The sequence below is a fragment of the Simochromis diagramma genome, unplaced genomic scaffold, assembly GCF_900408965.1.
Source record: "Simochromis diagramma unplaced genomic scaffold, fSimDia1.1 OVJJ01000544.1, whole genome shotgun sequence".
NCBI classification, from domain to species: Eukaryota; Metazoa; Chordata; class Actinopteri; order Cichliformes; family Cichlidae; genus Simochromis; species Simochromis diagramma.
In genome coordinates, this window is record NW_024387370.1 from 15,317 (window position 1) to 87,405 (window position 72,089).

Genomic DNA, 72,089 nt, shown 5'->3' on the forward strand with positions numbered 1-72,089 from the left:
ATTTCATGCAGTAAACATTCAAATTTTTACATTTTCAAACCAATGAGCACCATATTTCCTGCATGCTGTATGCACTCATGTTTTCCAAAACATTTTTTGTACTACTTAGCTGTGTTGTTTTTGAAAAAGTTGTTGTATCTCATTAATGTAAGTCTCTCAAAGCGTTCACTTGACAGTCTGTTCCTTCTGGGTGTAAGCACAAGATTGCCGAGGCTAAAAAGCCTTTCGACTGGTGCGCTTGATGGTGTGGCTGTGTTGTACCTCAGTGAAATGGCCTTAATCCTGGGAAACTGGCCATGAACACCCAGCTCAGACCCAGCAGATTTCAAATATTCCATCACCTCTGTTTCAGCAGAGTAGGTACAGTCGTCCTCCTCAAATGAAAAAAAGTCATCAGTGGAGTTAGCAGGGTTCTTGTGATCTTGAGCAGGTTGTTGGTCTTCAAGAGACAACCCACGGCACTCTGTAGTAAGCATTGCCCTAACCATGTCTTTATTCTCTTCTTCTCTGATCCAGCGTAACTTAAATTTAGGCAAAGTGACTGCAGCCAGGAGAGCTTCTTTATTGTCCATCATTGAGGAAAAGCGCACCTTCATCGCCTATGAGAAAAAAATACATCAGACACTTCACATAAGAGCATGATAAATAAAACAAAAAATTATTTTAGGGTAAGGCTATATATAGATTACCATAACAATGATATCAGGGAGGGATGCTGTCAGCTTAAGCTCATCCTGCAGTGCCAGCGTCCTGGACATTAAAATCTCGAGAGTTGGAAGAAGGATTCCAAAATAGCAGTTCTCTTCTCCTTGCAATATGTCTAGTGCAACAGTGAGTGGCTTCAACATGATACAATACTTCTTTAGGAACAGATACTCCCGATCAGTGAAGCATTTGATTCCAAACTGAGTGCAGACAGTTCAGCAAGGGGAATGTCAGTGATCCTGGACAGAGCGTCGTGAAATGAATTCCATCGTGTTGAAACAGGTACTATGAGATTTTTTCTTGAAAAAATTATCTACCATCTCTGAAGCAACAGAAGAACGGTTTGCTTTTGTCCACATTGCAGAACACTTTGAAGTTGCACTTCTGTACACCCAACACTGCTAAAATCACAAAGAGAACAGATTCATCACAAACTGTGAAAGTTTATCCATCAAACCTGAAGTAAAGCTGACTCTTCTCTGTCCTCACACACTTCAGGATCTGAAGTTCTACAGTTCTGCTGACAGCTGATAGATGAGCTGTTTGTTAAAAAAGACAAAGTCTTATATACTAACACATTATCCAGTATAATATTTACCTTTGAGTCATTGCTGCTTTTTAAATGGAGACCTCAAAGATGAGATGATGAGCAAGTTTCCAGTCCTGGTTCAGTCTGCTGAGTATTGGTCAACATATGTTATTTATCTCTAAGGATGGAAGATGTACAGAGTACTGCACATGTAACTTTGTGAACAAGACCCATTAAGAATACATCAGACTGATTTTAAACCTGAATATTTCAAACAAATTCAGTAGAGAAAAATCTATAAATAAATATACAGTCTGGAACAAAATCCCAGAAACTTCCTGTGATTAAATGACTAAGATTCAATTTGAGGAAATGTGAAGTTATGTGAGTTAAAACTGGTGAACGAGAGTGTTTTACATGGAATCACTTTTTCTGCTGTTAAATCTGTGTGTTTGATCCAGTCAGACTCTGATTCTTCTTCAGCAGCGATGCTGGAAATGAAATTAAGCAGCCAAAGCTGCTCAAATGTGATTGGTCAGGAAACAAAAGGAGAAAGCAGAAATCTTGTCCTTTTATTCCAGATTTGACATATTCAGATACAAAATCTGTTTTTTTTTTCTATCAGAGAGAAAAGAAGGTGACAGAAAGATGAGGCACCGTGACTGATTCATCCTCTATAAACATCCACAGGAAACTGATGGAAACCTGTCCAACAACATCAGCGTCCTAATGAGCCGCTGCTAGAAGGACAAAATCCTGACCTGACATCAGTCCAAGTGTCTGGTTAAATGTACTGAAAGGTGTTAAACAACAAGTGCTGCTGGAAGAGTTTTCATGAAGAGAACATTAACACTGTGAATGAGGGATGGACTTTGATTCAGTTTGACACAATCTGTTTTTCTTTCACTTTGAATAAATGTTTTTGTGGGACTGAGGATACATTTGTTTACATTTGGAAGTTTGATGTCATCTGTTCCTCTTGTTTCTGTCTTAAAACAGGATGAAAAATCTGTTTAAACAGAAATAAATAGAATTGAATTTCTGACAGCAGTAAATAAAAATGGTCCCTGAGCTCAGTATGTTTGTGACTCTGAGATGGAGGTGAAACATGTGAAGCTGGGCTGTGGTTTACTGCTCTCTTCCTGTCACAGACACTGTTTGACATCTGTTCATCTGTTGGTTTTTGTTCAGGCTGCAGGGATCATTTCTCACTGTGGGGAGCAGCCTTATCACAGGAGCAGTAGTAGGTGGCTGAATGATCGAGTTTAACTTTTTCTAACTTCAACTCACAGCTGTTATGCTTTTTGGCAACTAAGAAATCATTTTCCTGAGGGTGACCGTAGTGAGTGTGTACTCCACAATTATTTGTATAAATTTGCAGAATTACTTTAAAGGTTTCATTTTCTTTCTTCTGGTACCAGAATCCATATTCAGTCCCATAACACTGTTCCATCCCTCCACAGCTGAAGGAGACACTTTGTCCAACTCTCCTGGTCAATGTTAAATCGTCCTGAATCAGCTGTTCTGCTGCCATGGTAACCAGTGCTGTAGAGACACAGACAGATAGATGAAGGTTAGTGTGACAGTGTTTGTTACAGGTTGACTTTGTTGGCTCCTGATTGGCTGGAAACACTCACCTGAACACAGACAGCACAGAGCAGCAGCTGGGAGGAAAAGCATTTTGTGCAGTGGTGTTTCCTCTGGTGAACCTGGGGAGAAGTGGCGCTCTGATGCAGCTGAGGCCAAACAAGGACGAGCTGTGAGATCAGACGAGGGCCACGTGGTTTCTAACAGGTCCTCAAAGCTCCCATCAGCCCCTGCGGCCCACAGATAAGACTGCTGCTGCTGATTGACAGCTCAGCTGAAGCTGCTGTGGTTTCATCGTCTTCATTTCAATCTGACAGCAGATCCAAAAATCTGGGTCACATGATGCACAAACACTCAGAAACATTCATGTTGCTGTGAATTCACTAACACACACTGTTATCTGTTGTTTTCTTCTTCATCTAACTTGTTGAACATCTTCACCTTTTCTTTGTTTTTGTGAATCAAAATGAATAAATAATATTCACAGCATCTCATTTTTAATTGTTCTGTTTTGTTGACGACAGTTTTAAGAATCATTAAAATGATGATCATCAATTCTAATATCTATAAACAGTAATAAAAACAGGGCTGTGTTTCACGTCAGCTTCAGCTTCATTTATTTGTAGCCATGGTTAGATTTCATTTGCAGCAGGCAGTCATCCACCTTTACACACACATTTACACAACAGTACAAAAGTAGGAATATTTGGAAACATCTCTGTGATCTCTATAAGACAAAAGGATGGGAGAGGCTGGTGTGGTCTCAACACTGTTCATAGTGTTTCCTTCAGTGCTGCTGACAGCGTCTCACAGCGTGGTGTGATACGTGACACCTTGTAAATGAGTCATTTACCTCAGAGCCGATTTTTAGGCTCTCGCCTTTAGTTCATGTTTGTTTTCATCACTCGTTGTCGTCACACCGAACCTCCTGTAATAAACTTCACTTCATTCTTCGCCATCGAGCGTCTGAGTTTTGTTTCACTCAGACCCATGCCCTGCTGTTCCTACCATGCCAACATACAGAAACATGTCAGGCAATGAGTTGGAATAAAGTTGAATCAAACCTTGAAACACAGAGATGGATGATATTTTATACCTTTCATTTATAAACAGTCAAAGCAGACGGGGTCATTTTTGAGCCCAAAGGAAAACCTGATTATTTGCTGCCAGTAAAAAACTTGAAGTCGTTTAAAAAACAGCTTCCTACATTAACTTTGACATAAACCCGTCTGTGATCATCTGTTAAAGCGACCGACTCTGGTTGTGAAACAATAATCACAATAACTGATCATTTCATGTATTTTTTACACTGAATTGATCGACAATTTATACTTTAAAAAACACTGAAATGAAGTGGGGACATTTGTGACCCTGAGGACCACAGGTGTGTGGAAATCGGGACGACATTATGAGGGTTAAATCTTAATATTAATATCAACAGAATTTACAGCACAGCGTGGGTGAACTTAATAAATATTCAGCACTGGTTAAATCATCAAATTGATGAATGTTCTTTGTTTGACTTTGTTTCTCTGTGCTGCTCTTAATTATAATAATTATGATTTGATTTCAGTTTTTAACTCAATTATATTATTTGTATAAATTGTACTAGTCTGAATAATTAAGCTGATTAATCAATGACACATTTTGATGAAACATTTTACATATTTATAATTATTAGAAAAAGATGGAAAGATGCTCAACATCCATCTGAACTGATGGTGTTTTGTGAAATTGTTTTTACAAATCTTGTCTTAATTTATTCCCTTTTTCAGTGTTTTTAAATCATAACGGTTCAACTTGAGTTCTGTGGGATTTAATGTTTAGACTTCATCTTGTATTTGTCTTTTGTGATCGTACTAAACATCAACTGTGTAACAGCTCTGAGTTCACACTTTGTTTCTCTCACACACATGAACACAGATGCTTCCTGAATAACTTGAAGCAGAGTTCATGCTTGTAACTGTCATTGTGTTATTAAAGTGAAAAGCCACAGCTAACGGTGTGGAGGCTGCAGAGCAGAAACCCACACAGCCCGTCTGCTGCAGGAGAGCAAGTTTATGATCTGTGAATGCTGCAGTCACACAGGTTATGTATCACAGAAGAAATGAGAAATGCATTCTTAAAATCACAATCTTTATTTTTACTTCAGACAAATAACTACACTGTTATTTTGTTATGGTGGGATCTGAATGCATCAGCTGAGTTTTTCTGCAGAGAAAAGAAATCTTCACATAAAGAATCTACACTTTTACAAACACATCAAACATGTTTATTTGTAAATTTATATTACACAGTTTAAGATGATTAAATGAGAAAAGGTCAAATGCTCAGTAATGAAACATTGAACCAACCAGAAGTTAATTTACATTTCTGACTGCTGACTGGAGGAAATCTGATGGTGAGAAAAGGCGAGCAGGAAACAGTCAGTCAGCATGTGTGCAGTTGGTGGACGCTCCCTTGTTTGTGAGCATCATCAGCAGAGAGAGTCCACAGCAGTACACCAGACTCTTCAGTATCAGCACTGTGTACAGCAGGCAGAGCAGCTTCACCTCGTGTATAGAAGGAAGAGAAGGAAGATACAGGACTGGTGGAAGAGCTGGAAGCTCTGAAACAGAAAAGGAGTCAAATGTTTGGAGCTGCAGTGAGAAATGTCAGTCCTCTGCTGCTCTGCTCTCTTTGACAGCATCTCCACATGAAGCTGAATCACTGCTGAACACAGTCACCAAGCCTTCATTACCTTGTTGTGTTTGGGCCTCCACTGTGCCCCCCTCGTGCTTCACCCAGCAGCTGTATTTATATGTGTCAGAATGGCTCCCATCAAGCATCCTGATGGCAATGGTGCGTCCCGCCTCTCTGAGCTCCAGCTGCTCTCCCTCAGCAGGGGGCAGCTCCTCCGCTTCTCCGCCGTTCTTCTTCTGTCTTTTCCAGGAGAACTGGACCAGAGGAGGAAACATGGCTGAGGCCACACACAGCAGGGAGCTGTTCCCCTCCAGGTGGGCTCTGGATGCTGCTGGGTACACGCTCACCACGGGCTTCACTACCTGCTCATCTGAAGTTTGACAGCAGCAACAAGCAGCACAGACACACATTCACACAGTCAGCAGCAGCTTCCAGCACTGCACTGCATTCAGTCTGATCCTGGAAACTACATGGACTCTGATCACTAAACTACTCATCAATACAGCACAAAGTTCACTACATACACTGGATTCAGCTTCATATCAAACACAGTCATCACCTCATGTCATCATGGCTCACATGAGGAACACTCAGCATGGTTTTACATCATGAAATTAAATATTTGTTTGCTGATATTTTAATCTATTATTTATCACAAATGTACGCATTTATAGATTTGTCTTCAAACTATTTAAATTATATTTTCCATCTTAAACACAAGTTTTACCAGAGATATTAATAATTCAACATGATTTAATTCCAGCAATGAAATTTCCACTTTTGTATCAGTTTTTAAACAGCTGTTTTATTCCTGTTTTAATCAATACTATACTTCTTTCACAGACTTCACAATCCTTAAAAATGTTGTTGGAATAATTTGAAGGGCACTACATCTATTATTTAGTTTGATTATTGTTTTTTTTTTTGTTTTGATTATATACGGTGTATGAATGAATTGATGCACAAATTAAATGTAATTAAGCTGCAATTTGAATGAGAATTAAATATCTTTTTTCAACAGTATAAATTAATTCATCATTATTTATAATATAAAATCTAAAGAATCTGAAACATCATGAAAATTAATTTTCTGAAGAAATATTTACTGAATTATGATCATTGTGGAATTTTTTCTACATTTCTAATTTAGACTGACAAATCAAACAAGCAAGAAACACAAACATGACTTTAACAATTTCATATTTTGTTGTTTGATCTATATTATTTATTATTTATATTTTTTCTTCACTGTTTAAACACTTTTTGTGTCCCTAATCAGTATCCATGTCAATTTATATATTAATATATTTAAAAACAAATCACAAATAGAATCTATCTTTGAATATTAAAAACATGTTTACATTTTCATTTATATTTACAAATGTACTACTGTATTATTTTAACATCAAATATGATCTTGTGTTAAAAACCAGCAGAATCACTGAGAGGATCAAATCCTAAATATTTGTAACATCACTAATATTTGCAGAAATAAAGAATAACTTTAGTTGTTCAGTGAGATTTCAACATGTTTTCAGAGATTATTGAGCTTTTCTTATGTAACAATGGCTGCAGATGAATTCTCTACTAATGATGAAAAACTAACATGTAAAGCCTGAAGCAGCAGAAACTGACTTTAAACACATTTTCAGCTTCTACAATAAAACAACTGAAGGAAAATAAATGTTTGTTCTTACCTGTTACAGACAGTTTAGTTCCAGAGCCAAAGATGAGGTAGGGATAGCCTGTTCCTCCCACAGTGAGACAGACTGGTACAAAAACCTGCTGTTGAACGTGTCAGCTGAGGTGAATGAGTCCAAATGAGGAAGCAGGATCATATTTCAGCTCCATGATGTGTTTCTCTAATGTTCATATCAACATGACTGTCTCTTCTTCTCTTTTCTTTTAGCCACACTAGCAGCACGGCTCTGATCTTAATGTCAGTCTGTTGGTCAGTCCACTACTTTAGTCCACATGAAAATAGAAAATCACTATATAAGCACCAGTCCATTTATCCCATCAATGATGCACCACTACAATGAAACATGCTGCTGATAGGATCATGGTTTGGCCCATCTGGCTCACCATCATTAATCACACAATCAATTTTGAATTCTAGCAGCAAATTGTAAAGAAAACTATCAGAACATGTGTCTGTGAACTGAATCTCAGGAGAAAGTGGGCCATGCAGCACCACAATGACACAAACCAGTCACGTTTGTTTTCTTTGTTCCAAATAATGGTGAAAGAAAAATAATCCAGTGAATCCAGCGAGTGATGTGATGAGTCTCTGATGTCTTTCTGATGTGGTTTTGTTGCGTCCTTCAAACCACACCTGGTGGATTTTAGAAGAGAAACATGTTGGTCTGCACAGGCTCTTCTATTTCCAACACTGACAGGATTTCCTTTGCTGTTTCTTCTGTCCTGCACATTTTCCTCTGTCTGGGCGAGTCCCCTCACCCACACCGGCTCTGAACTCTACATTGCCTGCTGGGTAAGATCAGCTTAACTATAAATCAGCTGCGCGGACATGAAACTGGTGATCGTTGGATCTCCACTTTGTAGTGTGTATATCATTGTGTGTGGTACTGCGTGTGACTGGTGTGTGTTTGTTACCTTTGTGGTTGGGGCCTTTCTCGGCAGCCTCCCAGGTTTCTGTTGCCCCGATCCAAAATGGAAAATCTCTCCTGCAGTGACGTGCTGCTGGCGCCATGTCTCGCGGGCCGCACACTCGGTGCACACCTAGGGTCCTGCAGCCAGCATGAACATTGCCCGCGGCCTTGCAGGTGTCCAGTATGTCCTGCTGTGGATCACCTGCCCAGTGTGTGGGAGTTCTCTGGTGGACATGGAGCTGTTCTCACAGTCTTGCAGGTTTGTGCTCGGTGCCCTCTCCATGCTCGCTGTTGTAAGCTGTGTTCCCTCTGGGAACATGCCATGCAGACCAGGGAAGCTCCACAGTCCTGAATATTGCCGGCACATACCAGAGAGGCTCGTGCTTTTTTTTTTTTTTACTCTAAACGTGCCCGCTAACCACTTCCCAACGTGCCTAAGGTTAATGCAGGGAAGGTGGATGCCTCACAGGCAATGGTGGAGTGTTCTCCATTTGATGTGTAGCCAGCTCCCTCTCTCGGCAGACCTTCCCTTACGCTCCAGGCAGCGGCTACTGGAGGACAGCTATCAGGAGGAGGCAGCAGAAGTCTTGGCAGAAGAGAATATTCATGCTAATGGACATCATCTGAGTGGGCCCTGGTGTTGGTAAAAGAAAATACAAATCAAAGTTACTGTCGTATAAAATATGATCAAGGTTTAGAGAAAGTTCAGAGAATAAGATCCACAGCTCTTCTGGCATCACAGTTACACATCCTCATCTTTCAGAACAAGAAATCAGCCTTCAAGGAGGGTTTGAAACAGTTGCATTCAGTAACACAGATCATTTCTTAGAATGTACATTCAGATATATTTATAAGATAAAGTTTAACCTGCACAAAAAGTTAAAAATAAATTCACATTAAGGTGACAAACAAATCAGCACAGCATAGAAAGTCAGCTAGTTAATAAGAGAGCCTCAGTTTTAATCTGTTAAATGGACTGGTTCTTATAGAGCACTTTTCTACTCAATCTGAACACTCAAAGCGTTTTACACAACTTCTACATTCACCTTTTTCTAAGCTGCTTCCTATCTAACAGTCACACTCTGATGGATGCATCAGAGAGCAACAGAAGTTAGTATTTTGCACGAGGATATTTGGCTTGCAGACTGGGATCAAACCAAAAAGCTTCTGGTTAGTAGGTGACCTGCTCTACTACCTGAGCTACAGCCACCCCAAACCATGCACGTTTTCAGCTTTTCTTCATCTGTTGCAGCTTCAGTCTTATTTTTGGTTCATCAATTAAACTAATAAAATTAATCTGACAGCAATGAGTCTTTGTCCTTTTAATAACTATTAATTTATTAGATTTATATTTCCTGGGGTGTTATTCCCAGGAAATGTTATCATCTCAGCATCTCTGACTTTGTTTTTGATGAACTCATTTCTAATCCTGTCTGTTCTGCTCGCTGCCAATGAAAGTCACTGTCATGGTCTGGAGTCTACTGACTCTGTGTTTTTGTTAATGATTATTAATATTCATCGTTTTTATTATTTTCTGGTTATTTGTTAATGATTTCTAGTGTTTTGATGTTACTGTGCCTCCTTTGTGTTCCTTGTGTCCCCTCTTGTCATCCTTGTCTCTATTTTCATGTATTTCCTGTTTTAGTTTTGTGTCCAGTGCCAGTATGTTCTGTTTTGCTTCCTCCTGTGTCTCGTCAGGTCTAATTACGTTCATTTGTGTCTGTGAAGGTTCTCAGTCATCCAGGTCATCGTAGTCAAAGGAGCTTGCAAAGAAAAGTGTCTGGACTTCTTTAAGTTGCTTGAAGACGTTTCACCTCTCATCCGAGAAGCTTCTTCAGTTCTAAGGTCAAATGGTGGAGAGTCCCAGATTTAAACCTAGTGGGAGTTTCCCCCCACAGAGGGACAAAAGAACCCCCTGATGATCCTGTAATCACATGAGCCAAGGTGTGAAAATGGGTGTGGGTCCTAATCAGCCAGAGTTTCAGGTGAGCTCATTGTGAAACCTGGCCCCACCTTATCATGCAAATTCCTGAGGTCAGATGGCCCAGGATGTGAGTGGGCGTTGAGGCGTCTGGTGAGGGAACTCAAAACTGGATTATAGATGGCAGACAGTTGGTGTCGTAAACCCCCGCCTCTGTTCAAAGATGGTCGCTCACAGTGGACATAGATGGCTTATTTCACTCCTCTTTCAAACCATCTGTCCTCTCTGTTCAAAATGTGAACATTGGCATCCTCGAAAGAGTGACCTTTGACCTTTAGATGCAGATGGACTGCTGAGTCTTGTCCTGTGGAGGTGGCCACCAGATCCACCAGATATATCACCAAACTCCTATGTAAACACAGAAACACAACAGTTAGAGGAGTTGAGGAAAGCGTATGAGACACTGGGTGAGAGGCTAAGACTATGTGGAACTATAAGGGCCCAGTCACCTGCTGTAGCACGCCAGCAGAGCAATTTGCAACCACGACCAATCATACAGATTAGCCCTAAGCAGCCAGTCACTGTAAGAGACCTTTCATACTTGCCACGCAGAGAATTCAAAGTGTTTGGAGGACAGATTGGAGACAACAGTTCCGAAATCAGCTACAACAGTCTCACCAAGCAGATTAATGAAGGAGTTAAAGAAGGATTTGTGGAGGCTGGAATTGTTCGAGGTGTGTTGAGAATTGTGAAGCCTGGCACCTTCTGGGACATGTTAATGCTCAAAGATGACCTGTCTCTCCATGAACTTCAGGGCTTTCTGAGGTCTCATCTTGGAGAAAAAGCGATAACTGCAATGCTCCAGGAGTTAATGTGTGCTAGACAAAGTGAACAAGAGACACCCCAGCAGTTTCTGTATCGCATGATTGGACTTAAACAGAAGCTTCTTTTTCAGTCAAAGCAGGCCAACACTGAGATCTCCTATGACCCGAGGACCGTCCAGGAAGTTTTCCTTCACACAATCTATCAAGGCCTGGGAGCTGAGTACGCAGACTTGCGACAAAGAATAAGACCTCTCACCTCAAACAACAATGTCACTGATGAAGAGATTCTTAGTGAGGTCACAAAGATTATCAGTGATGAAAATGAACACCAGCGAAGGTTAGGCCAAGTCACCTGCCAAAGGAGTGCACAAGCCCAAAGTGCTGGGATCGAAGAAAACGACAAGATAGCCAAAGAACAATCCTCACCAACAATCAAACAACTTGCGGCCCAAGTAGAGACTCTAACTAACATGGTTGCCAGCCTAATTAAACAACAGGAGGCAAAGCCTTGCCAGCTGTCCCTACAACCACCTCCCAACCCGCTTTTCCAAACCCAGGCAACCCCAACAGACCTCCTCAAAAGAAAGCGTTCCTTTGTCCAAAGTGTACTGAGCAGAACTTGCAGGACTGTAGTCATTGCTTTGTATGCTGCGAGTCAGGACACCGAGCAGTGGGATGTTTAAAGCGGACCAAAACTCAGGAAAACTGGAATCGGTCTCTGCCGAGGGACAGCCAGAGGCCGGCGCAGAGTCACAGTCCCAGCCAGTAAGGTCCTCCTCTGCACAGCTTACTACTGAGTGTGCAAGACGTCGCAGTAAGCTAAAAAGAAAGCAGCCAAAGCGAGACCAGAGGAAGCAACAGGTAACCTCTTGCCAAAGTTTAGGCAAAGTCCCCCTAGTTGGAAAGAAAAGCCTTCTCAAGTGTTTGATTGGTGGCTATCCAGTGACAGTGTTATTTGATTCTGGCTCACAAGTGAGTTTAGTGGACAGACAGTGGGTTCAGCGGTTTATTCCTAACTATCAGGTGCGACCCCTCCAAGAGCTGTTAAATGATGGACTTGAAGTTTATGCGGTTAACGGACAAGCAGTCCCTTATGATGGGTGGGTCGAACTTACAGTCACTCTCGCTGGTCACGAAGATCCCAATCTTACTGTGCAAGCCCCTTTCCTTGTCAGTAAGCTGTCACTCCCTCAGCCCCTCCTGGGAGCGAACGTGCTTGACGCCATTATCCAAGCACAAGAGTCAGACCGAGAGGCCAGTGCTTTATTGTGTAGTCTCCTACGCAAAGCTTTTGGTACAGACGAAGAGCAAGTGATGGCTATGGTAAACTTCATACAAGTACCACAAAGAGCAGGATGTGACCCAGCCACAGTGAGAATTGGGAAGAGCAATGTTACCATTCCTGCTGGAAAAGCAGTCCAAGTGTGGTGCAGAGTACCCCAAAGTTTTGACATTTGTGACCCCCTGGTGCTGTACGAACCCGACGAGAACACTGCCTTGAGACACCTGAGTGTTGGGGAAGGGCTCCTTGAGATCAACAACCCTCAAAGGCCATTTGTTAAGGTCCCCATCTCTAACCACTCCAAACACGAAATAATTCTACCGAAGAGAACAGCCCTGGGTACTATTCAACATGTAGCTAAACCCACACAGAGCCCCATCACCACAGCTGAGGTAAGCGCAGCCACCTCTGTTTCTGAACTGTCCACTGAGTCACGGCTGCCCCCAGTTGATCTTAGCCACCTGAGTCCGGACCAACAGGAGTCAGTTGAAAAGGTGCTAAGGGAAGAGTGTGAGGCGTTCTCTCATAGCAGCACAGACATAGGCTGTATCCCTTCACTACAAATGGAAATCAGGCTCAAATATGATACACCCGTCCAGAGGGCCTATGCTTCTATCCCTAAACCCCTCTACAGGGAAGTGAAGGAGTATATTCAAGAGCTGATTGTCAAGGGATGGGTAGTGAAGTCACAGTCGCCGTATGCTGCTCCAGTCATTTGCGTAAGGAAGAAGGATGGGTCTTTACGTTTGTGCATCGATTATCGTCTCTTAAACAACAAGACTGTGCCAGACAGACACCCACTCTCCCCGGATCCAGGATCTCACAGACTCGCTAGGTGGTTACAGCTGGTTCTCAATCCTGGATCAGGGTAAAGCTTATCATCAAGGTTTCATCGCAGAAGGCTCAAGGTACCTGACGGCATTCACTACCCCGTGGGGCCTCTACGAATGGGTGAGGATACCCTTTGGACTGTCGAATACCCCAGCCGCCTTCCAACGGAGCATGGAAGAAATGCTTAACACCCTCCGAGACGAGTGCTGTATCCCTTACCTTGACGACGTGCTTTGTTTTTCCAAGTCGTTCAACGAACATGTCCAAGTGCTACAGAAAGTCCTCCAAGCCCTACAACGGCATGGTGTAAAGCTAAAACCCGAGAAGTGTGAGCTGTTCCGTAAAGAGGTTCACTATGTCGGCCGATTGGTATCTGCAGATGAAGTAAAGGTGGACCCCAAAGATACTGAGGCAGTACAGGCACTCAAACACAAAAGGCCACAGACCGTCGGAGAAGTCAGGCAGCTTTTGGGATTCCTAAGCTAATATCGGACGTATGTGCAGGACTTCTCACGCATAGCCAAACCGTTGTATGACTTGCTCCAAGTCCCGTCCAACACACTGCCACCAAAGTCAAATAGGGGCAGAGCAAAACACACTCAGCAGCCTTCTCGAGCCCTGATACAGTGGAACAAAGAACACCAAGAAATCCTCGAGCGCTTGATCGACATGCTCACTCAGCCACCAGTGTTAGCGTACCCTGACTTCACCCGACCTTTTATATTGCACACGGACGCATCCCAGAGAGGCCTTGGTGCCGTCCTATATCAGAACCAACAAGACAAGATGAGAGTGATTGGGTACGGGTCTCGCACGCTCACACCTGCTGAACAAAACTACCACTTGCACAGCGGAAAACTAGAGTTTCTCGCCCTCAAGTGGGCAGTTTGTGACAAGTTTAAGGATTATCTCTACTATGCTCAACATTTCACCATTTTTACAGATAACAATCCCTTGACATATGTCCTCAGCACAGCAAAGCTCAATGCAGTCGAACATCGTTGGGTCGGACAATTGGCAGATTTCCACTTCGACATCAAATACCGGCCAGGAAAAGTAAACATTGATGCAGATGTGCTGTCACGTTGACATTGAGAGGTTCATGGAAGAGTGCTCAGAGGAAGCTGTCGGAGGAAGCCGTATGTGCAGTTTGGGAAGGGAGCAGAAGAGCGGAGCAAGGAGACGTAGCATGGATTGCAGCCCTTAACCTCACCGCACCAAACCTACCCGTCAAAGAACCCCTACAGTCGATCAGTCATGACCAACTTGTACAATCGCAGAGAGCATATCCAGGTATCGGAAAAGTCATTGACATGGTAGAGAAGGACATAAGACCAACAGAAGATGACAAGGCTGACACTAACACAAAGAGACTGTTGAGAGAGTGGAGTCGGCTACACATGGAGAATGACCTTCTCTATAGAAAGACTGCAGGACGCAAGCAACTGGTCCTACCTACTCTCTACAGACAGGTCGCTCTCACACACCTCCACAACAACATGGGCCATGTCGGCGTGGAGAAAGTCTTGAACCTGGCTCGAGAGCGGTTCTATTGGCCTTTCATGAAGAGAGAAATTGAAGAGTACATCGCAAGGAAATGTCAGTGCATCAAGCAGAAGAAGCCAACGACACACGAGAGGGCACCCATGAGTAGCATAACATCCAGCTCCCCTCTTGAGCTCGTTTGCATTGACTTCCTGCACTTAGGGTCTTGTAAAGGTGGGTTCGAATATATACTGGTTGTTGTGGACCATTTTACCAGGTTCGCACAAGCGTATCCCACCAAGAATAAGGCTGCAAAGACCGGGGCAGACCGCCTCTTCAACGACTACATTCCCAAATTTGGCTACCCCTCCAAGCTCCACCACGACCAGGGTCGCGAGTTCGAGAATGAGTTATTCAAGTCCTTAAGAGAACTCGCAGGGGTTGGTCACTCAAGGACATCCCCCTACCATCCCCAATGCAACCCTACTGAAAGACTGAATCGCACCCTGTTACAGATGCTGCGTACACTGGGAGAAAAGGAGAAACAAAATTGGAAGGAACATCTACCCCATGTTATCCATGCTTACAACTGTACCAAGCATGAATCGACTGGCTTCTCTCCGTACTACCTCTTGTATGGTCGATACCCTCGTCTTCCAGTGGACCTTCTCTTTGGTCTCATGGCAGAAAACAACACTGAGACACCACATGGGTATGCAGAAAGATGGAAAGGGAAGATGACAGAAGCATACCGCATTATTCAGGGCTGAAAATTCACAAAAATGCAAAACTGAGGGAAAACCTGAACATAAACTGGGCAACTAGGACTGTCACTGTGACTTCATTACTGTGACCTGACTGGGAAACTGTGACAAGGGGTACATACAGAGGGAAACACAGACAACGCGACACTGAACACAGGAAGACTGAGGACTTAAATACACACATGAGGTGATCAGGGGAAGTGGAGACACATGAGGACACAGCTGGAATGAAACATAATGACACAGGGGAGAGTAAAACTAACCACACGAACACAAAATAAAATAGAGACCATGAAGACTTAGACACGACAACAAAAGCTTAACTTAAACCCGAAATAAGAATAAACACACAAACTTATATTCACCAAACTAACATGAAAACGTCAAACCTACAAAATAAAACTCAAAACACTGGGTCAGAGACCGAGCCTGTGACACCTTCATTACATTTCCTTCATTTCTGTAATATTCTTAACACAGACAATTCTATTACATACACATGAAAATATGCTTCACATCTTGTTTTATGCAGTTTATGCAACCTTACTTCCATCAGGACATTTTCACAAGAACATTCATTTTGGCATTGTCCTTTTTTACTCCAGTTATACACAAACACATTCTTTTACTGTTTATCAATCACAGTTCACTCAATATGAATTTCTTTTAAATGAATCATATGCAGTGGAACCCCGACTTACATTTTGGGCATTTTGCCGTACCACGGGCAGAAATATTGCCGTTAAGTGCCTTCGTAACTTGAACTTTTCATTAAATGGGGTCTTCGTAAGCCGGGGTTCCACTATTATAAAAGTCAGAGATTAAGAAACCGGTGCCTGCGTGTCTCACAACACACACACACACACACACTAAGGACAAACTCTCAGAGGCTTAATTTTCAGGATCATAATACTGGTTAACTTAAACATATTTATATTTAATATTCTGATCTGTATGGTGCGATTATGCATAATTAATCTTCAGTAAGATCACATATAAATTATGGTTCTGTGTTTAAACTTTACAACACTTGATGCTGTTTCCCTGATTCAGAATCACTTGAAAGATGAGTTGATGACATTTCTTATCTCCCTGCATTCCTACAGACAAGATTATTTGCTTTTAACATATTTGGAGAATATTAAATGAAAATTGCTGTATTTTAGCCTCCTGTCACCACACCCTCTCAGCTGTAATAACAGGTGGCAGCGGGGGGGTCGGGGGGGCTTCAATCTCTTTCTACCCCCAGGTCACATGACACTTTGCCAGCAGCATCATGCTGTGGTGGTGTTTTGCTACATGAGGCTGAGGTATACTTCACAAGGTGGCATGAAGAAGAACACTAATGTGGTTGTAGTGCAGAAAATCCCAGGACATCAGCCAGGACGAGGACAACAAGTACAACTTAAATGGTAAATGGCCTGTATTTGTATAGGGCTTTACTTAGTCCCGTGGACCCCAAAGCGTTTTACACTACATTCAGTCATTCACACATTCACTCACTGCTGATAGCAGCTACATTGTACCACAGCTGACCTGGGGCACTGACAGAGGCTCTGTAGGTGGAAGCAGCAGGTCTGACTCTGCAGTTTTCCTTAGTCTGCAGGAAAACCACCAGTTTGCTCAGGTTGTCTTTCAGGACACTTCTGTTGGCTTTTCATCTCCTTCCTGTTTACTTTCAGTCAGAGACTAAATCATGTAAAACTCATGTTTATTCTGAAAGCTGAAGGAGGCTCAGACCACATATCTTAATACAAGCTGCTTGTTCAGGATGACATGTTTCCTAAATTCTCTCTGTGAGGATAAAGCACGACTAACAGGACTTAAAACCAAAGAGGGAATTAAAACCTTTCAACATCATGAACAGAAACACTAAATGTACAACATTTCCTTACTAGCAGGACTTGCAGACAGTGGGAAGGAGCAGCTCTGTTTTTCAGGGAACAAACCTCTGACACAACCAGGTCAGGGCGGCCATGACCTGCTGGGTTTGGACAATTTCAGAACCAACTAGATGGAAATGTGTCCAACAAAATCAGCGTCCTAATGAGCCGCTGCTAGAAGGACAAAATCCTGACCTGACATCAGTCCAAGTGTCTGGTTAAATGTACTGAAAGGTGTTAAACAACAAGTGCTGCTGGAAGAGTTTTCATGAAGAGAACATTAACACTGTGAATGAGGGATGGACTTTGATTCAGTTTGACACAATCTGTTTTTCTTTCACTTTGAATAAATGTTTTTGTGGGACTGAGGATACATTTGTTTACATTTGGAAGTTTGATGTCATCTGTTCCTCTTGTTTCTGTCTTAAAACAGGATGAAAAATCTGTTTAAACAGAAATAAATAGAATTGAATTTCTGACAGCAGTAAATAAAAATGGTCCCTGAGCTCAGTATGTTTGTGACTCTGAGATGGAGGTGAAACATGTGAAGCTGGGCTGTGGTTTACTGCTCTCTTCCTGTCACAGACACTGTTTGACATCTGTTCATCTGTTGGTTTTTGTTCAGGCTGCAGGGATCATTTCTCACTGTGGGTATCATACTTCCAACAGTTACAGTAGTAGGTGGCTGAATGATCGAGTTTAACTTTGTTGATCTTCAACTCACAGCTGTTCTCGTTATTTTCAGCAGAAAAATCATTTTCTTGAGGATGACCGTAACCTTTCTGTATGTAACCACTACTCTTATCAATATAAAGAATCACTCTGAATGTTTCCTTTTCTTTCTTCTGGTACCAGAATACATAGGGCACACTGTTCCAGCACTGTTCAGTCCCTCCACAGCTGAAGGAGACACTTTGTCCAACTCTCCTGGTCAATGTTAAATCGTCCTGAATCAGCTGTTCTGCTGCCATGGTAACCAGTGCTGTAGAGACACAGACAGATAGATGAAGGTTAGTGTGACAGTGTTTGTTACAGGTTGACTTTGTTGGCTCCTGATTGGCTGGAAACACTCACCTGAACACAGACAGCACAGAGCAGCAGCTGGGAGGAAAAGCATTTTGTGCAGTGGTGTTTCCTCTGGTGAACCTGGGGAGAAGTGGCGCTCTGATGCAGCTGAGGCCAAACAAGGACGAGCTGTGAGATCAGACGAGGGCCACGTGGTTTCTAACAGGTCCTCAAAGCTCCCATCAGCCCCTGCGGCCCACAGATAAGACTGCTGCTGCTGATTGACAGCTCAGCTGAAGCTGCTGTGGTTTCGTCGTCTTCATTTCAATCTGACAGCAGATCCAAAAATCTGGGTCACATGATGCACAAACACTCAGAAACATTCATGTTGCTGTGAATTTACTAACACACACTGTTATCTGTTGTTGAACAGCTGTGATGAAAACACTAAATATACAAACTAAATATAACTAAACTATTAATAAAAATACAAATATAAAAATTTTTATTATGTAAAAATATTTTAAAAGTTCATAAATTGCACACAAAGTAGTTAAAAAAAACCAAAATCACATTTAACAACATTTAGAGTAAAAATCTTATTTGAAACAAACACATGTGGTTGTGTTGTGTGTTTAAATATGTGCACACTGTGGTTCTTTCCCACATCTTCTAATGTGTTTTGTTCCAAGTTGGTTTCAGACTGAAGGATTCATTAAAGCCTTTTTAAGAATCATTAAAATGATGATCATCAATTCTAATATCTATAAACAGTAATAAAAACAGGGCTGTGTTTCACGTCAGCTTCAGCTTCATTTATTTGTAGCCATGGTTAGATTTCATTTGCAGCAGGCAGTCATCCACCTTTACACACACATTTACACAACAGTACAAAAGTACTTTTTGATTCATGAAAGAGAAATAAGACAAATGTTGCCTTTGTATCATCTCTGATATGGAAGGGATCATTTGAAGATGTGAGTGAAGGACACAAATATTTGGATCTGGTGTTGTTCTACATTTTAGGACTAAAAGACAGAAGGAAGAAAGTGAAAGTGACTGTGCGAGGGGTTGAAGTCATGAAGTCAAGTGGAGGCCGCTGACTGCTGTTACTTTCTGCTGTACAGGTTCAACAGGGACTCACAGTCAGCCTGCTAGAACATTTGGATGAAGAGAAAAAGGAGGAAAAAGACTTTGAGGGAAAAATCCAATAAGATCAGCATGTTTTTAATGTGGGAATACAACAGTTTCCTCCACCATGACACACACTGGAGCCTCTTTTTGCTCACAGCTTCACTGTTTGTCTCAAAGTTCAGTTTGGAGGCCAAAATTGTTGCAACACATTTGTAAGTTTGCACTAATTTCACTGTGTGACCCTTAATGGATGTAATGAAAGAATCAGTCAGTGAAATATGAAGCTGTGCTGTAAGTTTGGAGGAGAAAAGTGTCTGAGTGACTTTAATGAGGTGAACACATGAATACAGAGCACTGACTGACACGTACAGACTCCTTTAATGAGTCGCACACATTTTTGTGACTTCATGAAATGTCAAAAATGACACAACACACAACAAGCTGCGAGCACATTATTGTGTGTTTGCTGTTTGTGTGCTTTGTTTGCTGTTATGATAGCAGGCATACAGCCATGTTCTCAATGTCTCAGCTATCATTGATTATTGCTGCTTTTCCTCTTCTATTAGGCACTTCAACTCAATGAATGACACACAGAAAGATTTCATGACTGTGTTCTTCAAAATAAGGAGAATATGTTATCTGCATCTGAATGACTCATGTTGCCTTGTTTCTACTTTGTTTGCATATTTCTGCTTGTTGGAAAGGATTTTCTGAATCATTCAGTAGTTTTTGTAATAATAAGGACATTTAGCAAGACTTCAAAATGATTCTCCAACATTTGCTGTTCAGACTTGATCTGTTCTTACGTGTGTGATATCCAGAATGAAAAACTCAGCTCAGGTAATAAAATGGGAGCTGAGCAGACTGCAGGGGCTTCATGGTCTCTCCTTTGATTCCATTAAAGTTCATTTGTCAGCTCTGAGTTGAGGATTTGAGCTGTTTCTCTCACAGGTGAAGAACACAGATCCTTCCTGGAATCATTCTTGAAGCAGAGTTCATGCTTGTAACTGTCATTGTGTTATTAAAGTGAAAAGCCACAGCTAACGGTGTGGAGGCTGCAGAGCAGAAACCCACACAGCCCGTCTGCTGCAGGAGAGCAAGTTTGGATACAGTCAGTTTGTGCTTCACTCACACGGGTTGTTGTTGATCACACAATGAAAGTAGAATCAAACTCTTCATCTTCAAATCTTTATTATTCACACAAACACAACTACACTGTTTGACATTTGAAAATCAAACAAAAACTTGTGATAAAAATATTCCTGATGGTTTTTGTTACTACAATAAAAGTCACAATAAGTACAAAAAGAATTCTAACTCAGAGCAACAATACATGTAAAGATGTATTTATTTCAGATGATCTTCTAACTGTTGAAGAAAAAGGCAAAATAAGCACAACACATCATAACTAACATTTGTGATCAAAGTGATGAATGAGATGAATTGATGAGATGTGATGGTGAGAAAAGGCGAGCAGGAAACAGTCAGTCAGCATGTGTGCAGTTGGTGGACGCTCCCTTGTTTGTGAGCATCATCAGCAGAGAGAGTCCACAGCAGTACACCAGACTCTTCAGTATCAGCACTGTGTACAGCAGGCAGAGCAGCTTCACACGTTGTAGAAACCTCTGATACCTGGCAGAAACTTCTGAAACAGAAAAGAGTTAAACGTTTTGAGCTGCAGTGGGAAACATCAGTGATATTCTTGTTTGCTGAGCACAGTCATCAAGCTTTCATTACCTTGTTGTGCTGGAGCCTCCACTGTGCCCCCCTCATGTTTGACGTAACATCTGTACATGTATGTGAAGAGATCATCACGATCAACCATCCTGATGGCAATGGTGCGTCCCGCCTCTCTGAGCTCCAGCTGCTCTCCCTCAGCAGGGGGCAGCTCCTCCGCTTCTCCGCCGTTCTTCTTCTGTCTTTTCCAGGAGAACTGGACCAGAGGAGGAAACATGGCTGAGGCCACACACAGCAGGGAGCTGTTCCCCTCCAGGTGGGCTCTGGATGCTGCTGGGTACACGCTCACCACGGGCTTCACTACCTGCTCATCTGAAGTTTGACAGCAGCAACAAGCAGCACAGACACACATTCACACAGTCAGCAGCAGCTTCCAGCACTGCACTGCATTCAGTCTGATCCTGGAAACTACATGGACTCTGATCACTAAACTACTCATCAATACAGCACAAAGTTCACTACATACACTGGATTCAGCTTCATATCAAACACAGTCATCACCTCATGTCATCATGGCTCACATGAGGAATGAAATGAAATTAAAACTAAATATAACTTTATTTCCCCAATGTTTCATTTTCATTTTTTTGTAAAAAAAGAAGTAGTGATTCGCATTTTATATTAGACAATCTTCCCCCCAATGATGCAAGTTATCATCACGCATGTTAAATACGTACTCATTGTGTCAATAATGGGTCTTTGCTTTTCTAAAACACATTTTAAATATAGCTTCAATGAAAGGTTCATTTAGTTTCATTGTTTTAAATATTGTATTATTTTTTTGATTGTATGAGATTTGATCATAAGAATTTCATAATGTGTCCACTTTCTGATACACAATATTTACTGACACATAGTTTAAAAATTAGGTCCTACAAATAAATCTGGTTTTATGCCAGACCTCCATAATCTCAATTTACACATGATTTAATACACATTTTATTTTAATAAAACCTTTGATTCTATCATTCTTTAATAGCTTTTTACATCAGAATCATCAATTTAAACTTATTACACGCCCCTCTATTTAGAAATATAAAAATAGAAGCACAAATTTAATAAAACATTGCATGCTATGCAGTATTCTACGATTCATTACATCACATTACATTATACATGACTTGTATTGAAATTTTATTTGTACTTACCATAACTAATCTTTAAAAATATTTTAATTAAGTTCGTGAAAAATACTTATAATTTTTTTCCCTTCAACAAGGGTAATATTAACATTTTTCACAAAACATTTACAAAAGATTTAATTATTTTTAAGTGAAATCACATTTTTATGTAACAATGGCTGCAGATGAATTCTCTACTAATGATGAAAAACTAACATGTAAAGCCTGAAGCAGCAGAAACTGACTGTAAAACACATTTTCAGCTTCTACAATAAAACAACTGAAGGAAAATAAATGTTTGTTCTTACCTGTTACAGACAGTTTAGTTCCAGAGCCAAAGATGAGGTGACCGTGGTAGTACCAGTAATCCTCCCAATCCTCCCACAGTGAGACAGACTGCTACAAAAAGCTCTTTGCTGTTGAATGTGTCAGCTGAGATGAATGAATCCAAATGAGAAGGAATGATCATATTTCAGCTCCACGATGCTCAGTTTCAGTTTTATTAGACATGTATAAGTTAACAACTGGTTAATATGTATTTGATGAGAAAAATAAATCACTCAACATCTGAACTAAAGCAACATGAGTTACTCATATGCATAGAGTGGAGGACGTTCTCTATTTAGCATGTGGCACATGAGAAATCTGACAGTTGTAAGCAGCAGTCAGGTGTCAGGTGTTGCAGCAGAGGAGTCTGATGGCTTGGGAATAAAAAAGCACTAATTCTTCCTGAGCCTCATTAGGATGTATAAATGCTGATGAGCCTTCCTGACCACAACATCTGAGAAGTCCAGAAAAGAGCCTCAGTGAAGGTCAGACCTTACATCGCGGAAGTTCAACTAGCCAATACAAACATTTTTGATGTATCTGTCCCAAATTACAGATTCTTATTCAATGACCAGCGAAAACATTTAAGGCTTTTAATAATTTTTGAGAGGTTCATGTTCAGATGTGAAAAAATGACAATTTCTCAAAAAAGAAATATATGTTAAAAAATACTTGAGATATGAAGCTAAAATTGCCCCCCAGAATACACACTCAATGTTTTTCCATACACCACAGCCAAAGCACGTCTCTTAAAAAAACACTGTAACATTGCAACGGAAAAAGTGAACATATCACAATAAAATCCCCTTAAGGATCATTACAATTCTATATAATAGAACATACACACATACACTCTAAACCTAATGGAAGCATTTAACCTATATAGTCAGGTCAATTATTATTCACATGTATAAGGGGTGGCATAACCTACCCACTGGCACAAATCACCACACCTGCGTCATTTCAGAGAAACAACATTTCGACACAGGCTTCACTTGGACACCCCCCTTTGCTTGACACAGGCCTCTGGGCTTCAGTGTCAGATGTAACATCAATATGGAACATCAACACTCATGGTCCTGGGTCTCTGAGCCAGCGTTTTGAGTGGACTCATGACTCTTTTTGTTCATTTAAAAAATGAATTAACAGTCACTTCTTTATAGTTTACTTTCTCTACTACATCTGAGTTTATTTCTAGTTTCTGACTTTTGTTGTTTGTTTTCTTTATGCCCTGTGTCAAGCCCAGGTGTCTCAGTGGATGTGTGGTTTACTTCCTGTTTTATTTTGATAGTTTTCTGTTTCATTTGTATAATGTTTACTTTTGCTCCCCCATCTCACCAGTCAGATTAATGTCAGCTGTGTTTCCACTTGTGGCCTCTTCCCTCATTATCCCTCTTTAAGTGATGACGTGATGAGTCCTGCTTTTGTGTTTTTTACATGTTTTAATGCTCTGTATCTTCTTCTATTTCAGTGGTTCTCAAACTTGTCACAATAAGTACCACCTCATAAAATATATGACTCTTGAAGTACCACCCTATTTAACACCACATACAGTTTACACAGACAATTGTATTTCTTATATGAACAGTGATGGGAATAACGGCGTTACTTTTTTCAGTAACGAGAAATCGAACTAATTACTATTCCTATCGTTACAACGCCGTTACCGTTACTAACAAGAAAATGCGGTTGCGTTACTATTTTTCAACAAACAGATGGTTGAAGCTGTGTTCAGCTTACTACATTTTATATCAGTTGCACGGAAGTAGCTGACTGCGTAACTAATCTGGGCGCTACAGCTTTTAGCAGCTGCGCTCCCGCGGACGGTAATCACAATCACTTTTTGGCACAACACCTGGAGCTGAGGGGGCAAAACAATCGCATGAGTGCTGCTGTTTGACTGAGGAAGAATAAAGTAGTCGTGGTAAGCCAATCACATGACCACTTCAAGATGACAAAGCAACAAGGTTTTTAATTGTGTTGATAGGCCACGTAAAAACAGAGTCATGATAAACAATATATATGCGGCGTTTTTTCCTCAATAGTTTCGTCATGTTTACTGTCTAAGGACAGCGCAGCGAAACCTCTCTGCTTATGAGCAAAAAAACCAAAACAAAAAACAGGCCTGTCATGTTGGTGGAAAACGCACCATGTCGACCAATCAAAAGAGGATATGGCAACATGACATTTTGTTGTTTAGGAAGAGGTGGAAGTTTTAGGAGTGAGAGAGTGAGAGAGAGAGTTTTGAGATGTGATAGATTTGTGACGTGTAGCGTGTTTGGAGTGTGTAGTTAGTGTGTAGTGTTGTGTTGTGTGTCAGAACAATGAGGCGACTGCTGTCTCCAGGTAGAAGCAGGAGTGATACGCCTGCTGCTGTCAGACCTGCAGGTATCAGGCTGTGATGTTTCCTTTGTAGTGGACAGAAATTTTTGGACTGGCACAAATAACTTGTGTGGCATCTTGTTGAATGCAGAACAGCTGATTGTTATGTAAATAGTTTGAAATGGTTATTTTAAAAAGCAAATAAATAAATAACTTTGTTTATTTGCAAAACTTGTGCATAGGATTTTAAAATTGACAATTTATATTTGCATTTAAAGTTATGAAATATGATTCATTAAACATGTTTGTGGTTGTGATGGCATGCCACACATGGTAAGCTCCACACCTCACCACCCGTTGATTCACTTTAGTTTAATTTACAGTCACTACTTTAAAATATTCTACTTATTGTTCAATATTGTTTCTTTATTAAATGTATTTATTTTTCCATCACACCTTCCAATGTTTATATGGCGTGCACACATATTAACCTTGCAAGGTCAAAGTTCTGTTTTATGTTATATTAATACATCTTTCTTTGAGTTACCTGGGGGTTGGCATCTCCTCCTGTCTGGCAAAGGGCTGGGAGACCTGAAGTACCACTGACAGCCTAATTGGATTGCACCACATGCTTCATTGCCTGGGGGGTGTTTCATGTTTGTTTAATTGTTTTGTATTAGTTGGTTATATGGCAGCCATCTTGTTTTCCCCCGTGTGTGTCATTTGGTTTAGCTAAACCAGTATTTAAGTTCCCGCGTGTCATTTCAGCAGGTCAGTTTGTCATATGTTTGTTTGAGGTTTTGTTAATTATTATCTTGAGTTTAGTCTAAAACCCCTTTTTGAATTAAAACCACCTGTGTCCTTTATGCTTTACTGCTTGGTCCCTGACAGTGGTTGTTACAGTAAAAAATCTAACTTTTTCTACTCGGAGTTTACTTTTTTTGTTTGATTTTAGATCAGTTGTGTTAATACAGTTTGTCAAAATGAAAACATAACTGTAAATTCAGACACGTGAGGCTGTGCTGAAAAGAATGATACCAAACAAGGCAAAGTAAATAGTTTATAAAGGTGAAATGTAGAGGGAACATCAAAGTGGTTAAAATGGGCAATTATACCCTGGATCACAGAGGGTTAAACATTTTTTTTAAAGTAACGCAATAATTACTTTTCAACTAATTAATTACTTTTAGAATCTTGTAACTCAGTTACTAACTCAGTTACTTTTTTGAAGAAGTAACTAGTAACTATAATTAATTACTTTTTCAAAGTAACTTGCCCAACACTGTAAATGCTATTTATTTGAACTGTCATAAACAGGCTGTGACAAGTTAAAATAATAACAACTGTACTGCATTAAAACATTCACAGCAGGTGGGGTATCTGGTCTTTAAGTGATGACCTGATGAATCCTGCTTCCAGGTCCCAACCACTCTGCATTTATTAATGCTGTTGTGTTTTTAACACATGTTAATTCTTTGCATCTTCTTTTTAATTAAAACAAGCCCCTAAAATAGTCAGTGATCACTGTCGGCCTCTCTCTCTTCATTTTAAAGCTCAGTTTTTAAAACCTTACGATGTATACAGCCCAGCCCATGCAGCAGTATATTAATGACTAACCTTATATGGTAGGTGTTCTTCTCACTGAAGTTTGGTCTGTTAACAGCATCCTTCATTTATGTCAGAAATGATAGCAGAGCTGTACGTCTTATTTCGTTTCAGAAATCCCTCAGTCAGAACATATTATATTATATTTGGATGGAAACTAGCGAGCGAACTTCCTGCTAACTTCCAACTCCGTTAAATTTCATAAATTCAGTCTTCATTAATGCCTGCATGTTAAACTTAATTGTTACACCTGTTAGAGCAGCAACGCTGATCATTTTATTACTGATGAAATGATTAAGACAGTGTTTAATTCTCAGTGATGCCGCAGTGATCGTTGGACTTAGGGACCTGCAGCGGAGTTTGGGCCCAGGCACGGCTAATGACGTCAGACTTAAAGACTGGATTGTGTATATGTTTTCTTCATTTGCTTCTGTTGTGTTTTACCTCATGGTTAATTACTTACTTTAATTAAATCACCTATTAGCGTTGATGGTGTGATGAAACCCCAGTTTGTCGAATCTTTAAGGCCAATTGCTTCACCAAAAGGCAGATCAAACAAAGCCCCATTCAGCAGCTGATTTGGACGTACTTACATCTGCTGGTTATTCAGTGCATAGCAGCCCTGTTTAAATAAGACACGGGGGCTACATAAAAGTGGACATGTAAATGTAATGATGTATCATTTGTTGAATACTCATTTGATGTCCTATATAAAACACACACACCACTAACTATTTTTTCTGAGACAGGTTTGAGAAAATGTTTGTTATTATTATTGTCAAAATGCTCCCCAACTGCTGATATATTTCACATTTTTGGGTGGTTTATTTTGGTGGGATATTTGATGGGATAGCTCAGTAGGTAGAGTGGTTGCCCCATGATCAGAAGGTCAGTAGTTCAAATCCACTAAATGAGCACCTTGAGCAAGGTACCGTCTCTACACATCGCTCCCCAGGCACTGGATTGGTAGCTGGCCACTGCTTCACTGAGTGAATGGGTTAAATGCAGAGGACAAAATATCCCATGTGTGGGGCTACAATGGTTTTGGAAATGAAATCACCAGTTCATGCAAGGAACAAATTCATGAGTCTTTTCAACAGCTCAAATCACATGACGAGGCCTCGTTTATCTTTGGTCACGTGATATTCTGAAGAACAATACAGGCCTTGACATGGGATGACAAATAAGCTCTCGGGTTTTTTTGAACATGTCTCAGTGCTGGTGGTTACCACTGTTGCTGCAGAGCAAGAAGGTCCTGAGTTCAACTCCACCATCAGGCCGGGGTCCTTCTGTGTGGAGTTTGCATGTTCTCCCCGTGTTTGCGTGGGTTCTCTCCGGGTACTCCGGCTTCCTCCCGCAGTCCAAAGACATGCAGCTTGTGGGGATAGGTTAATTGGTTAATCCAAATTGCTCATAGGTGTGAATGCGCGAGTGAATGTGAGCGTGAATGCTTGTCTGTCCCTGTGTGTTAGCCCTGCGACAGACTGGCGACCTGTCCAGGGGGTACCCCGCCTCTCGCCCTATGACAGGTGGGATAGGCTCCAGCGCCCCCCGCGACCCTGAAAAGGAGAAGTGAAAGCAGATGGATGGATGGATGTCTCAGTGCAGTGTTTTGCATTGCATTAGCCTCGGTCCTTTGAAAACCCTGAAGGCCAGAAGTGCAAGGCTGTTGAATGGGACGGTCTAACCTACTGATGCACTGCTCAGGTTGTTTAGCAACAACGATAATAGACATTAGAAATGTTGTAGACAGCATTTTTTGACAGGAATGTGAACCATCAAGATTGAAATCCCAATGTTATATCAATGTTGAACAACATCCAAATACTGATGGAACTTGACGGTCTAATAGTACTGTCATTGGAATAACATTGATTCACAGTTGTTCTGTTAGCATTGATTATTGATCTATTTATAGTTGATGAAGAATAACATGGAAAAAACATGTTTTTATAGTTGACTGGGAAATTAAAGCTGATATTACTTGGACTGTTCCGTAGCACCCCTCTCACAGTGGTACATCCCATCCGGCCACTATTGAACAGTCTTTTTCACAGTTGAGTGGGAAATTATGTTGAAACTCAGCTGATAATATTGTCCATCCCTGCACCCCGATCCATATCAGGTAAGAATGTTAGAATTTATTTATTCGTTATTTGAAGGTTGAATTTGAAAAAGGTGAACATTTGTTAATATCTATAGTTCATTTACAGTGTTGGAGCCTGACAACCTTTGTGTCTACCTTGTTATGGTTATCACAAGCCGGGATTCTCTGTTTTATTGATCTTTTCTACAGATGCAACCTTCCAAAAATTAGTAACCATGGTGACAGAGCTGACCAGAGAAGTCAAGGACTTCAGAACTTCAGGAGTTCAGAGCCTTCCATCATCCTGCAGCAGGGAACATGTTGCTGCTGGGGTTTTGCCTCCGGATTAGCCTTTGCACAATATGGATGAGCTGAACAATGCAGCAGCAACTCTTCAGTTACCGGCAGCAAATTAAAAAATGCTCAATTCTTTCAGGTTATTTAACTTTTATAACTGAGAACTTAAGACATTTTCCAGTTTGGTTAAACTGCTTAAAAATGGCATGCTGGTGTATGTTCTGCTGCAATGTACAACAGCAGGTTGTCATGGGAAGATCCAACAAATAGGAATTGAAATACATGTCACTGTAAAAATTTCAGGTAATTCCTTTTATCTCTGGAAAATTAGGCTTAGGAAAAAAAAATCATTATGTCTCTTTCATCTCTTTCATGATGTCAACACACAAGCATAATCATGCACATTTCTTAAAATAACTCACAACATTGCAATATTTTATTTTTAAATACCTTGATAGGTGTGACACTTTTCTTTTATTGGAGGGACCACACTGGAGGTGCGAGGCCATCTATGCCATTACAAATGAGCTGGCCTCTGGACTTGGGAGGAAAAATAAGGACCAGACCAAGCAAAAGAGAAAGTGCTCTGCAGATGCATTTTTGGTACGTATTATTGTTTATTGTAGTTTTATGAGCCTTCAGTGAACAATAGAGTGATCAACTAAAGTTCTACATGCATCTGTAGTTTCCTGTGTCAGGTCTTTGTTAGCCAACCCGACCATGGAACATAGCACACAGGTGAACAAAGTGAGGCAGCAGTTTGCTGATTTCTGCCCTGTGACTTTAATGTTAATCAGCCTAGTAGTTTATAGGCTTCCTCCCCGCTAAAGACTTTTGACAATGTAAGCTCTAATTGAGCCTCTCCTTTTTTTCTGTTTAATTTTTCTTGTGTTTGGTTTTGTTCTAGACTCAGCAGGTGGTGGTAAATGCAGTTTCTGAGTTTGCCTTCACCTAAGGAATGGCAGGAATCGCTCCCCATCAGAAGGGTGGTGCAGGATGCCCACCTTTATAGGATTTTTATAGGATTTTTTTTTCTTAATGCAAAGATGTCTATTGTCATTTTGTTACTTAAATAATGCCTGATGATAATATTATAGGGATATTATTATGGACATGGTAAATTGAAAGATAATGTCTAACATATAATGGTAATTCTGTTTTTAGATAATACACAATTGTCTTTTTCACAGGTTTAGTATTGATTGAAACACCTATTAAGTCCTGTTTATTTTTGATCATGATGTAATTGCTATTTCAGCATTAACCACGAGTGCAAATGTTATGGAAAATAAAAGAATTCAACATTGTTTCATTATTAACTGAGGGTGCAAAAGTGATGAAAAATCAGTGTCAGATTTCAATGTTGATTCAACAGAATTGCCTGATACTGCACATCATTTCAATGTGTTCTTCCGATCTGGACTTTGATTCAGTTTGACACAATCTGTTTTTCTTTCACTTTGAATAAATGTTTTTGTGGGACTGAGGATACATTTGTTTACATTTGGAAGTTTGATGTCATCTGTTCCTCTTGTTTCTGTCTTAAAACAGGATGAAAAATCTGTTTAAACAGAAATAAATAGAATTGAATTTCTGACAGCAGTAAATAAAAATGGTCCCTGAGCTCAGTATGTTTGTGACTCTGAGATGGAGGTGAAACATGTGAAGCTGGGCTGTGGTTTACTGCTCTCTTCCTGTCACAGACACTGTTTGACATCTGTTCATCTGTTGGTTTTTGTTCAGGCTGCAGGGATCATTTCTCACTGTGGGTAACATACTTCAAACAGGAGCAGTAGTAGGTGGCTGAATGATCGAGTTTAACTTTCTCTATCTTCAACTCACAAATGTCCTTTTTTAGCTCAACTAAAAAGTCATTTTTCTGAGGATGATTGTAATCATCTAATCTGATTTCACCATCACTTTTATCGATAGCAAGAATTGTTCTGAATGTTTCTGTTTCTTTCTTCTGGTACCAGTATATCCAGTCATAATTACACTTATTAATCCCTCCACAGCTGATGGAGACACTTTGTCCAACTCTCCTGGTCAATGTTAAATCGTCCTGAATCAGCTGTTCTGCTGCCATGGTAACCAGTGCTGTAGAGACACAGACAGATAGATGAAGGTTAGTGTGACAGTGTTTGTTACAGGTTGACTTTGTTGGCTCCTGATTGGCTGGAAACACTCACCTGAACACAGACAGCACAGAGCAGCAGCTGGGAGGAAAAGCATTTTGTGCAGTGGTGTTTCCTCTGGTGAACCTGGGGAGAAGTGGCGCTCTGATGCAGCTGAGGCCAAACAAGGACGAGCTGTGAGATCAGACGAGGGCCACGTGGTTTCTAACAGGTCCTCAAAGCTCCCATCAGCCCCTGCGGCCCACAGATAAGACTGCTGCTGCTGATTGACAGCTCAGCTGAAGCTGCTGTGGTTTCATCGTCTTCATTTCAATCTGACAGCAGATCCAAAAATCTGGGTCACATGATGCACAAACACTCAGAAACATTCATGTTGCTGTGAATTTACTAACACACACTGTTATCTGTTGTTTAACAGCTGTGATGAAAACACTGAATATACAAACTAAATATAATGAAACTATAAATAAAAATACAAATATAAAACATTATTATGCTGTAAAAACATTTAAAAGTAAAAAATATTTAAAAAAAATAGATTAAAATAAAATCATATTTAACAATATTTACAGTGAAATGTTATTTGAAACAAACACATGTGGTTGTGTTGTGTGTTTAAATATGTGCACACTGTGGTTCTTTCCCACATCTTCTAATGTGTTTTGTTCCAAGTTGGTTTCAGACTGAAGGATTCATTAAAGCCTTTTTAAGAATCATTAAAATGATGATCATCAATTCTAATATCTATAAACAGTAATAAAAACAGGGCTGTGTTTCACGTCAGCTTCAGCTTCATTTATTTGTAGCCATGGTTAGATTTCATTTGCAGCAGGCAGTCATCCACCTTTACACACACATTTACACAACAGTACAAAAGTACTTTTTGATTCATGAAAGAGAAATAAGACAAATGTTGCCTTTGTATCATCTCTGATATGGAAGGGATCATTTGAAGATGTGAGTGAAGGACACAAATATTTGGATCTGGTGTTGTTCTACATTTTAGGACTAAAAGACAGAAGGAAGAAAGTGAAAGTGACTGTGCGAGGGGTTGAAGTCATGAAGTCAAGTGGAGGCCGCTGACTGCTGTTACTTTCTGCTGTACAGGTTCAACAGGGACTCACAGTCAGCCTGCTAGAACATTTGGATGAAGAGAAAAAGGAGGAAAAAGACTTTGAGGGAAAAATCCAATAAGATCAGCATGTTTTTAATGTGGGAATACAACAGTTTCCTCCACCATGACACACACTGGAGCCTCTTTTTGCTCACAGCTTCACTGTTTGTCTCAAAGTTCAGTTTGGAGGCCAAAATTGTTGCAACACATTTGTAAGTTTGCACTAATTTCACTGTGTGACCCTTAATGGATGTAATGAAAGAATCAGTCAGTGAAATATGAAGCTGTGCTGTAAGTTTGGAGGAGAAAAGTGTCTGAGTGACTTTAATGAGGTGAACACATGAATACAGAGCACTGACTGACACGTACAGACTCCTTTAATGAGTCGCACACATTTTTGTGACTTCATGAAATGTCAAAAATGACACAACACACAACAAGCTGCGAGCACATTATTGTCTGTTTGCTGTTTGTGTGCTTTGTTTGCTGTTATGATAGCAGGCATACAGCCATGTTCTCAATGTCTCAGCTATCATTGATTATTGCTGCTTTTCCTCTTCTATTAGGCACTTCAACTCAATGAATGACACACAGAAAGATTTCATGACTGTGTTCTTCAAAATAAGGAGAATATGTTATCTGCATCTGAATGACTCATGTTGCCTTGTTTCTACTTTGTTTGCATATTTCTGCTTGTTGGAAAGGATTTTCTGAATCATTCAGTAGTTTTTGTAATAATAAGGACATTTAGCAAGACTTCAAAATGATTCTCCAACATTTGCTGTTCAGACTTGATCTGTTCTTACGTGTGTGATATCCAGAATGAAAAACTCAGCTCAGGTAATAAAATGGGAGCTGAGCAGACTGCAGGGGCTTCATGGTCTCTCCTTTGATTCCATTAAAGTTCATTTGTCAGCTCTGAGTTGAGGATTTGAGCTGTTTCTCTCACAGGTGAAGAACACAGATCCTTCCTGGAATCATTCTTGAAGCAGAGTTCATGCTTGTAACTGTCATTGTGTTATTAAAGTGAAAAGCCACAGCTAACGGTGTGGAGGCTGCAGAGCAGAAACCCACACAGCCCGTCTGCTGCAGGAGAGCAAGTTTGGATACAGTCAGTTTGTGCTTCACTCACACGGGTTGTTGTTGATCACACAATGAAAGTAGAATCAAAGTCTTCATCTTCAAATCTTTATTATTCACACAAACACAACTACACTGTTTGACATTTGAAAATCAAACAAAAACTTGTGATAAAAATATTCCTGATGGTTTTTGTTACTACAATAAAAGTCACAATAAGTACAAAAAGAATTCTAACTCAGAGCAACAATACATGTAAAGATGTATTTATTTCAGATGATCTTCTAACTGTTGAAGAAAAAGGCAAAATAAGCACAACACATCATAACTAACATTTGTGATCAAAGTGATGAATGAGATGAATTGATGAGATGTGATGGTGAGAAAAGGCGAGCAGGAAACAGTCAGTCAGCATGTGTGCAGTTGGTGGACGCTCCCTTGTTTGTGAGCATCATCAGCAGAGAGAGTCCACAGCAGTACACCAGACTCTTCACTATCAGCACTGTGTACAGCAGGCAGAGCAGCTTCACCCTGCACTGAGACTGGAAGGACACTGAAGGACAGACAGACACAAAGAGACAGACAGACAGTCGGGTTATTCCTCTCAGATCAAGGAGAAAAAGTCCAAATAGAAACAGTCACAGCTTCTTCTTCAAGTGGATGAATTGATGTAGTGTTTGTGTCCACTTGGGGGCAGAAGAACTCCACAAGCAGCTAACAAACTGATCTCTGACATATTATGGTCTGTCTGCTGTTTGGTGCTGAGCAGCTAGTGTACAGTGGCTTTATCAGAGCTTGTTGGATGAAGATTTGATCAATTAGTGCAACTTTAAGAGCCTAAACTTGTTCCAGCTCCCTCATTGGACATTGGAGCTGTCCATGCAGAGAGGCAGCAGGTGATCTTACAGTCAGCTGGCTGCAGAGCTGGCAGGTCTGCTGGCTCTCTCTCTGGAGGACAGGAGGCTGCTGGAGCTGGAAGCTCTGAAACAGAAAAGGAGTCAAATGTTTGGAGCTGCAGTGAGAAATGTCAGTCCTCTGCTGCTCTGCTCTCTTTGACAGCATCTCCACATGAAGCTGAATCACTGCTGAACACAGTCACCAAGCCTTCATTACCTTGTTGTGTTTGGGCCTCCACTGTGCCCCCCTCGTGCTTCACCCAGCAGCTGTATTTATATGTGTCAGAATGGCTCCCATCAACCATCCTGATGGCAATGGTGCGTCCCGCCTCTCTGAGCTCCAGCTGCTCTCCCTCAGCAGGGGGCAGCTCCTCCGCTTCTCCGCCGTTCTTCTTCTGTCTTTTCCAGGAGAACTGGACCAGAGGAGGAAACATGGCTGAGGCCACACACAGCAGGGAGCTGTTCCCCTCCAGGTGGGCTCTGGATGCTGCTGGGTACACGCTCACCACGGGCTTCACTACCTGCTCATCTGAAGTTTGACAGCAGCAACAAGCAGCACAGACACACATTCACACAGTCAGCAGCAGCTTCCAGCACTGCACTGCATTCAGTCTGATCCTGGAAACTACATGGACTCTGATCACTAAACTACTCATCAATACAGCACAAAGTTCACTACATACACTGGATTCAGCTTCATATCAAACACAGTCATCACCTCATGTCATCATGGCTCACATGAGGAACACTCAGCATGGTTTTAAACTGAAATAAAATGTATTTCAAATATATTGTATTTTTTTTATTGTAATATGTTATATTTATATTTATACACACACACACACATATATATATATATATGTGTGTGTGTGTGTGTTTGTCGATACTGTTGTTCAAAAATACATTAATCATTTTTGACATTGTTCTGCACTAAACATAACACAACATTTTTCAACATGATTTAATTCCAACAATGAAATTTAAATTTTTGTATCAGTTTGTAAACAGGTGATTTTTAAATGTTTGAATTAATACCATACTTCTTTTTCAGACTTCATAATTCTTTGTTTTTATTCTGCAGTAACTGGAACAGCAATACATCTACTGTTTGGTTTTATTATGCTCTTTTCATATGTGTGAATAAATAATTACATTTAAATCCAATGAAGCAGAAACTTGAATGAGGATTTTGTACCTTTTTTTAACATAATATAAAATAATTGTCATACTTTATGTTATAAATTTAAAGTATGTGAAAATTTCTATTTATTTCTTCATTATTTTTAAAGAATCATTTACTGGTGACATTTTTCAAGTTTTTCTTTTCATTTGAAATTTAGACTCACACATCAAACAAACCTGACTCAGTAAGAACAATGTCATATTTTAGCCTCATTATTTTTATTCCATATTACAAATGTTTTATACGTCCCTGATCAATATCTATGTCAATTTATACATGAATGTAATTGCAAGAAATCCTCTTTTCATGAAGAAGATACATCTTTGAAAACTAAATCTAAATTTTCTCTTCAGCATAATTTTTAATTTACAAGTTTGCTGCAACTTATTACAACATCAAATATGATCTCGTGTTAAAAACCAGCAGAATCACTGAGAGGATCAAATCCTAAATATTTGTAACATCACTAATATTTGCAGAAATAAAGAATAACTTTAGTTGTTCAGTGAGATTTCAACATGTTTTCAGAGATTATTGAGCTTTTCTTATGTAACAATGGCTGCAGATGAATTCTCTACTAATGATGAAAAACTAACATGTAAAGCCTGAAGCAGCAGAAACTGACTTTAAACACATTTTCAGCTTCTACAATAAAACAACTGAAGGAAAATAAATGTTTGTTCTTACCTGTTACAGACAGTTTAGTTCCAGAGCCAAAGATGAGGTAGCTTCCTCCTCCCACAGTGAGACAGACTGCTACAAAAACCTGTCTGCTGTTGAATGTGTCAGCTGAGGTGAATGAGTCCAAATGAGGAAGCAGGATCATATTTCAGCTCCATGATGTGTTTCTCTAATGTTCATATCAACATGACTGTCTCTTCTTCTCTTTTCTTTAATGCACATGGATTCTTCATTAACTGATTCTGAATTTTTGATCTAGGTCAGCATTTGAGGTCTGGACTGAAACACCTGACATGCATAATGCAACTGGAATTTACAGGGTTCTGTTTAGTCTGCTTAAAATGTAGTTATTCATGGCAGTCAGTCAGCTTTATGTCAACATTATATATTTGGCTGTGTCTACACTCAATACAGGATGACATCATCCTTTTTGCTAAAGCATATAGTCAGGACTGGATCAGGTGACCCTGAATCCTCCCTTAGTTATGCTGCAATAGGCTTAGGCTGCTGGGAGATTCCCATGATGCACTGGACATTTCTCCTTCTCTCTTCTCTTCTTCACTTACTATGTTTTATACAGCACTCTGCATTTTATAATAAATCCTTATTGATCTCTTGCTCTCTTCCACAGCGTTTCTTTAGCCTTGTTTACCTCCCTTCACTCCAGCCAGCTGTGACAGATGGTGAATCCTCCCTGAGCCTGGTTTTGCTGGACGATTCTTCCTGCTGAAGGAGAGTTTTTCTTTCCCATTTCCCACAAAGTGTTTGCTTGTAGGGTTTTGTGTGCTTATTACAGTTTTCTCTGTATTATTGTAGGGTTTTTAACTTACGGTATAAAACTTCATTGAGCAGACTGTTGTTGGGGTTTGGCGTTATATAAATAATAAGGGTGGGACTCAATTAAAAAAATCAACTTAATTAGAGGCTTTGTAATTAATTAATCTTGATTAATCACATTTAATCGCACATGTAAATTTGCCCCAAAGCACTTTTTTTTTTTTAAAAGGGTTTTAGTGGGCAACAGAATGAAATAATAGTCATGCACATGAATATTATAACTCAAGCTCTTTCAATTTATGGGGAAAAAAGCATTTAAACTGCATTAAAAAAATCCCTGGCCAAAATTGGACAGACTTAAAATTCAAGTGTTATTTTAAGTACTTTATGTGGATTTTCAAATGGTATTGTCTTTAAGTAATAATAATACAAATTTCAGCATAAAGTGCAGTTTTCTGTATAAGAGTAAAAAGGCGGAAACATAAACGGTTACTTGACCAGCTTCACCTTTAAACTCTGAGTAACCTTTGCCAACATTATTTTGTACATTAGGCTAAAACAGTGTGATCATTGAGCATTTTAGTGCAAAAACTAACAAACACATTGGACTCACAAGACCTGCATGCTTATTTACTGTCTGTCTCGTTACTTAGACAAACTAACATGTTCACTTTTCAGAGCAGCTCTGTTTTGTTACTATGTGACCTGTAAGTGAGAACAGTCTCCTACATGGGGCAGAAGTGGCAGGACAAATCAAATACTTGTGGGCCAGGACACACAGCTGTGGGTGGGTCGCTGCTCGCCGGGTCAACCTGCGGTGTGCAGTCTGTCTCGCTGATGGTGGATTCTGCTCTGTACAAACTCAGGGCCGTCTTACACAGGGCTTCCTCATCTGAATCTGTAGCACATTTTCTAACCTCCCCTATCTCCTACCACTGATAGTGGTCTACAGTCCAGAGCAATACATTTTTTGAGAGAATTTGTAAGTTTGTCCGATGCTGACTTACTAATTTTGGTCTAATTTTGGTCCTGAAGCCAGTCATTTCATCAAGTTTGGCTGCCGACATCTTTTTGTTGGTACTCTGACTGGGACTGCTACCGCTAACAGCTCCCACAGTTTCTGTGCTCGCTGCAACGTGTTTTGCATTTAGATGGTACCGTATGGTTGAGGTGCTTTGGTGGCATCCAAAGTCCAGTTTGCACAAAACTGCACTTTTAACAAATTTCTTTTGAAATGAAATTTGCATCTTCCATTTTTGTAGTTTGTGCATCAGTGTAATTGGTTTACAGTACCAGAAAATTGTGCATTGACAAAAGTTCCCCTTTGCTTGGAAAGTGCGATTAAATGCGTGTTTTTTTAAATGTGTTATTTTTTCAAATTAACGAATGTCAATTAACGCTGTTACGACTGTGATCGTAATCATGTGTAAATTTGAGTGTCCAGGTGCTCCTCCGGGATTGGTGCATCCAGGGTGGATGGCTCACACCGATTGGCTGAGGACTGGGAGGCAGCGGATAAGAAGAGACCGCCAGGGACTGCCAATTCATTCATCCTCGGCCTAACCCAACCAGCAGACCGTTCACTGTGTCAAAATATTATGTTAATGTAAGAGCATGTGGGGGTGGACCGCCTTTTTGGTTGATCAGTTTTCTCCTGTTTTTGTTAGGCAGGGAGGAAAGTGATTGTCGTTTGGTTTAGTTCTTTTGAGTAGGTAAGTTGTGTTTATTCCTGAGATAGGTTACTTTTTGTTTGTTGTTTTGGCCTTGGGTTCACCCTGAAGTTATGATATGCTCCCTTCCTTTGTTTAACTGCACTTATTGTAAATAAATGACTGTCACAAAATATTAAGTGTGTGACGTGCTGCTTGGGGTTGGACGGGGATGGATCACCCTTTATGTTGTGGTCTGGCCGCACCTAGACGAGCCGTAACATAATTGGGGGCTCGTTCCGTCTCTTTTCTCGCTTGTTGGTGAGTAGGGCTGGCGTGTCTTGTTCTGGTTAGCGGTTTTATTTTTTTGTGTGGGGGGTGTGTGTGAGAATGGATTTTTCACTTGAAGATTTTGTGGAGGCACCTTCATGGAAAAAAATTGACAAATGTAAGAAAGCGGACCTGCTCATTGTGGCTAACTCTTGTAATGTGGAAGTGTCTTACAGTGCTCACAAGGCAGAGTTGAAGGAAACCCTGGCTGAAAAGCTAGTGGACAAAGGTGTGCTTCTACCACGGGGAGATGATGCGGAAAGCAAGCCAGTGAAAGGCGCAGATGGCACTGCATCTGAAGCGGCTGCTAACGCAGTTGATGCGTCTGCTTCTGGCACGGAGGCTGATCGGATTTCTGACTCCAGTGGAGGTACGTCCACTGAGGATCTGCGCCTCACGCTCCGCATAAAAGAGGTGGAGACCCGCAACAGGCAGCTGGAAGTGCAAGCTATGCATCTCCGTATCAGGGCTCTTGAGCTTGAAAAGGGCTCAGCTGGTGTTTCCCCAACGTTATCAAGCACAAGTGCTTCTTCTTCTGCTGGTTTTGACATAAGTAAGCACATCAAGTTGGTTCCCCCGTTTCGCGAGTCTGAGGTAGACTCCTATTTTAGTGCGTTTGAGCGCATAGCCGCTGCTTTGAAGTGGCCGAAAGAGTTTTGGTCCCTCTTACTCCAATGTAAGCTTGTGGGAAAAGCCCAAGAAGTGTGTTCAAGCCTGTCTATTGAGCAGAGTTTAGATTATGAAACTCTTAAGAAAACTGTGCTGCAGGCGTATGAACTTGTCCCTGAAGCATATCGGCAGAAATTTAGGATTCTTAATAAAACTGCTAACCAGACTTTGTTGAGTTTGCGCGAGAAAAGAATGTGTTGTTTGAGAAATGGTGTTGTTCATGTAAAGTTAAAACCGTGGAGGAGTTGAAAACTCTTATTTTGCTGGAGGAGTTTAAAAAGTGTTTGCCGGAACGCATCGTGACTTATTTAAACGAACAAAAGGTGTCGTCTCTCACTAACGCGGCTCTCCTGGCTGACGAGTTTGTTTTAACGCACAAAAGTGTGTTCTGTGCACAGAATTCGTTTCAGGAAAATTTATCTGAACGAAAAAGGTCACCAAGAGCAGTGCGTAAAAACGTATCACAGTTTAGTGCTAAATCAAACGGTCGAGAATGTTTTTATTGTCACGACTCAGGACATTTGATTGCTGCGTGTCCAGTATTAAAAAGAAAAGAAGCGAGGGGCACTAAATTCCCCGCAGGCGTGGATTTGATTAAAACCGCTTGCTCGCCAAAGGTGCACGTGGGGGCCGAACAAAACCCGAAAACTGACGTTGATCCGCAGTTTCTACCATTTGTGTCATCATGAAATGATTCCTGAGGACATTAATCAGAGCTTGAATATGACCAGAGAAATGTTGATCAAAGCACAGCAGGGTGATCCTTCACTGGTGCCTTGTTTTTCCTCTGTTGTGGACAGAGAGGGATCTAAAGCTCCAGTAAAATATTTCATTGAGAACGGTGTGCTGTTGCGATCTTGGTCTCCTGACTCAACTGATTTACATAGGGTAAATCAGGTTCTGGTGCCAAAGGAATATAGGCTCCAGATTCTCAGTCTCGCGCATGATGCCTGCTTAGCTGGACATCTTGGGGTCAAAAAGACGTATCACCGTGTATTACGTAACTTCTTTTGGCCTGGACTAAAATAAGATGTGGTGAAATATTGTCGCTCTTGTCATACTTGCCAGGTAGTGGGAAAGCCAAATAAACCGATTCCGCCAGCGCCTCTTCACCCGATTCCAGCGCTGGGTGAGCCGTTTGAGAGAGTTCTGTTGGACTGTGTGGGCCCGTTGCCAAAAACAAAATCAGGCCACCAGTACATATTAACGGTAATGTGCGCTGCCACTTGTTTTCCAGAGGCAATCCCATTACGTACATTAAAGGCAAAGAACGCTGTGAAAGCCCTCACAAAATTCTTTTCAACTTTTGGGTTACCCAGAGTTGTTCAAACTGATCAGGGAACAAACTTTATGTCAAAGGTGTTTGCCCAGGTTTTGAAGGAGTTAAAAATTAAACATCAAACGTCCAGCCCTTATCACCCAGAGAGTCAGGATGCACTGGAACGATTTCATCAAACCCTAAAAACAATGTTGCGCAAATACTGCCTTGAATCAGGTAAAGACTGGGATGAGGGACTTCCGCTTTTGCTGTTTGCTGTTAGAGAAACCACTCAGGAATCCCTTGGATTTAGTCCGGCTGACCTAGTTTTTGGACACACTGTGCGCGGTCCCCTGCGACTGCTTAAAGAAAAGTGGTTATCCGAGTCGCAGCGAGCCGAACATAACGTGTGAGATTATGTTTGCAGTTTTAGAGAGCGTCTTTTCCGTGCATGTCAGTTGGCCCGTGACAATTTGCAACAAACTCAAGGCAACATGAAAGCCCCGTATGATTGATCACTCATGAAATTCCTTTGATAGATGAAACACCAGTGCGACAACCATACAGGCGAATCCCTCCGTCTCAGTATGAACTGGCAAGGGATCATATCAAACAGCTGCTGCAAGCTCGCATCATCAGAGAAAGTAGTAGTCCGTACTCATCCCCAATAGTTCTTGTTCAAAAGAAGGATGAAAGTCTACGCATGTGTGTCGATTATAGACAGTTAAACGCCAAGACCAGAAAGGATGCATTTCCTCTGCCAAGGATTGAAGAATCCTTGGATGCTTTGACTGGTGCTCAGTGGTTTTCCACTTTGGACCTGGCTAGTGGTTATAATCAGGTGGAAATGGCTGAGAAGGATAAGATTAAAACTGCATTTTGTACCCCATTTGGTTTGTTTGAGTTCAACCGCATGCCGTTTGGTTTGTGTAATGCACCCAGTACATTTCAGCGCCTGATGGAGCGTTTGTTTGGAGATTGCAGACATCAGTCGGTGCTTTTGTATTTGGATGATGTGATTGTTTTTTCATCCTCCGTGCAACAGCATTCGGAGCAGTTGGAAGAAATCTTCTCTCGTCTGGATAAAGAGGGGCTTAAAGTGAAACTCTCAAAGTGCCAGTTTTTCCAGAGGCAAGTGAAATATTTGGGGCATGTGGTGTCTGCCGAAGGAGTTTCTACTGATCCAGATAAAATAGCTGCAGTGCGGGATTGGAAAACGCCCAGCAATCTAGCAGAACTGCGTTCCTTTTTAGGATTTGCTAGTTATTATAGGAGATTCATAGCTGGTTTTTCACACATGGCTGCTCCCTTGCATAGATTGGTCTCTGCACTCCTCCCTCCAGGTAGAAAAGGTAGGACCCCCCCAAAACCGTTATTGGATTCTTGGGATTTAGAGTGTGAACAAAGTTTTCATCAGCTCAAGGCTGCTCTGGTTTCTGCACCAGTGCTTGCTTTTGCTGATTTTCAGAAGCCATTTACGTTGGAAGTAGATGCAAGCTATGGGGGTCTAGGGGCAGTGCTTTCCCAGGAGTATGAGGGTAAATTGCGGCCAATAGCTTTTGCCAGTCGGAGCTTAAAGCCTACAGAGAGGAATATGAGGAATTATAGTTCCATGAAGCTTGAGCTTGTAGCTCTCAAGTGGGCTGTCACTGAAAAGTTTAGGGAGTATCTTTTGGGTCATCGTTGCACTGTATTTACAGATAATAACCCACTAAGCCATCTGTCCACGGCAAAGCTAGGTGCCACAGAACAGAGGTGGGCATCAGAGCTGGCCGCTTTTGGCCGCATAAAATACCGACCTGGGGCTCAGAATGCTAATGCAGACACACTGTCCCGCCTACATGGGACTGTAATGGAATTGGATGGTCCGTTATCTAATGATATTGGAGTGCAGTGTGAGATGATTCCCAGTGTTCAGGCAGAGATAAGTGTTTTACCTGGTTGTTCTTTCTCTGATCTCTGTAGGTTACAGAAACAAGACCCTGTGATTGGTCCTTTCTTAAAGTATTGGGAGGTGGCCAGGTTGCCAGATTCAAAGGAAAGAGATGGTCTTGGTAAGGGTTCGAGGGAATTGGTCCGTCAATGGGGGCGGATGAAACAAAGGGAGTCTGTGTTGTATCGCTGCACTCATACTCCTGATGGAGTGAGGGAGGTTGACCAGCTGGTGCTGCCACAGTGTTTACAGAGCCGCGTCCTTCGTTTACGCCACGATGAGCATGGCCATCAAGGGGTTGAGCGTACACTGCAGTTGGTGCGCTCGCGATATTATTGGCCGCACATGTATGCAGATATTGAGAGATGGTGCAGAGATTGTGAAAGGTGTGTTCTTTCTAAGGCCGTTGTGCCAAAGATTAAAACCTTTATGGGTAGTATTTCTGCATCTCGGCCTCATGAAATTTTGGCAATTGATTTTACAGTACTTGAACCCTCAACTGATGGTAAAGAGAATATTTTGGTAATGACTGACATCTTTTCTAAATATACTCAGACTGTCCCTACAAAAGATCAGCGAGCCAGTACAGTGGCAGAGGCTTTAGTGAAGCATTGGTTTCATTTATTTGGGCCTCCAAGCCGTATACATTCTGATCAGGGGCGAAATTTTGAAAGCGCTTTGGTGCAACAGCTGTGTAAAATTTATAAGATAGAGAAGAGTTGGACGGCACCCTATCATCCACAAGGTAATGGTCAATGTGAACGATTTAATCGTACACTTCATGACTTGCTGCGTGCCCTGCCTCCTGAACAAAAGCGCCGGTGGCCGCGGCATCTCTCCCAAGTCACATATGCGTATAACACCACAGTACATCAGTCAACTGGTATGACTCCATATTATTTGATGTTCGGGCGAGAGCCACGGTTGCCAGTGGACTTTTGGTTGGGTGCTGGCAGTGAAGTTGATGAGGACGTCACTCTTGAAGAGTGGGTACAGGAACACCAAAAGTCCTTGGCTGCTGCATATGATGTTGTGCAGCAACGGTTAGAAAGGAGAAGGGTTCAGAGAGATTTGAATTCCTCTAAATGTGCTAGTCCTGATTTGGAGCAGGGCGATTTGGTGTATATGAGAAACCACTCTGTAAGAGGTCGCAATAAGATTCAAGATTTTTGGGATCCCACGCCCTTTCAAGTAGTGCGACCTCCTCCTGGTCATGGCGTAGTATATTCAGTCGCTCCTGCTGGGCACACTGGTCCACTTCGACAAGTACATCGAACTGAGTTGAGAAACATTCCAATCAGGGAATTGGATGGAGACCAAGATAGTGGCCTACAAATGTCAAAACAGGATGATCTAACTGGAATGTTGGCCACAAATAACAGTATGGTTGATGAAGTGGAACAGATGTTTACAGAACAGGGAGATGGAGGCGATTCTGCAGTGTTGGAGGAAGGGACGTTGAGTCCCACACATGTGGGGGTGCCCCATTTGGATTGTTCTGGGGACCCAGAACCTGGGGAGGAAGATGTTGCCAGCTTGGCGCAAGGGTCTCGTAGGTCAATGAGGAAGACTGCTGGACAGCACTCAAACCCATTTAAATTGCCACAATCCATTATAAAATGAGCAAAATTTTAAGTGTGCTCTCTTTTCAGCTCATCGTCGGGTCGCCGATGCCCTTTGAAGGGGAGGGTTGTAACAAGTGTCACCTGGCAGTTTGTTGCTCTCTGCCAGGTGATTGGCTGAAGAGCTGTGAAAAGGTAGTGGGTGTGTGGGGTGAAGTCAGCGCTCTTCTGTGGAAAAAACCAGAGGCAATTAATTCACTCGGGTGCGAGTGGGTATACTGTCGGTAAGAGACTTTTGCCACTTTTGTTTGGATCGTTTGCTATTGCATGTGCCTATTTTTAATGTGTCATTGGACTTTTTTAGTGTGACCACGAATTTTAATAGAAGAATTGATCAAGCCCTAGATCGACTGCGCGCAGGGAAACTGATCAATATTGTAGGTATATTGAGTGTTTGTTTTAGCTTCATGATTTTGAATGGTTTTATAAAATTGCTATTTTATTGGGTAATATTTTAATTGATAATGTTGTTTGTTTTTTCAGCTGTGCTGTTTCTGCTGTCCTTTTTTCGTTCTTTTGATTGATTTGTAATTTTGTTTTGGTTAGTCCGTCCAGCCGTAAAGGCGGTTATTGATTGAGAGTAAGTTGTGTAAGGGCGGACTAACCTCTCTTTTGTTTTTTTTATTTTAATTGTTTGTGCCACTTCCCTTTTTCTCCCAGATCACAGGCCATACATAGCACTGATTCCCAGCTGCGCTGAGACCCGAATTGTTTGCAGTGTGTGCCACGATTGCAGTGTCGCTAAGCGGGGTGTGACGGGTTGCAGTGTTGTTATTTTCGCACAGTTTGTGTGGTAAGTCTCATGTGCAGCTGGGATATCAGCAGGATGTGTTGTAAGTCCTGTCTGGAAATGACTGGGAATTATTATGTCTAACTCATGTAATAAATAAACGATCAATTTATTTCTTTGCCCCGTTTACTCATCCCTTGTCCTCGGTTACATTGTTATTGCAAGATTTTAACTTGGAGATCAGTTACAAGAAAGGGAAAGAGAACGTGTTGGCTGATACTCTGTCTAGAGCACTTTCTCCTTGAATTAAACATTTTGGGGGTAATGTTAATTCTTGGGAAAGGGGGTGTTACGACTGTGATCGCAATCATGTGTGAATTTGAGTGTCCAGGTGCTCCTCCGGGATTGGTGCATCCAGGGTGGATGGCTCACACCGATTGGCTGAGGACTGGGAGGCAGCGGATAAGAAGAGACCGCCTGGGACTGCCAATAGAGATTGACAGACCACGTGACTTTCGCGCATTGCATGCCGGTAACTCGTGGCAAAACAATCCAAGTACCGCATCAAATGCAAGCATTTGCAGCACCGCAAAACGTTCATTCTTCGGTTCCAATAAATTCTTGCTTTTTCTTTGCCCCCCAAAAAGGTATGTACAAAACGAGGGAAAACAATGCCGGTCCGTACAAAGACAGACTTGATGAAAAGTCAAAGAAAAGCTACGAGGAAAAAAATCAAACCAGTGAAAGGGTCAGACCCTTACGAGCACACAGAGGGACAAAATACGTTAGCGTGCTGCCCAACTTTCACCACGCTCATATTTATAATCATACGGTTCTTGGAGTGAGTGCATACACTCGTGAAGTTTAGTAACTTCAGGTCACTGCAACAAGCCCAGGTACAGTTTACCGACGGATGGGTGCAGGAGCTTGAAATGCACCGTGTAGAAAGTAAAGACCATCGTACGAACAAAGGTAAGTTTACCAGTCTCACAAATCGTCATCATAAATACACATTCGTTAACCGTGTATTAATAGGACCTTTGAGCTCAACGGTAATTAATTAGTAGTAGAAATAATTTCTGGTAGCTTTACAGAAATGTAGCAGTGACAATAATATTGTATGCTGTAATCGTACTGGGCAATTAGTGATACAAAACAACTGTTTTACCCTGTGAATAAAAGTATATGTTTTTGTCAGTGTACCATAATAACAGAAGCGAAACACAATATTGTGTCAGGACAATTTACTGTTACGTTCCCCTGAGGGGTCTAGGCGGGGAGGAGGAAGTAACAAAAAGTGACCGGGTCAGAAAAAGGAGTCAAGGAGGCAAAAGGGTTAAATTAAAGAGTTTTATTAAAGTTTCAATTTATACTAACTAAAAGAGACGGACAAGCCGCTATCACCATTTAAGAAAACAAACAAAACTCAGGCGTTGGTCAATAAAGTAAAATGTAAGCCAAAAAGAAAGAGCAGCTCACTAGCTGAAAACCACCAAAAACACAGCTCACTAGTTGCAAACACAACAACCACTCAGCTCACAAGCTGTAACCACACTACTGGCACTCTGGCCCAGAGCTCACCTTTCCCTGGGCTTAAATCTCCTTGATTACTGACGAGAGTCAGCTGCACAAAAGGGAAAGGTGGCACCTCAGGCAGAAGAGGTAGTGTGACACGCCCACACAGGCACCTTCAGGAGAGAGAGAGGCCCTGCTAGGGCCGTAACATTACTATTTATGCACAATAAACAAAGGAGCATAGCGCGACAATTTCTGTTCAGCGCCAGACTTGCTTGTAACCTATATCACCAATTATGTTAAGAAAATGACGCATTAACTACAACAGCAGACTGACCTTTGTGGGAATGCTTGGAGCAGACTAACCTGTGAGCTGGAGGGTTCTGGGACGTTATATTTTGTCTTTGAATGGCTGCAATCCAGTCGCCTCTTTGTTACTTCGGAAACATGGCTCGAACAATTTCTCTTCAACGACGTAATCCGATAAAAACGATCTCTTTACCCGTCGGCTTCCCATGGCTGTCATGTGACCGGCTATTGCAGTTAATAATACAACAGCTTCTTGACATTTTTGTGTTTCTTTTTATCGCTGTATAACTGACTTCAATTGAAAGCCTGCGTGTGCTAGTACCGCTTGCCACGAGTTCCCAGAATCCTTTGCGGTTTTACCCCTGAGTGACGTCACATTTTCAATCTCTATTCATTCATCCTCGGCCCAACCCAACCAGCAGACCGTTCACTGTGTCAAAATATTATGTTAATGTAAGAGCATGTAGGGGTGGACCGCCTTTTTGGTTGATCAGTTTTCTCCTGTTTTTGTTAGGCAGGGAGGAAAGTGATTGTCGTTTGGTTTAGTTCTTTTGAGTAGGTAAGTTGTGTTTATTCCTGAGATAGGTTACGTTTTGTTTGTTGTTTTGGCCTTGGGTTCACCCTGAAGTTATGATATGCTCCCTTCCTTTTTTTTTTAAACTGCACTTATTGTAAATAAATCACTGTCTCAAAATATTAAGTGTGTGACGTGCTTCTTGGGGTTGGACGGGGATGGATCACCCTTTATGTTGTGGTCTGGCCGCGCCTAGACGGGCCATAACAACGCATTAAAGTCCCATCTCTAATAAAGAACAATAATTGAACCTCTGTGTGCAAACAACAGGAGGGTCCAAAGTTTGTTTGTTTTTTGGATGTTTAATAGCCTGGTCTGTGTTTCCCTAACGAGCATCAGTAATAAATAATAAATAACATAGATTTATACATCCAACTTTGTTTCTTGATTTTCTATTTTTTTCTGTTGGCAGCAAACAATTTTACCCCAAATTTATTTTCTACAAGCATTAATATCTGATCCTTAAACATGATACTTATGCTGCACTCTACTCGCTGACCTGATATGAGGTTTGTATGTAGAATGAGACTGAATAAAGCTTTTAAATCTTATTTTTGCTCTCAAGCTCTTTAACAGCACTGAGCCTGCATCTGAAAGAGGAAACAGTGAAAGTTGAGGGGCAGGTTATGTTTCATGATTAAGTTTAAAATCAGGTGGAAGTGCTAGCATTGATTTCTTTAATTTTATGAAAATGGGCAGAAGGGGGAAGTTTTAGTTTCAAGGACATGATGCCAGACTCTTTTACGTAAATATAGAAATGTGTGGTATCCACAAAAACTTCTGAATAAATCTTACAACTCATAGAAACTATTTTTAACCACCAAAAAGCTAAAATTAAAAAGTAAGAACAACAAATTAAAAGAGCAGGTCAGTAAATCCTACAAATATGCTTCATGTTTGAAAACCTCAGCATGAATTCTGTCTCATGTTTGCTCAGGTGAGACTCTTGGTTCCAACTTTTAGGCGACTCACCTCCCAATCATAATGTCATGCTTGCAGTGCCTTGTAATTATGATTAATGGAATATGCTGTTTGCAAATGTCATCAGCCCTTTTCATGTTTGCACATCTCAGCTGAATTAGACAAACATTACAATTCCATGAGTGGAGAAATGATTTGTAGTGGCAGACATCCTGTTCAGCCGTGGTTGGACTGATTCCTGATATCATTCATATCAATATTCTCTGTTCATAATGTTCACTGGCATTTTTAGAAATGTGCTACTGGAAAGCAATTCATCAATAAAATACATGAAAAACTTTATAAAAATTATTATCATTATTCCTGTTTTTGTCCTCTGTCCTCTCTTTCTCCATCCTCCTCACTCAACTACAAACTAGAAAATAACAAAAATATAATCTTATAGTAATTATTATAGGAGCAGGTCGGGGATCCACAACTGATAACAGTACAAAACACTCTTTAGTTATGTGAACTCCTCATAAACTTTATCCTTTTGGTGAATTTAACCACATGTTTTTGTTTTTGCTCTCTTTGCTGTCTTCATTCTGTTCTCTCCCTTTCTGTCCTCCTCTCTAAGTCTTTATGCCAAAGTTAAACATTACACTGAATAAAGACATAAATCAGAATACAGGCTGCTACTGACAGACAGGTAACTTCACTTTGACTTGCTGTCACTTGTATGCAGCTGTGCTGTAAACAAACACTGAAGCTCAAATTGACCAGAACAAAAGAGAAATCTTTAACAAGCTATAATAATAAAGTACATCAGTTCCTTGACTGGTAACTAGCAGCAGATGTGTGGATCAGAAGATTAAAACTACCCAATACTACAATATTTAGAGAACAAATAAAAGTAAGCAGACACTTTATAAGTCACAGCAAAGTCCCCACATCATCACAACAGTTTGACCATTTCAGTTAAAGTGTGTTTTAAATCAGAATCACTGATTTGTGTCATGAAATTACTGACCTGATTATTCAATTATTCAGGAAACAGCATCTCCTGAATAACTCCATCTCCCACAATGCATCAGAGCATCAGTCCGTTCTCTTTTGAGCTGCTTTTAAGCATCTTTCTTGTAGTCGTTGTTCCAACACAGTGTGTTTGTTTTGATTCGTAGACCCCGAAAATGGCGCTGCACTCCCACAATGCATTGCGGCGTGACGTCAACTCCAAAGCCCTATTTGGATAGGGCTATTTTCTTCCCAGTTACAGAATCAGAATCAGAATCAGAAAGGGGTTTATTGCCAAATGTTGAGCAGGTTTACAACATTAGGAAATTGCTGCGGTGCTTCAGTGCAAACATAGTGTCATAAAGATATAAAAATAAGAATAAGAATTAAAAGTGCTACGTAGAAAGATATGTGCATGAGATATACATGAGATATATACATGAGAATAAGAATTAAGAGTGCTACGTAGATAGATATATACATGAGTGCAGGTGGTGATCAGTGCCAAACATGGAATGATGCAGTGAACACAGCGTAGGGTCATGTGTTAGTGGTGGGGACAGTCATACGGTTATTGTTCATGTGTCCAACAGCAGAGGGGAAGAAACTGTTCTTATGGCGAGAGGTTCTGGTGCGAATGGACCGGAGCCTCCTGCCTGAGGGGAGCAGGTCAAACAGACTGTGTCCAGGGTGAGAAGGGTCAGCTGAGATCCGAGCGGCACGCCCCAGTGTCCTGGAGGTGTACAGGTCCTGCAGAGATGGGAGTCTGCAGCCAATCACCTTCTCAGCAGAGCGCACAACACGCTGCAGTCTCTGTTTGTCCCTGATAGTGGCTCCAGCGTACCACACGGTGATGGAGGAGGTGAGGATGGACTCGATGATTGCAGTGTAGAACTGCATCATCGTCCGTGTTGGCAGGTTGAATTTCTTCAGCTGCCTCAGGAAGTACATCCTCTGCTGGGCTTTCTTGATGACGGAGGTGATGGTGGGCTCCCACTTCAGGTCCTGGGTGATGGTGGTACCCAGGAAGCGGAATGAGTCCACAGAGGTGATGGGGGTGTCAGTCAGGATGATGGGGGGGAGTGGGGCTGTGTGCTTCCTGAAGTCCACAATAATCTCCACTGTCTTCTGGGCATTCAGCACCAGGTTGTTGTGGCTGCACCAGGACACCAGACGTTCAACCTCCCTCCTGTAGGCAGACTCATCCCCGTCCGAGATGAGTCCAATAACGGTGGTGTCATCTGCAAACTTGATTAGCTTGACAGACTGGTGGGTGGAGGTGCAGCAGTTGGTGTACAGGGAGAAGAGCAGAGGAGAAAGAACACAGCCCTGAGGGGAGCCGGTGCTGATGGTCCGGGAGTCCGAGACATTCTTTCCCAGCCTCACGTGCTGCTTCCTGTCCGTCAGGAAGTCAGTGATCCACCGGCAGATGGGATCAGGCACATTCATCTGGGAAAGCTTGCCTCGGAGATGGTCTGGAAGGATGGTGTTGAAGGCAGAGCTGAAGTCCACAAACAGGATCCTGGCGTAGGTTCCTGGGGAGTCCAGATGCTGCAGGATGAAGTGTAGGGCCATGTTGATGGCGTCGTCTACAGACCTGTTGGCTCTGTATGCAAACTGCAGGGGGTCCAGGAGGGGGGCCGTGAGGGTCTTGAGATGGGAGAGAACTAGGCGCTCAAATGACTTCATGACCACAGATGTCAGAGCCACGGGTCTGTAGTCATTTAGTCCAGTGATCCTAGGTTTCTTGGGGACAGGGATTATGGTAGAGGACTTGAAGCAGGCAGGCACATGACATGCCTGCAGTGAGGAGTTGAAAATGCCAGAAAACGCTGGGGCCAGCTCGTTTGCACAGTGTCTGAGGGTGGCAGGAGACACGCCGTCTGGGCCGGGAGCTTTTTGAGCATTCAGACTCTTAAACTGCTTCCTCACATCTGCTTCATGGATATGAAGAGTTGTGGTGGGAGGAGGTGGTGTGAAATCCTCCTTTGTGTGGGGTCAGGAGGGGGGTGTTGTAGGTGAAGTGTTTGATGGGGGTGATGGCTCTATGGAGGGGGGAGAGGTGGGGGAATGAGTGTCCAAAGTGCCTCTATTGTTGGGGCCGTTAGAGGTGTGAAGGCTGCCTGGTGGCTCGTCAAAACGGCAGTAAAAGTCGTTGAGGGTGTTGGCCAAGAGCAAGTCATCAGTGGAGTGGGGGGTTTTAGGCTTGTAGTTGGTGATATTCCTAAAACCTTTACACACAGAGGCCGAGTCATTCTCTGAGATCTGCTGCTGCATCTTCTCAGAGTGCTGGTGTTTAGCAATGTCCACTTCTTTAGTGAACCTGTACTTGGCCTCTCTGTAGCAGTCCCTGTCTCCGCTTCTGAACGCCTTTCTCTTTTCCAGCCAGGAGTAAACCAGGGTTTGTCATTGTTATAACTCACCCTGGTGCATGATGGCACAATGCTGTCCTCACAGAAGTGGATATAGGAGGTGACAGTGTCCGTAAACTCGTCCAAGCTGTTAGAAGCAGCCTTCATTGTGTCCCAGTCTGTAGACTCCAAACACGTGCGAAGCTCCTCCACAGCCTCGTTGCTCCACAGTGTTTTAGTCCTCACGACAGGTTTGGAGAGCTTCAGCCTCTGTCTGTACGCGGGGATCAGGTGGATCATGACGTGGTCACAAAGTCCGAGTGAAGCGCGGGGCACCGCGCGATAGGCCCCGCTGATCGTGCTGTAACAGTGGTCTAATGTCCTCTCCTCTCTGGTCGGGCATTTAATATACTGCTTGTATTTGGGAAGCTCATGGCTCAGATTGGCTTTGTTAAAGTCCCCAAGAGCAATGATGAGAGAGTCCGGCAATGTCCGCTCCATGTGCAGTATCTGCTCCGCGAGTGCGCACTGAGCTGCTTGCGCATCCGCATCTGGCGGGATGTAAACAGCGGCCAAGATGAATGAAGCAAACTCCCGCAGAGAATAAAACGATTTGCAGTGAATAAAAAGGTATTCCAGAGAGGAAGAGCAGTGCTGAGCAATCACTGTTACATCTGTGCACCAGCCACTATTAATGTAGAAGCAGATACCTCCACCTGTGGTCTTACCAGAGAGAGAGGCCTGCCGGTCCGCGCGCAGCAGATGAAAGCCCTCCAGCTTGAGCGCGCAGTCCGGGATGTCCTCACAGAGCCACGACTCCGTAAAACATAAGACACAGGAGGAGGCAAAGTCTCTGTTCATGCTTCTCATCAGGGCCAGCTCGTCTATCTTATTCCCGAGTGAGCGTACATTAGAAAGGAAGATCCCAGGAAGAGCAGTACGCAGTCCACGGTCGTGTCCAAATTCATGGGCTGCATCCTCCTGAGGACCCGGCCTTCGCAGTCTACGTGGGCCGGGTCCTCAGAAGGTCGGGTAGGCCGGAAGTAAACAGCCGTGAAATTGGACGGTCTAGCCTTCAGATTAGCGTCACCGCTGTCTCGGTGGAGTTTAATAAACTCAGCCGTCTGCTCCTTGCTATCTAAAATATAACAGGACACTGGCGTAAATTCTCGACTGTCTCATACTTCTGTTTAATCAGTTTTCTGTTTGACGTTTAGTCAGCTGTGTAAAAACCAAGGAAGAACCCACCCGGGGGATTAATAAAGTTTTATTTTATCTAATCTAATCTAATAACTTTAATCTCAGCCAAACCGATTTACTCACGAACAAACAAAACACTGAAAAAAGCCCAACAATAACATTTGTAGGTTGTCTAAGTGACTTATATATTACGTTTAACCCAAGCAGCGAAAGTCCGCGGTGATCTGATAATGATGTGCCGGGAGTTGTGCCGTTCTCAGCCGCATCAGTAACCCTCGAGCTCCCGGCTCGCTATCGAGCTGGTGGGTAGCAGACGTCTCCGAAAACGTCGAAGCACTTTTGCAAATATGCGATATCTTGATAAACCGAGCAGATATTTGATGTTTACACACCTACTTTCTCGCCTGAAAATATGTTAAAAGTTTATTTTGTGACTCAGAAAGATTAGTATGAGTAATTTTAAAGCTTAGTAGCGGCCGCCATTGTTGGAAACTGGAGTTTGGCTGGGCCGCGCTATGAATTCTGGGATATAAATCTCTTTCTACCCCCAGGTCACATGACACTTTGCCAGCAGCATCATGCTGTGGTGGTGTTTTGCTACATGAGGCTGAGGTATACTTCACAAGGTGGCATGAAGAAGAACACTAATGTGGTTGTAGTGCAGAAAATCCCAGGACATCAGCCAGGACGAGGACAACAAGTACAACTTAAATGGTAAATGGCCTGTATTTGTATAGGGCTTTACTTAGTCCCGTGGACCCCAAAGCGTTTTACACTACATTCAGTCATTCACACATTCACTCACTGCTGATAGCAGCTACATTGTACCACAGCTGACCTGGGGCACTGACAGAGGCTCTGTAGGTGGAAGCAGCAGGTCTGACTCTGCAGTTTTCCTTAGTCTGCAGGAAAACCACCAGTTTGCTCAGGTTGTCTTTCGGGACACTTCTGTTGGCTTTTCATCTCCTTCCTGTTTACTTTCAGTCAGAGACTAAATCATGTAAAACTCATGTTTATTCTGAAAGCTGAAGGAGGCTCAGACCACATATCTTAATACAAGCTGCTTGTTCAGGACGATGTGTTTCCTAAATTCTCTATGTGATGATGATGAGATAGATGAGATGGCCTTTATTTGTCAGTTGCAGGTCTTTTGTCCACAACCGAGATGACAGAGCTTGCCGACCGTACATACAATACACAAACATCACATTGGGGAGACAGGTCAGGCCAGGTAGCGAGGAAAAAAAACATCGAAATGTGTAACACAGAAGGATAATACAGGAATGCACAGATATCAACACACCATAGCACAATAAACACAGACAGCAACATGGGAAAGAGTTCCAGTGTGTACATCTGATCTGGGACCGCTGCAATCTTTCGACTGCGCCTCCAACTGACCCGATGTCCACATCAGAGGTAAGCGTTGGAGGTGGCGTTGGATCCGAGGTAGGGAAGGTGATGCGTCGGTGAGTGCTTATCAGTATCAGAATCAGTATATGTATATGTATACTGATATATACATCAGTGTGAAGTATATGTGTGTGCGTGTCCATAGTTCAGCTGAGACAGTGTCCTCTGCCCTATCAGGCTAAGTAAACAGTCTTCCAGCCAACCCAGGTGGCCTTGCATGGAATTGGAAGGAACAGACTAAACACAGTCGTTATCAGGGTGTTTTGTTCAGCTCCAGCCTTGTAGCTGGCACCGAAGGGGTCTCCGCATAAGTGATGTTATTTTTTACTTTAGTGCGAACAGCTCATATGAATTTCAAAGCAGCTCTACAGTCCAACACTGGTCTCTCAATCTCCCGTTGGAGATTGGAGAGCTTCGCCATACTTGCGTTCTGTGATGTTGTCATTTCTTGTGCTCAAGGAGCCAATTTCTGAGAACTCATGGCAGTGTGCCTCCCCGAGATGTCATCCAATTTTGCGCCCAGAGATGTTATTCCGAGCGAGCCCTTCCGAGATGTATCCAGTCTGCAGTCAGAGATCTTATTCTGAGTATTCACAGCAGCCGTAGCCTCTCCAAGATCTTATCCGTGCTGCACTCAATGGGCCAATTTTGAGAAACTCACGCCTCTCCCATCATTCCAATCCCAGCAGGCAGCCTTGTGGAGGTTTGAACAGCCGGTTCCGCTTCCTTAATTCTTCGATAAGTCAGGGCCAAGCCAGCTCCGATCAGCCAGAACCCTGTTACCATGGTTCCGAATAGGTAGATATCTTCAGCAGTCAGGCTCACCCAAGCCCAGACTTCTCATTGAGAAGGGGTGTCAATTGCATTTAGGGACCAGTTGATCCAATCCATACTTCCTCTTTTAGGTTTTAGAGAACAGACTGTGAGAGAATATTCCAGGGAAAATACAAAAAAAAAACCACAAGACTAGACAAGGACATAAGTAGGGAAGATAAGGGAGAGGAGGAAAAGTGCGTCCGCCTCTTCCGAGGATGTGAGGATAAAGCACGACTAACAGGACTTAAAACCAAAGAGGGAATTAAAACCTTTCAACATCATGAACAGAAACACTAAATGTACAACATTTCCTTACTAGCAGGACTTGCAGACAGTGGGAAGGAGCAGCTCTGTTTTTCAGGGAACAAACCTCTGACACAACCAGGTCAGGGCGGCCATGACCTGCTGGGTTTGGACAATTTCAGAACCAACTAGATGGAAACCTGTCCAACAAAATCAGCGTCCTAATGAGCCGCTGCTAGAAGGACAAGATCCTGACCTGACATCAGTCCAAGTGTCTGGTTAAATGTACTGAAAGGTGTTAAACAACAAGTGCTGCTGGAAGAGTTTTCATGAAGAGAACATTAACACTGTGAATGAGGGATGGACTTTGATTCAGTTTGACACAATCTGTTTTTCTTTCACTTTGAATAAATGTTTTTGTGGGACTGAGGATACATTTGTTTACATTTGGAAGTTTGATGTCATCTGTTCCTCTTGTTTCTGTCTTAAAACAGGATGAAAAATCTGTTTAAACAGAAATAAATAGAATTGAATTTCTGACAGCAGTAAATAAAAATGGTCCCTGAGCTCAGTATGTTTGTGACTCTGAGATGGAGGTGAAACATGTGAAGCTGGGCTGTGGTTTACTGCTCTCTTCCTGTCACAGACACTGTTTGACATCTGTTCATCTGTTGGTTTTTGTTCAGGCTGCAGGGATCATTTCTCACTGTGGGGATCAGACTTCCAACAGTTACAGTAGTAGGTGGCTGAATGATCGAGTTTAACTTTTTCTATCTTCAACTCACAGCTGTTTTCTTCATTCTCAACTATGAAATCATCTTGCTGAGGATGATTGTAAGGCTTGGAAACTCTGTAATTACCACCACTCTTATAACTATACAGAATAATTCTAAATGTTTCTTTTTCTTTCTTCTGGTACCAGTACTGATGGCTGCCAGCACACTGTTCAGTCCCTCCACAGCTGAAGGAGACACTTTGTCCAACTCTCCTGGTCAATGTTAAATCGTCCTGAATCAGCTGTTCTGCTGCCATGGTAACCAGTGCTGTAGAGACACAGACAGACAGATGAAGGTTAGTGTGACAGTGTTTGTTACAGGTTGACTTTGTTGGCTCCTGATTGGCTGGAAACACTCACCTGAACACAGACAGCACAGAGCAGCAGCTGGGAGGAAAAGCATTTTGTGCAGTGGTGTTTCCTCTGGTGAACCTGGGGAGAAGTGGCGCTCTGATGCAGCTGAGGCCAAACAAGGACGAGCTGTGAGATCAGACGAGGGCCACGTGGTTTCTAACAGGTCCTCAAAGCTCCCATCAGCCCCTGCGGCCCACAGATAAGACTGCTGCTGCTGATTGACAGCTCAGCTGAAGCTGCTGTGGTTTCATCGTCTTCATTTCAATCTGACAGCAGATCCAAAAATCTGGGTCACATGATGCACAAACACTCAGAAACATTCATGTTGCTGTGAATTTACTAACACACACTGTTATCTGTTGTTGAACAGCTGTGATGAAAACACTAAATATAATGAAACTATAAATAAATAGAAAAATATAAAAATAAATAATATGATTAAATATTTTAAAAGTTCATAAATTGCACACAAAGTAGTTAAAAAAACAAAATCATATTTAACAACATTTAGAGTAAAAATCTTATTTGAAACAAACACATGTGGTTGTGTTGTGTGTTTAAATATGTGCACACTGTGGTTCTGTTGTGTGTTTAAATATGTGCACACTGTGGTTCTTTCCCACATCTTCTAATGTGTTTTGTTCCAAGTTGGTTTCAGACTGAAGGATTCATTAAAGCCTTTTTAAGAATCATTAAAATGATGATCATCAATTCTAATATCTATAAACAGTAATAAAAACAGGGCTGTGTTTCACGTCAGCTTCAGCTTCATTTATTTGTAGCCATGGTTAGATTTCATTTGCAGCAGGCAGTCATCCACCTTTACACACACATTTACACAACAGTACAAAAGTAGGAATATTTGGAAACATCTCTGTGATCTCTATAAGACAAAAGGATGGGAGAGGCTGGTGTGGTCTCAACACTGTTCATAGTGTTTCCTTCAGTGCTGCTGACAGCGTCTCACAGCGTGGTGTGATACGTGACACCTTGTAAATGAGTCATTTACCTCAGAGCCGATTTTTAGGCTCTCGCCTTTAGTTCATGTTTGTTTTCATCACTCGTTGTCGTCACACCGAACCTCCTGTAATAAACTTCACTTAATTCTTCGCCATCGAGCCTCCAAGACATAAAACACAGAGCTGTGTGGAGTAAATCTCATCAGGAAAATATATTTTATATTTATATTTAAATTTTTAAAAATATTAATATAATATTAACATCAACAGAATTGATAGTACAGCGTCAGTGAACTTAATAAATATTCATCACTGGTAAAATCATCAAATTAGTAAATGATCTTTGTTTTGAGTTTGTTTCTCTGTGCTGCTCTTGATTATAATAATTATGATTCTGTTTACATTTTTTAACTCAAATGTAATATTTGTATAAATTGTACTAGTCTGAATAATTAAGCTGATTAATCAATGACACATTTGTTTTAACCTCCTGAGACACGAACTCTTTCATGGCATACATTTTTAATTTCTCTTTGCTCTTTGGGCTGATTGGGACCTGATGAATGTTTTTGTTTCTGAGAAAAATGAGATCCACATATGAGGACATATTTTTGATGTGGCAGTATGATGTCCTTGTAAGTGGATATCAGGCCCTTGTGGAGCAAAATGTAATAATTTGGTCTAGACAACCCAAAATGTGATGTCCACATATGTGGGCGCCAGGTCCTAGGAAGTTAAACATTTTACATATTTATGATTATTAGAAAAAGATGGAAAGATGCTCAACATCCATCTGAACTGAGGGTGTTTTGTGAAATTGTTTTTACAAATCTTGTCTTAATTTATTCCCTTTTTCAGTGTTTTTAAATCATAACGGTTCAACTTGAGTTCTGTGGGATTTAATGTTTAGACTTCATCTTGTATTTGTCTTTTGTGATCGTACTAAACATCAACTCTGTAACAGCTCTGAGTTCACACTTTGTTTCTCTCACACACATGAACACAGATGCTTCCTGAATAACTTGAAGCAGAGTTCATGCTTGTAACTGTCATTGTGTTATTAAAGTGAAAAGCCACAGCTAACGGTGTGGAGGCTGCAGAGCAGAAACCCACACAGCCCGTCTGCTGCAGGAGAGCAAGTTTATGATCTGTGAATGCTGCAGTCACACAGGTTATGTATCACAGAAGAAATGAGAAATGCATTCTTAAAATCACAATCTTTATTTTTACTTCAGACAAATAACTACACTGTTATTTTGTTATGGTGGGATCTGAATGCATCAGCTGAGTTTTTCTGCAGAGATGTACAAAAGAAATCTTCACATAAAGAATCTACACTTTTACAAACACATCAAACATGTTTCTTTGTAAATTTATATTACACAGTTTAAGATGATTAAATGAGAAAAGGTCAAATGCTCAGTAATGAAACATTGAACCAACCAGAAGTCAATTTACATTTCTGACTGCTGACTGGAGGAAATCTGATGGTGAGAAAAGGCGAGCAGGAAACAGTCAGTCAGCATGTGTGCAGTTGGTGGACGCTCCCTTGTTTGTGAGCATCATCAGCAGAGAGAGTCCACAGCAGTACACCAGACTCTTCACTATCAGCACTGTGTACAGCAGGCAGAGCAGCTTCACCCTGCACTGAGACTGGAAGGACACTGAAGGACAGACAGACACAAAGAGACAGACAGACAGTCGGGTTATTCCTCTCAGATCAAGGAGAAAAAGTCCAAATAGAAACAGTCACAGCTTCTTCTTCAAGTGGATGAATTGATGTAGTGTTTGTGTCCACTTGGGGGCAGAAGAACTCCACAAGCAGCTAACAAACTGATCTCTGACATATTATGGTCTGTCTGCTGTTTGGTGCTGAGCAGCTAGTGTACAGTGGCTTTATCAGAGCTTGTTGGATGAAGATTTGATCAATTAGTGCAACTTTAAGAGCCTAAACTTGTTCCAGCTCCCTCATTGGACATTGGAGCTGTCCATGCAGAGAGGCAGCAGGTGATCTTACAGTCAGCTGGCTGCAGAGCTGGCAGGTCTGCTGGCTCTCTCTCTGGAGGACAGGAGGCTGCTGGAGCTGGAAGCTCTGAAACAGAAAAGGAGTCAAATGTTTGGAGCTGCAGTGAGAAATGTCAGTCCTCTGCTGCTCTGCTCTCTTTGACAGCATCTCCACATGAAGCTGAATCACTGCTGAACACAGTCACCAAGCCTTCATTACCTTGTTGTGTTTGGGCCTCCACTGTGCCCCCCTCGTGCTTCACCCAGCAGCTGTATTTATATGTGTCAGAATGGCTCCCATCAAGCATCCTGATGGCAATGGTGCGTCCCGCCTCTCTGAGCTCCAGCTGCTCTCCCTCAGCAGGGGGCAGCTGCTCCGCTTCTCCGCCGTTCTTCTTCTGTCTTTTCCAGGAGAACTGGACCAGAGGAGGAAACATGGCTGAGGCCACACACAGCAGGGAGCTGTTCCCCTCCAGGTGGGCTCTGGATGCTGCTGGGTACACGCTCACCACGGGCTTCACTACCTGCTCATCTGAAGTTTGACAGCAGCAACAAGCAGCACAGACACACATTCACACAGTCAGCAGCAGCTTCCAGCACTGCACTGCATTCAGTCTGATCCTGGAAACTACATGGACTCTGATCACTAAACTACTCATCAATACAGCACAAAGTTCACTACATACACTGGATTCAGCTTCATATCAAACACAGTCATCACCTCATGTCATCATGGCTCACATGAGGAACACTCAGCATGGTTTTACATCATGAAATTAAATATTTGTTTGCTGATATTTTAATATATTATTTATCACAAATGTACGCATATATAGATTTGTCTTCAAACTATTTAAATTATATTTTCCATCTTAAACACAAGTTTTACCAGAGATATTAATAATTCAACATGATTTAATTCGCGGAACACTGGACCAGCTCTTTATCCTCTCGAGGATACTTGAGGGTGCATGGGAGTTTGCCCAACCAGTCTACATGTGTTTTGTGGACCTGGAGAAGGCATTCGACCGTGTCCCTCGGGGTGTCCTGTGGGAGGTGTTGCGGGAGTATGGGGTGTCTGGCCCATTGCTACGGGCCATTCAATCCCTATACAACCGTTGCAAGAGCTTGGTTCGCATTGCCGGCAATAAGTCGGACTCGTTCCCGGTGGGTGATGGGCTCCGCCAGGGCTGCCCTTTGTCTCCGGTTCTGTTCATAATTTTTATGGACAGGATTTCTAGGCGCAGCCAAGTGGCGGAGGGCTTTCGCTTTGGTGGCCTCAGAATCTCATCTCTGATTTTTGCAGATGATGTGGTTCTGTTGGCTTCATCGGGTGAGGGCCTCCAGCTCGCACTGGAACGGTTCGCAGCCGAGTGTGACGCAGCGGGAATGAGGATCAGCACCTCCAAATCTGAGGCCATGGTTCTCAGCCGGAAAAGGGTGGAGTGCCCACTCCAGGTCGGGGATGAGTTCCTGCCCCAAGTGGAGGAGTTCAAGTATCTCGGGGTCTTGTTCGCGAGTGATGGGAGAAGGGAGCCGGAGATCGACAGACGGATTGGGGCTGCGGCTGCAGTTATGCGGACGCTGCACCGGTCAGTCGTGGTGAAGAGGGAGCTGAGTGTAAAAGCGAAGCTCTCAATTTACCGGTCGATCTACGTCCCTACCCTCACCTATGGCCACGAGCTGTGGGTAGTGACCGAAAGAACGAGATCGCGGATACAAGCGGCGGAAATGAGCTTCCTCCGAAGGGTGGCTGGCCTCTCCCTTAGAGATAGGGTGAGAAGTTCGGCCATCCGGGAGGGGCTCAGAGTAGAGCAGCTGCTGCTCCACATCGAAAGGAGCCAGCTGAGGTGGTTCGGGCATCTGGCAAGGATGCCCCCTGGGCGCCTCCTGGGCGAGGTGTTCCAGGCATGTCCCACCGGGAGGAGGCCCCGGGGCAGACCCAGGACACGCTGGAGAGATTATATCTCTCGGCTGGCCTGGGAACGCCTTGGTATTCCCCCGGACAAGCTGGAGGAGGTGGCTGGGGAGAGGGAGGTCTGGACCTCTTTGCTTAGGCTGCTACCCCCGCGACCCGACCTCGGATAAGCGGATGAAGATGGATGGATGGATGATTTAATTCCAGCAATGAAATTTCCACTTTTGTATCAGTTTTTAAACAGGTGTTTTATTCCTGTTTTAATCAATACTATACTTCTTTCACAGACTTCACAATCCTTAAAAATGTTATTGGAATAATTTGAAGGGCACTACATCTATTATTTAGTTTGATTATTATTATTTTTTTTGTTTTGATTATATACGGTGTATGTTTGAATTAATGCACAAATTAAATGTAATTAAGCTGCAATTTGAATGAGAATTAAAAACATTTTTTCAACAGTATAAATTAATTCATCATTATTTATAATATAAAATCTAAAGAATCTGAAACATCATGAAAATTATTTTTCTGAAGAAATATTTACTGAAATATGATCATTGTGGAATTTTTTCTACATTTCTAATTTAGACTGAAAAATCAAACAAGCAAGAAACACAAACATGACTTTAACAATTTCATATTTTGTTGTTTGATTTATATTATTTATTATTTATATTTTTTCTTCACTGTTTAAACACTTTGTGTCCCTAATCAGTATCCATGTCAATTTATATATTAATATATTTAAAAACAAATCACAAATAGAATCTATCTTTGAATATTAAAAACATGTTTACATTTTCATTTATATTTACAAATGTACTACTGTATTATTTTAACATCAAATATGATCTTGTGTTGAAAACCAGCAGAATCACTGAGAGGATCAAATCCTAAATATTTGTAACATCACTAATATTTGCAGAAATAAAGAATAACTTTAGTTGTTCAGTGAGATTTCAACATGTTTTCAGAGATTATTGAGCTTTTCTTATGTAACAATGGCTGCAGATGAATTCTCTACTAATGATGAAAAACTAACATGTAAAGCCTGAAGCAGCAGAAACTGACTTTAAACACATTTTCAGCTTCTACAATAAAACAACTGAAGGAAAATAAATGTTTGTTCTTACCTGTTACAGACAGTTTAGTTCCAGAGCCAAAGATGAGGTAGCCATATCCTCCCACAGTGAGACAGACTGCTACAAAAACCTGTCTGCTGTTGAACGTGTCAGCTGAGGTGAATGAGTCCAAATGAGGAAGCAGGATCATATTTCAGCTCCATGATGTGTTTCTCTAATGTTCATATCAACATGACTGTCTCTTCTTCTCTTTTCTTTTAGCCACACTAGCAGCACGGCTCTGATCTTAATGTCAGTCTGTTGGTCCGTCCACTACTTTAGTCCACATGAAAATAGAAAATCACTATATAAGCACCAGTCCATTTATCCCATCAATGATGCACCACTACAATGAAACATGCTGCTGATAGGATCATGGTTTGGCCCATCTGGCTCACCATCATTAATCACACAATCAATTTTGAATTCTAGCAGCAAATTGTAAAGAAAACTATCAGAACATCTGTCTGTGAACTGAATCTCAGGAGAAAGTGGGCCATGCAGCACCACAATGACACAAACCAGTCACGTTTGTTTTCTTTGTTCCAAATAATGGTGAAAGAAAAAGAATCCAGTGAATCCAGCGAGTGATGTGATGAGTCTCTGATGTCTTTCTGATGTGGTTTTGTTGCGTCCTTCAAACCACACCTGGTGGATTTTAGAAGAGAAACATGTTGGTCTGCACAGGCTCTTCTATTTCCAACACTGACAGGATTTCCTTTGCTGTTTCTTCTGTCCTGCACATTTTCCTCTGTCTGGGCGAGTCCCCTCACCCACACCGGCTCTGAACTCTACATTGCCTGCTGGGTAAGATCAGCTTAACTATAAATCAGCTGCGCGGACATGAAACTGGTGATCGTTGGATCTCCACTTTGTAGTGTGTATATGCTTGTGTGTGGTACCGTGTGTGGCTGGTGTGTGTTTGTTTCCTTTGTGGTGGGAGCCTTTCTCGGCAGCCTCCCAGGTTTCTGTTGCCCCGATCCAAAATGGAAAATCTCTCCTGCAGTGACGTGCTGCTGGCGCCATGTCTCGCGGGCCGCACACTCGGTGCACACCTAGGGTCCTGCAGCCAGCATGAATATTGCCCGTGGCCTTGCAGGTGTCCAGTATGTCCTGCTGTGGATCACCTGCCCAGTGTGTGGGAGTTCTCTGGTGGACATGGAGCTGTTCTCACAGTCTTGCAGGTTTGTGCTCGGTGCCCTCTCCATGCTCGCTGTTGTAAGCTGTGTTCCCTCTGGGAACATGCCATGCAGACCAGGGAAGCTCCACAGTCCTGAATATTGCCGGCACATACCAGAGAGGCTCGTGCTCGCTTTTTTTACTCTAAACGTACCCGCTAACCACTTCCCAACGTGCCTAAGGTTAATGCAGGGAAGGTGGATGCCTCACAGGCAATGGTGGAGTGTTCTCCATTTGATGTGTAGCCAGCTCCCTCTCTCGGCAGACCTTCCCTTACGCTTCCGGCAGCGGCTACTGGAGGACAGCTATCAGGAGGAGGCAGCAGAAGTCTTGGCAGAAGAGAATATTCATGCTAATGGACATCATCCGAGTGGGCCCTGGTGTTGGTAAAAGAAAATACAAATCAAAGTTACTGTCGTATAAAATATGATCAAGGTTTAGAGAAAGTTCAGAGAATAAGATCCACAGCTCGTCTGGTGTCACAGTTACACATCCTCATCTTTCAGAACAAGAAATCAGCCTTCAAGGAGGGTTTGAAACAGTTGCATTCAATAACACAGATCATTTCTCAGAATGTACATTCAGATATATTTATAAGATAAAGTTTAACCTGCACAAGTTAAAAAATGGACTGGTTCTTATAGAGCACTTTTCTACTCAATCTGAACACTCAAAGCATTTTACACAACTTCTACATTCACCTTTTTCTAAGCTGCTTCCTATCTAACAGTTCAGCATTCAGTACAATCCACCCCTCACAACTCATCAGGAAACTGACAGACCTGGGCATCAGTTCCCTCATCTGCAAATGGTTACTGGACTTCCTGACCAACCGCCCCCAACATGTCCGGCTGGATAACCGCTGCTCATCTACAATCACGATGAACACCGGTGTACCACAAGGCTGTGTGATGAGCCCTTTCCTCTACTCCCTCTTCACCCACGACTGCAGACCTGCTGATGGTTCCAACACCATCATTAAGTTTGCAGATGACACCACAGTGATTGGCCTCATCAGTGACAACGATGAGGCCGCCTACAGGGAGGAGGTGGATCGTCTGGCTGAGTGGTGCGACAGAAACAACCTGCTGCTTAACACCGAGAAGACCAAGGAGCTCATCGTGGACTACAGGAGGAATGCTGACCCACATCCACCCATTCACATTAAGGGGACGGCTGTGGAGCGTGTGAGCAGCTTCAAGTTCCTGGGAGTCCACATCTCCGAGGATCTCACCTGGACGACCAACTGCTCCAAGCTGGTCAAGAAGGCTCACCAGCGCCTCTTCTTCTTGAGGACTCTGAGGAAGAACCACCTGTCCTCAGACATCCTGGTGAACTTCTATCGCTGCACCATCGAGAGCATCCTGACCAACTGTATAACAGTCTGGTACGGGAACTGCTCTGCCTCGGACCGGAAGGCGTTGCAGAGGGTCGTGAAAACTGCCCAGCGCATCGCCGGAGCACCACTTCCTGCCATAAAAGACATCTACAGGAAGCGGTGTCTGAAAAGGGCTGGGAAAATCATCAAAGACCCCAGTCACCCATCACATGGACTCTTCACCCTCCTGCCCTCTGGGAGGCGCTACAGGAGCCTCCGGACTAAGACCACCAGGGTACCGGAACAGCTTCTTCCCCACAGCTGTCAGACTCCTGAACTCTGCCTCCTGACATCTGACCCACGTTAAACTCATGGACTGAACACACACACACCCACAATGGACAACTGTACCCTCAAACACACAATAATAACATGGACTGAACCACCACTCACAACCACTAGCACTTTATATACCTCTGTAGAAACTATCTACACCCTCACTTATCTTAACTGCACTACTGTATAGCTCTGTGTAAATAATCATTCTGTACATTCGATAATCTTTAATCCTACAACTGTTTACAACTTGCATAGTTCCCATTTCTGTATAGCTGTATATCTCAGATTCTGTAAAGTTATTTATTTCATATTCTGTATAGTTTTTCATATTTATATCCTGTTCATAGCCTGTACATAGCTTGTACTCACTACAGCCTGTACATACTTATAGTTATAGAACATTCACAACATACTTCATACCGTGTACATTATAACATACCATAATAGACCCATTTCTGTAATATACTCACATATCTATATTATTGCTAATATATATTGTAATATATCTATATCACTAAAGCACTTCTGGATGGATGCAAACTGCATTTCGTTGCCCTGTACCTGTGCATGTGCAATGACAATAAAGTTGAATTCTATTCTATTCTATTCTATTCTAACAGTCACACTCCAATGGATGCATCAGAGAGCAACAGAAGTTAGTATTTTGCACGAGGATATTTGGCTTGCAGACTGGGATCAAACCAAAAACCTTCTGGTTAGTAGGTGACCTGCTCTACTACCTGAGCTACAGCCACCCCAAACCATGCAAGTTTTCAGCTTTTCTTCATCTGTTGCAGCTTCAGTCTTATTTTTGGTTCATCAATTAAACTAATAAAATTAATCTGACAGCAATGAGTCTTTGTCCTTTTAATAACTATTAATTTATTAGATTTATATTTCCTGGGGTGTTATTCCCAGGAAATGTTATCATCTCAGCATCTCTGACTTTGTTTTTGATGAACTCATTTCTAATCCTGTCTGTTCTGCTCGCTGCCAATGAAAGTCACTGTCATGGTCTGGAGTCTACTGACTCTGTGTTTTTGTTAATGAGTATTAATATTCATCGTTTTTATTATTTTCTGGTTATTTGTTGATGATTTCTAGTGTTTTGATGTTACTGTGCCTCCCTTGTGTTCCTTGTGTCCCCTCTTGTCATCCTTGTCTCTATTTTCATATATTTCCTGTTTTACTTTTTTGTGTCCAGTGCCAGTGTGTTCTGTTTTGCTTCCTCCTGTGTCTCGTCAGGTCTAATTACGTTCATTTGTGTCTGTGAAGGTTCTCAGTCATCCAGGTCATCGTAGTCAAAGGAGCTTGCAAAGAAAAGCGTCTGGACTTCTTTAAGTTGCTTAAAGAGACGTTTCACCTCTCATCCGAGAAGCTTCTTCAGTTCTAAGGTCAAATGGTGGAGAGTCCCAGATTTAAACCTATTGGGAGTTTCCCCCCACAGAGGGACAAAAGAACCCCCTGATGATCCTGTAATCACATGAGCCAAGGTGTGAAAATGGGTGTGGGTCCTAATCAGCCAGAGTTTCAGGTGAGTTCATTGTGAAACCTGGCCCCACCTTATCATGCAAATTCCTGAGGTCAGATGGCCCAGGATGTGAGTGGGCGTTGAGGCATCTGGGAAGGGAACTCAAAACTGGATTATAGATGGCAGAGAGTTGGTGTCGTAAGCCCCGCCTCTGTTCAAAGATGGTCGCTCACAGTGGACATAGATGGCTTCTTTCACTCCTCTTTCAAACCATCTGTCCTCTCTGTCCAAAATGTGAACATTGGCATCCTCGAAAGAGTGACCTTTGACCTTTAGATGCAGATGGACTGCTGAGCCTTTCCTGTGGAGGTGGCTCTTCTGTGTTGTGCCATGCGCTTGTGAAGTGGCTGTTTGGTCTCTCCAATGTAGAGGTCTGGGCATTCCTCGCTGCACTGTACAGCATACACCACATTGTTAAGTCTGTGTTTTGGAGTTTTGTCTTTCGGGTGAACCAGTTTCTGTCTGAGTGTGTTGCTGGGTCTGAAATGCACCGGGATGTCATGCTTGGAGAAAACTCTCCTGAGTTTTTCTGATACACCGGCTACATAGGGGATGACAACGTTGTTGCATCTGTCCTTCTTATCCTCCCTCGCTGGTGTCTGATCTTCTTTTCTGTGCCTCTTTGCTGACTTTAAGAACGCCCATTTAGGATAGCCGCACGTTTTGAGTGCTTGCTTTACATGTGTGTGTTCCTTCTTTTTTCCTTCAGGCTTAGAGAGAACATGTTCTGCCCGGTGGTGTAGGGTCCTGATTACTCCAAGTTTGTGTTCCAGAGGGTGATGGGAGTCAAAGAGGAGGTACTGGACTCTCCACCATTTGACCTTAGAACTGAAGAAGCTTCTCGGATGAGAGGTGAAACGTCTTCAAGCAACTTAAAGAAGTCCAGACGCTTTTATTTGCAAGCTCCTTTGACTACGTTCATTTGTGTCTCCCTCTTGTTGTGCTTTTCCCTCGTTCCCCTCTGTGTATTTATTGTGTGTGTTTACCTTTGTTGCTTGTTGGATTGTCTGCGTTTCCTCCACTAATCTTCCCCTGTGGCTTTTGAAAACATTTCATCCGAGAAGCTTCTTCAGTTCTGAGAGCAAATGGTGGAGAGTCCCAGAGTTTTAAGCCCTGTTGGGAGTGGGACTCTCCACCATTTGAACTTAGAACTGAAGAAGCTTCTTGGATGAGAGGTGAAACATCTTCAAGAAACTTAAAGATGTCCAGATGCTTTTTTCAAGTGTCTTAGAGTATGATGACCTGAATGACAGAGAACCTTCACAGACATATTGGCGAGAAAGAGCCCCGCCCAGGCCACGGACATGTTGGACATCCTCATGTCTGTGTTCTGTGCTGAGTGGAAATCCAGGTCTTCTTGATATTTTGCCCTAACATGGCAAAAAATTACCAAACCAGTTTGCAGGTTCGTATGTTGGTCTGCGATCGATCATCTCTGCTGGAATCTGAGGCTCTGAGCCTAAACATTTTACTGCTGGTAGTGATGTGTTGTTGTTACCTGTTTGTGACAAATGAAAAACTTGAATCCTCTCCTACTGGACGTTACATCTTCACATGTTGTCCATCCAATTAAGTTGTTGACATCTGATCATACAACGCCCCCCCCCCCCCATCATCTATTTCTAACTTTTTTAAAAAAGTTTTGCTTAAAGACCTTATGTCACGAGTTGCAGGGGGCAGACCGTGTGGAGAGAGTAGAGGACCCAAGCGCAGACAGAGGCAAGGAGACAAAACTGGACTTAACGAAAAGCGAACCTTTATTTAGGGCTGAAAATTCACAAAAATGCAAAACTGAGAGAAAACCTGAACATAACCTGGGAAACTAGGACTCTCACTGTGACTTCATAACTTACTGTGACCTGACTGGGAAACTGTGACAAGGGGTACATACAGAAGGAAACACAGACAACACGACACTGAACACAGGAAGACTGAGGACTTAAATACACACATGAGGTGATCAGGGGAAGTGGAGACACATGAGGACACAGCTGAATGAAACATAATGACACAGGGGAGAGTAAAACTAACCACACGAACACAGAACATAAGACCCTTTTCAAAATAAAATAGAGAACATGAAGACTTAGACACGACAACAAAAGCCTTAACAGACCTAAAACACATGAGACTGGACAAGGAACCACAAACAGAAACCATGGAGTTAGATGATATATAATCACTAACCTAAACCTCCACTAAACCCAAAATAAGAATAAACACACAAACCTATATTCACCAAACTAACATGAAAACGTCAAACCTACAAAATAAAACTGAAAACACTGGGTCAGAGACCGAGCCTGTGACACCTTCATTACATTTCCTTCATTTCTGTAATAATCTTAACACAGAAACTTCTATTACATACACATGAAAATATGCTTCACATCATGTTTTATGCAGTTTATGCAACCTTACTTCCATCAGGACATTTTCACAAGAACATTCATTTTGGCATTGTCCTTTTTTACTCCAGTTACACACAAACACATTCTTTTACTGTTTATCAGTCACAGTTCACTCAATATGAATTTCTTTTAAATGAATCATATACAGTAGAACCCCGACTTACGAAGTTAATTCGTTCCAGAGGGTCTTTCGTAGGTCAAAATTTTCACAAGTCGAAGCACCTTTTCCCATCGCCTTTTGAGTGAGGCGGTGCTGGCTGCAGACGAAGTTCTTGGTGGAGGAGGAGGTGGCGGAGGTTCAAGAAAGCATACGTATGCATGCATACATACGTATGTATGCATATTTCAATGCAATGCAATACGTATGCATTTCATTGAAATCTGCTGCAATGACCTGGTTACTGCGTTCACCAGATATCAACACAATTTCGATCCGCTCCTCACGTGTTAACCTCTTCGACATGTCAATGGCTGTGAACAAAGAGAAACTTGTAAATAACTCATGAAAGAATAAAGTTACGTTGAAACCAAGCACACCATTGTTTTTCTTGTGACATTACCAATAAGTTTCTCTCTTTTGGCTCTCAGCGAAGGCGGTCGCACTTTTCTCCTTTCCTGCCCCTAGCTTCCCTGCTTAGCTTCTTATGTCCTTGTCTGCTGTTTTACTTACTTTTCCCTGGAAACACTCTCTCACAGTCTGTTCTCTAAAACTAAAAGAGGAAGTATGGATTTGATCAACTGGTCTCTTAATGCAATTGACACCCCTTCTCAACGAGAAGTCTGGGCTCGGGGGAGCCTGACTGCTGAAGATATCTACCTATTCGGAACCATGATAACAGGGTTCTTGCTGATCGGAGCTGGCTTGGCCCTGACTTATCGAAGAATTAAGAAAGCGGAACCAGGTGTTCAAACCCCCACAAGGCTGCCCGCTGGGATTGAAATGATGGGACGAGGCGTGAGTTTCTAAAAATGGGCTCTTGAGTGCAGATCTTGGAGAACTCACGGCTGCCGTGAACACTCAGAACAAGACCTGTGAGTGAAAAACTGGATTACATCTGGAGGGGCTAGCTCGAATAACACCTTTGAGCGCAAATTCGATCACATCTTGGAGCAGCTCACTGCGGTCGTGTGAGTTCTCAGAATCGTCTCTTTGAGCAAAAAGAATGACAACATCACGGAACGTAAGTTTGGATAACATCATAGAAAGCTCACGGCTCTCCAACGGGAGATTGAGAGACCAGTGTTGGACTGTTAGAACAGCTTTGAAATTCATATGAGTTGTTTGCACTAAAGTAAAACCTCATCACTTTATCGGGAGACCCCTTTGGCCCAGCCAGTATCAAGGCTGGAGCGAACAAACACCCTGATAACGACTGTGTTTAGACTGTTCCTTCCCATTCCATGCAAGGCCACCTGGGTTGGCTGGAAGACTGTTTACTTAGCCTGGCAGGGCGAAGGACACTGTCTCAGCTGAACTCTGGACACACACACACACACACACACACACACACTGATATGCACACACTGACCCCCCCCCCTTTCCAAACGCTTCGTGCTTGTGCCCTACCGGGGAAGATGGCGGTCGACTGGACCGGCGCAGACATGCTGCAGGACCGGATGCGCTGTCTACACCGGCTCTCCTCACCTTTACCCGCCCCTGTTGCTTGTCTTGTGTTCTTGGTGTATTGATAGTCATGTGCTTTGTGCTGAGGGTTTTTTTCTGTATCAAACTGTTCTCCCACAGGAGCTCAGTCTGAGTGGAGTTTTTTTCTCCTCCTCTTACCTCATGTTATGTATTCGTTGTTTTTTTCCTATCAGCCTACCTTTGACAGTCTCCCCAATGTGATGTTTGTGTAAAGTTGGTCAGAAGGTTCCTTTGTAAGTGTGCATGGCCATTAGCGTGCTGCCTGCTGTAACCCTAATTCCTTTGGGATTAATAAAGTATCTGATCTGATTCTGATTGAAGTTGATGTGCACATGGCCCTCTCCTATTGAAAAAACAAAAGTTGTATCCAAGATGGCCGACTTCTAAATGGCCACCATGGTCACCACCCACTTGAGGAGTTTGCCCCCTCACGTATACAAGTGCCACAAACAGGACTTTAATATCACCAACCATTCCCATGTTATTGCGGTGTATCCATATAAATGGCCCACCCTGTACATAACATATGGAATTCAATTTATAATTTTTATTTTTATTTTACTATGTCGTTACGCGGGCATTATGCCGTACCACGGGCAGAAATTGTCATTAAGTGCCTTCGTAACTTGAATTTTCATTAAATGGGGTCTTCGTAGGTTCCACTATTATAAAAGTCAGAGAAACCGGTGGCCTGCGTGTCTCACAATACACACACACACACACACACACACACACACCACACACACACACACACACACACACACACACACACACACAGGACAAACTCTCAGAGGCTTAATAAGATAAGATAAGATAAGATAAGACTTTATGATTCCCAACGGGGTAATTTTTTGTGTCACCTGAGCTCAGGTACAGATATCAGAAGGAAATACAAAAAACAAATAAGTACAATCAATGAAAAAAATTTCAGATCAAATACTGGTTAACTTAAACATATTTATATTTAATATTCTGATCTGTATGGTGCAATTATGCATAATTAATCTTCAGTAAGATCACATAAAATATGGTTCTGTGTTAAAGTTTACAACACTTGATGCTGTTTCCCTGATTCAGAATCACTTGAAAGATGAGTTGATGACATTTCTTATCCCTGCATTCCACAGACAAGATTATTTGCTTTAACTATATCAGAATCAGAATCAGAATCAGAATCAGAAAGGGTTTTATTGCCAAATGTTGAGCAGGTTTACAACATTAGGAAAATTGCTGCGGTGCTTAGTGCAAACATACTGTCATAAACGTTAAATAGATATAAAAAATGAGTGCAGGTGGTGACAGTGCCAAACATGGAATGATGCAGTGAACACAGCGTAGGGTCATGTGTTAGTGGGGGGAACAGTCAACGGTTTATTGTTCATGTGTCCAACAGCA

The 72,089-nt window shown here is 42.1% G+C and overlaps 2 protein-coding genes and 1 long non-coding RNA gene across 3 annotated transcripts; 1 reads left to right on the forward strand and 2 right to left on the reverse strand.

Moving 5' to 3' along the window:
* Window positions 1–20,418: 20,418 nt before the first annotated feature.
* On the reverse strand, window positions 20,419–35,988 carry LOC120718849 (immunoglobulin lambda-1 light chain-like). Its single transcript, XM_040007583.1, has 5 exons — window positions 35,835–35,988; window positions 34,182–34,493; window positions 33,975–34,049; window positions 33,551–33,621; window positions 20,419–20,806 (listed from the first exon to the last, which is right to left on the reverse strand). Exons 1-5 carry the CDS (start codon window positions 35,971–35,973, stop codon window positions 20,729–20,731), a joined length of 675 nt encoding a protein of 224 aa, XP_039863517.1. The 5' UTR covers window positions 35,974–35,988; the 3' UTR covers window positions 20,419–20,728.
* Window positions 27,946–29,939, forward strand: LOC120718859. The gene is made up of 4 exons (XR_005692581.1): window positions 27,946–28,481; window positions 28,653–28,878; window positions 29,198–29,342; window positions 29,647–29,939. It is a non-coding gene; the product is annotated as an uncharacterized LOC120718859 (long non-coding RNA).
* A 22,510-nt stretch (window positions 35,989–58,498) lies between the features above and the next one.
* Window positions 58,499–62,525, reverse strand: LOC120718848. The gene is made up of 5 exons (XM_040007582.1): window positions 62,284–62,525; window positions 59,447–59,758; window positions 59,240–59,314; window positions 58,681–58,886; window positions 58,499–58,516 (listed from the first exon to the last, which is right to left on the reverse strand). The coding sequence occupies exons 1-4, from the start codon at window positions 62,420–62,422 to the stop codon at window positions 58,738–58,740; spliced, it is 675 nt and encodes a 224-aa protein (XP_039863516.1). The 5' UTR covers window positions 62,423–62,525; the 3' UTR covers window positions 58,499–58,516; window positions 58,681–58,737.
* Window positions 62,526–72,089: the final 9,564 nt, after the last annotated feature.

What these genes read in the sequence shown, in the direction of transcription:
- LOC120718848 (XM_040007582.1), bottom strand. Translation starts at nt 62,422, where the DNA reads ATGATCCTGCTTCCTCATTTGGACTCATTCACCTCAGCTGACACGTTC. An exon ending in AACTAAACTGTCTGTAACAG is followed by an intron (nt 59,759 to 62,283) that starts GTAAGAACAAAC and finishes GTCAAACTTCAG; the next exon opens with ATGAGCAGGTAGTGAAGCCC. An exon ending in GGAGGCCCAAACACAACAAG is followed by an intron (nt 59,315 to 59,446) that starts GTAATGAAGGCT and finishes TTTCTGTTTCAG; the next exon opens with AGCTTCCAGCTCCAGCAGCC.
- LOC120718849 (XM_040007583.1), bottom strand. Translation starts at nt 35,973, where the DNA reads ATGATCCTGCTTCCTCATTTGGACTCATTCACCTCAGCTGACACATTC. An exon ending in GGAGGCCCAAACACAACAAG is followed by an intron (nt 34,050 to 34,181) that starts GTAATGAAGGCT and finishes TTTCTGTTTCAG; the next exon opens with AGCTTCCAGCTCCAGCAGCC. An exon ending in TGCTGATAGTGAAGAGTCTG is followed by an intron (nt 20,807 to 33,550) that starts GTGTACTGCTGT and finishes CTGAAGAGTCTG; the next exon opens with GTGTACTGCTGTGGACTCTC.